The sequence below is a fragment of the Gymnoscopelus microlampas genome (genome assembly GCF_963454915.1).
Source record: "Gymnoscopelus microlampas genome assembly, chromosome: 9".
In the NCBI taxonomy this organism is placed as follows: Eukaryota; Metazoa; Chordata; class Actinopteri; order Myctophiformes; family Myctophidae; genus Gymnoscopelus; species Gymnoscopelus microlampas.
Window position 1 is genome coordinate 1,243,361 of NC_139946.1, and position 72,089 is coordinate 1,315,449.

Genomic DNA, 72,089 nt, shown 5'->3' on the forward strand with positions numbered 1-72,089 from the left:
CATAACTGCTCCCCGAGCGCACCCATGTGGCTGCTCTCTCAACAGCAGTGGTGGAACAATATATACGCTGTTACAGGTAAAAGGCCTGTATTAATAAAATGTTAATAGAGTAACAGCACAAAGGTTTAGCATCAAAATGTACAGCTTCAAAGTAAAAGTACTCTCCATTTTTTCCAAATGTGTCAGCTATCAGCTATTTTGAACACCCTAAGTCAGGGGTCTTCAACAGGGGGTCCGGGACCCCTAGGGGGTCCTCAGAGTTACTACAGGGAGGCCGCCATCTGCTATTTTTGGCAAAGAGGTATAGGTGTAGAGGGAAAGAAAGAGTAGACCAAGTAAAAAAAAAAAAAAAAAAATCTGAAACACAATTTTATACAATATAGAGGGGGTCCCTGCTTCATCTCTCTCTCAGCTAGGGGGTCCTTGGGCTGAAAACGTTGAAGACCCCTGCCCTAAGTATAAAATAGGAATGAATAAATTAATGAATGAAAAAAAAATAGATGGATGGATGGATGAATGAATGAAACAAATCCATAGCAATGCAAAAAAGGCTTTAGCTCCCCCAGCTGGTAGGAAAAAGACAACACAGCACAGCACAGCACAGCACAGCACAGCACAGCACAGCACAGCACAGCACGAATACAAGAAGACTCACCCCAAGGCAAACTCACCTCAACTGAAAAAGGAATACTCACCCCGGGGGTAGGAACACTCACCCCGGGGGGTGGGTAAACTCACCTCAGGACCTGAGAAAACTCACCCCGGAACACTCACCCCTCTACACCAAGTCTGTATGTTTAAAAAAGGCACATCTACCGGCTTGTGAGCTTTCCTTTTTCACAGAATGCTTTCATAATGAGACACGTTTAATCCATACTGGATTAAATTCTGTTTTTGAAGGTATAGAATTACCAAATTATGTTGTTCAATGATATTTTTGTGTTTAAAATATTGTCATCATTGTCCATGTAGACAGGAGGCAAGATTATATTGATTTCAGCAGAAAAGCCCAAAAATTGTAGAAACTGCTCTAAATATCAGGTTTACACATAAACTACAAGTTGCTGTTCACCATAACACAACACAAGAGGTCAAATGTAGGAATAGATCAGTTTATTTGACAAAAGAGGCAGTGTAAAACAACAGGTCAGAACACAGTTACAACAACATAACTGCATAGAAAAAATGGCCAAAAGTGCCTATCTGGGGAAAAAAATCAAATGTCAAATGTCAAAAATAGTAAAAAAGTTGCAGTGTGCTACTGAGGTGAGTTTTCTCAGGTCATGGGGTGAGTGTTCCTACCCCCGAAAATCTTGGGGGTGAGTTTTCCTACCTCTGGGGTGAGTCTTCCGGGGTGAGTATTCCTACCTCTGGGGTGAGTTGGTTTTGAGGTGAGTCTTCTTGATACCCACAGGACAACACAACACAGCACAACACAACATCACGTCGTCGCCGTCTGTCGTCCACTTATGAAATGGCAGTGTATAGACTCAAATCGTGAAAAGTAATTACATGAACATTTAAGTACAAACTAAATATTAGCAGATCTACAAGCTCAGCGTGTCGCGATGTGTGGTGTCATCGTTGTTTTTCAGTCTAAACATATATAATAGCCTAGAGTAGGCTGTATATTTTACATAATTGACACATTTTGACAACTTTGCCCAAAACAGGGATGCCATATGCTTAACCTATTTAGACCTGTTACACCTGTACGTAGTTACATCTTTCAAGCAGGGAACGCTTCTATGTCATTTTAGTTGTTGCTACATTGTCGGGCAGAAAACGTGTTTCCATAATTCTAACTTATTGTGTTTTTTTCGAAAATTAACGCCATACTTGATCATACTCCAGTGTCACACAAAAGCATCAAAGGTATAGCAGATCTACAAGGTTTGAGCTTGTAGATCAGCTACTTTTGCTATTTAAAAAAAATATCCTGAAAAGTAACAGCTTTGGACATAATGAGGTTTCCACAAGACAGAGACCATATATCAACTTTCTTTCTTTCTTTTTTTAGCGGCGCTATCCTCTCTATACCTAAAGGTATAGAGCGGATATTAGCCCTCTATACCTGGCTTTTGCGTCAACGTTCTGATTGGTCAGACACGTCAACAAAGTGATTGGTCAAGCTTCACGTGACACGTGGCTATAAACACATTATAATAAACACTTATTGATGACAAAATGTATCAAAGGCGCCGCTATACCTTCACACAGGTGTGATTTTTTTTTAAGGAGTTGTTCACCCAAAAAAATTACTTATTTTCTATCAATTATATACCCCATGAAGCCTTGAATTCATGGAGAGTTTTTTGTTTTTGACACATTCCTGAGCCAATAATTTGAGTCTATTTCCGGTAGGAGACGCTTTGAGTCTCCTATCGGATACATTAGGATCTTTCTTCTGTAATGAAATGATTGGCTTAGGAATGCAACAAAAATGAAAAAAATCTCCATGAATTCAATGCTTCATGGGGTGTGTAGATGTGAGTTATTGGGGGCTAGAAGAGCTACTGTAAATAATAATAAAGAAAGCGCCGGGTTATTGTGTAAAAAAAGACATATTTATCCACCGGACAGAATGCCCCCGGCCCCCGCCCACTGTAAAAAATATCATGAAAATTGCTGAAACTATTAGTAAATTTAAAAATTTTAACACTCGTCTTTTATTTACTTTAATTACAATCTAAAACATAAACCTTGGTTGTAAAAAAACAAAGTTGTCCTTTAAGAAAACTTTAATAGGTAGGATTTAGAAGGCGTTTTTTAGAATTGGGCTCAGGTCCCCATTTTTTTTTAACTCTATGCTCAGGTCTTAATGGGTTAATGTGGCTCACTCACGCACGCACACGCACACAAGACCACGCCCCCCTCTCTGAGCCCTCTCTCTCCTTCCACTGTAAACAAACCGCCAGTGCGCATGCGCGCGACGCTGTGCGTGTGGAATAATGGAGAACTATCTCTCCTATCCGGACTGATTTCTTTCTTTCTTGTGTTTACAAAACACTCCCCGCGGATTTAAAACTCATCTACATATACCTTAATATATGTGAAAACTTCCTCTTTTATCACGCCTGCAGGTAACACTTACTAATTACTTATTTATTGTTGTTGTTGTTTTTTTTAGCTCCATTCTTCTCTCTTAATCTGACCGAGCTAGGCTCTTTCCCTCCGCTTGTTGGAGCCTGGTTCCTATTCACTGCTCTGTGCGCACATCCGGTCTAGAGCCCGCCCGCGCCCTACGGTATCCGGTGACGTCCGCACATACGCAGCACACGAACATACACGGTCCGTTTCCGTATCCGGATATGCAAACCGTTTAGGGGGAATCGGCTCCCAGTCAAAAGTTGTATACTCGCGAGTGTTGCTCACTGGGGGGGGGGGGGAGCAGATCTACAAGCTGTCAACGCGTCGCGTCCGCGACGTGTTGACAGCTTGTAGATCTGCTCCCCCCCCCGCGACGCCGTCGTACCGCCGAAGTATAAACGGGGACTTGAGGAGGCAGCTGTCACATACAGTGTTGCCAGATTCTGTGAGAGAAACAAGCAACCAGGTCTAGGAAAACCAGCCCAAAAGAAGCGACTATGGGCCACCTCACATGAGCACTTTAACATATACATCAGCTATTTGAAAACAGCAGATCTACAAGCTCACAACGCGTCGCGATGCGACGCGTTGTGAGCTTGTAGATCGGCTATTTTCACATAAAATCTGGCAGGGAAATTATAATCTGGCAACCCTGGTCACATATGTCTGACGGCTGCGAAAAAACAACATTTAGATCCATTTGTATCAAATGTAATGGACTGATAATTAATAATTGCTTATGAATGACGACGATAATTGTTCACTAAGTGTTAATTATCTGGAAGCATTCACGGCGACAAAGTAACGGTAGTTACTAGTAAAAAAAAAGGCTAGCGTTAGCAGCAAACAGTGGTGGTAAAAGTACTCATATTTTTTTTACTTAAGTAAAAGTAACAATACTGCAATGTAGAAATACTCTGTTAAAACTGAAAGGTATATGTCCGGAATTTAAAAAAATCACTTGAGTTAAAGTACAAGTACAACAGTATTGGCATCAAAATATACTTAAAAGTACCAAAAGTAAAAGTACTATATGCAGGATATGTCCCATTTCACAAGTTTTCAAATGTATAAAATCAATACACATCTTTTGAGATCTGCAAGCTCACTATGAGCTTGTAGATCTGCTATGTTCAAATGGCCGAAATGTATAAGGCTGTATGTTTTTCAATAGTAGGCTAATCAAAATCTACAAAGTAGCCTAACTATTACTAGTTTTCAAATAATTGTATTGGAGTAAAATTACAATATTTGAGATGTAGTGGAGTAGAAGTAAAAGTACGTGTGGGAAATGGAAATACTCCACAAAAGTTAAAATGCCTCAAAATTGTACTTGAGTAAATGTACTCAGTTACTTTACACCAATGGCAGCTATAACCAAACAGTTTTTTTCCCCTCCCTTCTATTTTTTTCTGCCCCCCCCCCTCTCTAGGTGGAAACGGCCTGTCATTGGTCCCCGGCTTTGACGGACATGGACGTAGTCCAATTACAAAACGGCTACTTGATTTAATCCGACCTTTCGTCCAATCACAGCCGCCCACTGGGCGGGTCGACCTCGGTGATTCTGTAAATAAGGAACCAATTCATAATAATAATAATTATAATAATTATAATAATAACAATTCTAGTATTATGAGTAATATTATTATTATTATTAATAATAATAATAATAATAATAATAATAATAATAATAATGATAATAATAATAATAATGACACCAATAAACATTTTAAAATCGTGCCGGATAAAATGACTGGAATATTTTGTACAATATTTGTGAACCAAATAATGGTTCCATTCTCAGTACTGTCCTGTGTGTTCATTCACCTGGCAGACTGTAATGAATGAATGAATGATTTAACACTTCATCAAACCAATCAATTTCATTAGTTATAGTAGTATAATAAACATTGATCATCGATAATTCAATAAAGTAATAGATTATTAATCATCCCCATTTTAGGCTTGTCATAGGCGAAGAACTTCTAATAATAAGAAAAAGTCAAAATAGCCGATCTACAAACTCACAACACGTCACAATCTGACGCGTTGTGAGGTTGTAGATCTGCTATTTTAACTACTTCTGCTCTGCACCATATAAAAGCAAGTATTAAAGCAACACTATGTAACTTTCCTTTTCTCCCCTGGATTTGAACCCGGTTTCCTGCGCAAGTGCTGGATTCTTTTTTTTTACCATTGATCTAATCCAGGGGTCTTCAACAGGGGGGCCGGGACCGCTAGGGGGTCCTCAGAGCTACTATAGGGGGTCCGCCAAATCTTTGTGTGATAGGATTTAGTTTTTTTTTTACATTAACCACTTGAATCCTAGAATTCCTTTTCTGACGGGAACATTAGCCAAAAATAGCAGATCTACAAGCTCTCAACGCCTCGCACTGCGAGGCGTTGAGAGCTTGTAGATCGGCTATTTTTTGGCAAAGAGGCTATAGGTGTAGAGGGAAAAAATAGCAGACTAAGTAGAAAAAACAACTTTAATCTGAAACACAATTTTATACAATATAGAGTAGGGGGTCCCTGCTTCATCTCTCTCTCAGCTAGGGGGTCCTTGGCCTGAAAACGTTGAAGACCCCTGATCTAATGGAGCCCTGCTTGCTCAGGAGATACATTGAATCTTGACCATCAGGTAAAAAATGGTGTCAGATCCTGTGTCTAGGTGAGACATGACCTTTGACACAATCAAAATATCTCAAAAGAAGAGCAGGGAGACACAATATATAACCACCCCATTGTATAAGTTATATTGTATTAACAACTCTACCATACAGATTGGACAACATTACATTTTATTAATTAAAAAAAAAGTAGTGATGCTTTAATGAAGTATACCATAGTGCAGTGGTTCTCAAACTTTTTCGTGTCAAGGATCCCCAAATTGACACTTATTTGCCCGCGGACCCCCATTTGAAAAGATAAGCCAGGGACCCCCATAAGAGAAGATTGTTATGGCTCTAGCAGTGATTCTCAACCATATTAATTTCAAGGACCCCCAGTTTGACATGCATTAGGCTACGGACCCCCATTTAATGGCATTTCTAACTCTGGGACCCAATAACAATATAAATTGTTATATTGTAAAATCAATGTTAATTTAACTCTGAGAGTGTACAAATGGAACCATTTGTACACTCTCAGAGTTACAGACTCATAAGGGTCCATTTGGTTTATATCCATCATTTAGCCGGGGACCCCTGGAACCCCTCAAGTACCCCTGGAGGTCCCCGAACCCCACTTTGAGAACCAATGCCATAGTGCTTATGTGGTTAAAGTGATTTGTTGATATATACTTTCTTAATATAAAAAAGAAACACTTTCTCGACTATTTAATTCATGTAATCAATAGATTAATCGCTAAGAAAATAGTTGATAGTTAGAGCTCTTAACCGTTCTCTTCATTCATAAGCAATGTTGCCATGTCCGTTTATGACAAGTTATTATATATTATAACGTAGCGACTTTGGGCTTGTTTATTCATGTTTTAACTCGTGGTTATTTGGGGCTTGTTTCTAAAGTGTAGCGTTTCTAATGTTGTTAAAACCAGTGATTCTTAAACATGTTCATGTCCTGGACCCCCTAATTAATATGTATTATTTGTATTTGGACATCTGAAAATATATATATATATATATATTTGCCAGGGACACTCCTACACGATTAGTGTTGTTAAAACGTTTCAAAAACATTCCACATTTTTGTCAAGATTATTTTTTTATAGCAGACCTACAAGCTCACAATGTGTTGCACCGCAACATTTTCTTTAGACCTGGCTGGGTGCTCCAATAGAAAAGCACAGAATACTGTGTATGGGTTGGCAATAGGCTCTATGCACAACAGCCCTATTATCACTTCCTTCCCAGGTGTTACCAATGATACTAATGAAGGCTCTGTTCCATTTAGTGTAGCACAGTGGTTTCCACGACCCCCATAACTCTGAGAGTGTACAAATGGAACCAAATGGCATTTGGTTCCATTTGTACACGCTCAGAGTTACACACCTGTAAGGGGCCATTTGGAAACCCATGAGGGTCCCTGGACCCCAACTGTAGACCCACTGGTGTAACAGAGTGTTTCCAGTGAGCCAACATGCACAATATCAGCACCCTGACTCTGTTTGACCAGAATGGAACAGAGCCTTCATTAGTATCATTGGTAACACCTGTGAATGTCTTCATAATATGGCTGCTGTGAATAGAGCCTATCAGGAGAGCACAGGATACCATGTATAAACTCTAAAATCTAAATGACACAGATGCCTTTGAATGGGATAAACAAGTGACATTGGAAGGGATGAAATAAATAAGCATATAAATGATCTTTGTGGGGTTCTCTGTTCTGATTGGGTGAATTTGCTATCCCGACCTGAACATATACTTTCCGTTTACTAAAGAGCTATTTTTGTTCCCAGCCTTCACTCATCTGTGAAGAGAAAAGCCTGGTCACGGCCTAAAGCAGAGCGTGTCTATAGAGGCGGGACTTCCGCTTTTCCGCAAAGTCTTAAGGAAATGTGTTAAGTCAACAATAAAAAAATACATCTATTAGTTTACCCCATTAAGACCGATTCTACAAATGTCCTAAATCAGTAGTTCTCAAACCTTTTCATGCCAAGGATCCCCAAATTGATATATACTGTATTTCGCTGCGGACCCTTCATCTGAAAATGTTGTGCCAGGGACCCCCAGAAGAGAAGAATTGTGTTAAAAGATAGATTCAAAATTATTCAATATTTTTGGGGAAATTCAAACACTTTTTTTTCTAAAAAATGTTCAAAAATAGCAAGATGTACATTACAAGCTGTCAGTGAGCTTGTAGATCGTGATGTGATATGTGACGTGATCATGTGACGTGTACCTTCAACAGTGCGCAGATCAACCGGGCCAGGATGACCTCTGACACGGCCCCCAAGGTCATGACCTTCACCCCCTCCAAGGAGGAGTTCAAGGACTTTCCTCGCTACATCGCCTACATGGAGTCTCAGGGCGCACACAGGGCAGGAATGGCCAAGGTGAGGAGGATATGGATAATAACTTTTTTTATTTAAAGGGATTGTAGGCAACATATTTATATATATATATATATATTTCCCCTCAGCCACTATATAATGATGCTGGGGTGTTTTCCTGCATTGAAACACAGTCCTCTTTCTGAAATCCGTATTTTCCTACTATTTATGTTTTGACATCCGGGTATCCGGGACGTAAATGAAACGCACGCATGTGCGTGTCCGTGCCTGTGTGAACTGTTCGGGTGAAACCGAATGGGACCGAGTGCAGCCGACAAAAATGCAACGAGCCGCCATTGTTTTCTGTATAGGCAGTTTATACTTACTATACTCTCAAACTTCTTTTTTGAGGCACGGAATTTACTTTTAAGATATCGTTTGGATAGAATTTAGTTGTTTAACTTCATATATGTGGTCAATTTATCATGAAAGAGCCTATTTAAAAATAAAAATTCAGAGAACCGGCAGGGGCGGGCAGTAACACGCATTGTATCCGAATAAAGCAATTTTTGAAAAATCGTGACAATTTGTGCAAATCTTTGAATATATGTATATTTTTAAAGTGAACATTTGCAAATCTTTGCTTCTGGAGGATTGTACAAATGTCTTCTAAATCCTAACTGTTGTTTTTTGAGAAAACAATTGCTATATATATCAGTGGTTCTCAAACTTTTTCATTTCAAGGACCCCCAAAATTATATGTATTTGGCCACGGACCCCCATCTGAAAATATTTTCTTCCAGGGAGTCGGGACCCCCAGAAGCAAAGATTTGAGTTAAAGATGTATATATTCAAAGATTTGCACACATTTTCACACCTTAAAAAAAAAAAAGGCAGATCTACAAGCTGCGCAGGGCACTCGGTTCCGCGCTATGAGCTTGTATATCTGCTATTTTTTAATAGCCGAAGAAATCTAAAGTGAAATAGATGCGTTCCAGGTCTTAATGGGTTAACTTAAAACAGTGGGTCTCAAAGTGGGGTCCAGGGACCCTCGGGGGTTCCTGGAGGGGGGGGTTCCAAATGGACCCTTCCAGGTCTGTAACTCTCTGTTGAAATCAAAGTTTGAGAACCACTGATTCTCTATGACATCTGACCATGTGTCCTCTTAATTGTTTTTCCAGGTGATTCCCCCTAAAGACTGGAAGCCCAGGAAGAGTTACGAGGACATTGGTGACCTGGTGATTCCCGCTCCCATCCAGCAGGTGGTCACGGGCCAGTCGGGTCTCTTCACGCAGTACAACATCCAGAAGAAACCCATGACCGTTCAGGAGTTCCGCAAGACCTCCGGCCTGGACAAGTTAGTCCTCCCACAGTCAAATGACAGAACCCTTGTATCTCAATTTTCCAACTTTTCATGTTTTCTTTCCCTAAATTAACCTTTGGCTATTCAAAAATAGCAGATATACAATAAAAAAAAAAATAGCAGATCTACAAGCTCATAGCATGCATGGCACTCGGTGCCGCGCCATGCTATGAGCTTGTAGATCTGCTATTTTTTGAAAAATCTTGAACATGTGCAAATATTTGAATATATATATTATATATAATTATATTTTAAAGGGAACATTTGTAACTCAAATCTTTGCTTCACAGGGGTCCCTGGAACGAAATATTTGGAGATGGGGGTCCGCGGCCAAATACATATCATTTTGGGGGTCCTTGACATGAAAAAGTTTGAGCACCACTGATATTATAGCAACATACGTTTTTCAGAAAACTGTTAGGATGTAGAAGACATTTGTAGAATCCCCCAGAAGCAAAGATTTGAGTACAAATGTTTGCTTTAAATATATATATATATATATATTCAAACATTTGCACACATTTTCAAGATTTAAAAAGAATAGCAGATCTTCAAGCTCACTCAGTGACACGCTATGAGCTTGTAGATGTGCTAGTTTCGAATAAACAAAGAAATCTAAAAATGACGCAGATTCTTTCCCGGTCTAAATGGGTTAATAGTCCTGACGTCACTCGCTCTTCCCCATGGGTCGCGGAAGTCATTTCTCCTTGGAAAATAACATTGGGTCATCTTAGAATCGTCTCATATACGAATTGTGGCCGAAAAATAAGCACATTTTCTCAGTGATATGGGCTCTATTCACAGCAGCCATATTATGAAGACATTCACAGGTGTTACCAATGATACTAATGAAGGCTCTGTTCCATTCTGGTCAAACAGAGTCAGGGTGCTGATATTGTGCATGTTGGCTCACTGGAAACACTCTTTTACACCAGTGGGTCTACAGTTGGGTTCCAGGGACCCTCATGGGCTTCCAAATGGCCCCTTATAGGTGTGTAACTCTGAGAGTGTACAAATGGAACCAAATGGACCCGTAGAGTTATGGGGTCGTGGAAACCACAGTGCTACACTAAATAGAACAGAGCCTTCATTAGTATCATTGGTAACACCTGGGAAGGAAGTGATAATAAGGCTGCTGTGCATGGAGCCTATTGTCAATGAGGTGGCTCTGTATAGACGGGTTTCCGAGCGACGTCATCACAGAGCAGAATGCGCAATCTGCGCATGCCTGGGGGAAAGGCGCGTTCGAAAATACAGCCCTGAGCGGCAGTGAGCGCACTGGCCAATACAAACTAATAGGCGAGTGTGCTCCGGTGCGTAATTTCCAAACGCACCCATAGGCTTACCCCTTCCTCTGCGCGGTCATATCCTCTCAATGTTTACAAACATGAAACCCGTCTATTGTTTGTCACTGAGATTTGATTACTGTCTGTTTCTGGCGAAAATTGAATACATTCGGCGGCGGTAACGTTAGCGTTTTCTCGCCGCCAGTCGATGCTTCATATCCATATGAGTCAAACGACCGCCGGGCTCATTTGTTTATTTTTGGAACCCAGTTCTTATATGCCACGATATTAAACACGTCTATGGGAATTCAGAATGGGGGGGGGGGGGGGGGGGAACGGCACCCAAGTAGGATGCGTAAAGTACGTCAGACTCTATTTCTTTGTGCAACAGTGGCACGCAAAAATAGCAAAAAAATTGTTATAGGTTTTATAACGAAAAAACATCACATGGATGCACCTGGGACGTATCATCAGTTTTGTAGCCTGGGGTCATAGGATGTTTCGGGTCTCGCAACATACACCCTCACCCAGGTGACCCAGCCAGGGTTGATCAAGCCCCGACTTACGTCCCAGGTAGCTACCCACGGTCAGTCCTAAATAGGGAAAGACAGGGCCACTCAATACGCTTGTCCGAAACTACTCTGCCAGGAATGGGGGAGAGCGGAGGCTCTGGCACGTGGAGGGGCTAGGCTCTGTGGATGGCCTCCTGGCCGGGCTCCTCCTCCGTCTCACCAGGTCCAGGACCTGAGCGTTGCACCAGACTCCCCCGCTCCAAACATTTCATTCTGGTGTGATGGTGTCTTGGCCCGCGGTGGTACTGCAGGCTCCCTTTGCGTCTTGCTTGAATGGTCCTCCTAAAGGCCTCACCGTGGATTTGTTGGGCTTCTTCCTCACGGAAGACACAGACTGGGGCGCCAACCCAAACTGCTCCCGGATGCCGTCTACATTCCGGCTGTCACCCGTCTCTCTTATAGATATTGAACCAATTAACACGAGCTTGTGACTAAATAATAACTACATTGGATCCACGCAAACACATGTTTCCACCTGACATTAATAGTATGCATTTTGACACAGGTATGATTTAGAGCTGCAACCTTCTATTATTTATTTAGTGATTATTTTATTGATTCATTTTTTTAAATATTTGTTCATAATATAATATATTTATTAATTATGTATCAATGAGTGCATGTGAAAACAAACACAAATATGTATACAAACTGACTAAATAGGTTGGTCTGATGAACCACTTGACGCCAGTTTTATACCTACTGTATGTTGAGCAAAACTAGCGGACATAGCGGATCTACAAGCCCACAACGCATCATCACATTGTGAAATAACATGGTTGTCGTTGACGGATGTGAACCAAGAGTATGTAGGGTTTAAGTTTTTGTTTGTAGCATGACATGTGAGTGACGGTCACATATTGTCCCCGCTAGGTTCTGTCATCCTCGCTATGCAGACTTTGAGGAGCTGGAGAGAAAGTTCTGGAAGAGCCTGACCTTCAACCCCCCCCTGTATGGGGCAGACGTCAGCGGGAGCCTTTACGATGCGGTGAGGGGTCTTTGTTCACTCTCTGATTACGTCATCAAAAGCCTTCATGATGATTCACACAGCAGTTTACAGTACCACAGTAGAACTGGGCAATTAACCGAAAATAATAGCGAAACTAAACGAATATTTAGAACTAATATCGACTTAATCTTGCTCATGTAGGTTAATCGAATGAGAAGCAGTTTTTATTTTTATTTCTTGTACAGTATATCAACAAATCGACACTAAAAAATCTAAAGCAGTGATTACACTTATTTTAACAAAAATCACTTGCCATAACCGTAATCGTGCCAAACGTTTGAAATAATTTTGATATTGTTTTGAAGTCATACCGCCCGCCATAGTACACTTTTGACCAGTGACCACACGGCTCAATATGACTAGAAAAAAGACCACTCTTCGGAGCGGTGATCTCCACCAGACCTGGTTGCCTACCCAGGGCTGTGTCAGTCGTGGCGCCCACTATGGGCAGAAGTGAAAGCGCTTTTCAACATGCAATTCCTACAGATGTGCCACTTCAAAACTTCACACGTTACTGTTCTTTCCCTGAAAGTGGCCTGAAAAGGCATGTTTTCCTCCCTGTTCTGCCCTTAAAATTGCACTGTTTTGCCCCTGAAAAGAAGTTGTCACTAAACCCCCCCGTTTTTCCCTTCAACAGACACCCATATGCATGAGAACAAAAGAATGTGTGTTGAGAAGGTGTCAGACTCATTATGAGGCGAAAGGTGATTTGAAGAGTTGCTCAAATTAATTAGCATCATAAAAGCAGTGATCATCAAAATAATTCATCATTTTAAATGCCCTTCTTTGTCCCTCTTATTGCCCTGGGAATCCCCTGAAAATTTACTGTCTTGGCGATGGCAGGACATGTGAAGTTTTGAAGTGGCACATCTGTATATGAGTATGATTGGATGTGCTGTTATCTAGCTCAGTGGTTCCCAAACATTTTAGCTCGAGACCCAAAAGAGAAATTGGATGTCTCACGGGGATCCAAACTACTGAAAATAGCCGAACTACAAGCTCACAACACGTTGCGAAACGACGTGTTGTGAGCTTGTAGATCTGCTATTTTCACTAATTCTTTCACTACTTCCCTATAATTAATGGAGAGAAAAAAATGTATGAAAATATTAAGAAAATATTATGAAAATTTGGGATTTCATGTTTTTTTTTAATCTTTTTTAATCTTTTGCAATAATAATAATTCAAAACAAAATGTCGGAAACAAAAAAAATAAAGGTTGCGACCCATAAAAATTGGTTCGCGACCCACTGTTTGGGATCTAGCTCACTGGTTCTCAAAGTGGGGCACGGGGACCCCTAGGGGTTCCAAGGTTGTTCCAAGGGGTCCCCAGCAAAATGTGTTAATATAGCAGTTTTCACCACGTTAACCCCTACAAGCTCACAATGCGTCCCATTGTGGCATGTTGTGAGTTTGTAGAACGTCTATTTAAAAAAAAGAAAACTACCGCCCAATAGGCTCTATGCACAGCAGCCATATTGGGAATGAATTGGGCCCCTTCCACACTAAAGGAAGTACTTCACAGGTGTGAAGGAAGTGAAGGAAGTACTTCACAGGTGTTACCAATGATACTAATTAAGGCTCTGTTCCATTTAGTGTGGCACAGTGGTTGTCTTATTTTCAAGGACGCCCATAACTCTGAGAGTGTACAAATGGAAGGGTCCATTTGGTTCCATTTGTACACTCAGAGTTACACACCCACCATAAGGGGCCATTTGGGAACCAAAATGGACTGTTTCTAGTGAGCCAACATGCACGATATCAGCACCCTGGCCAGAATGGAACAGAGCCTTCATTAGTATCATTGGTAACACCTGTGAAGGAAGTAAGAAGAGGCCCAATTTCTTTCCAATATGGCTGCTGTGCATAGAGCCTATTCCCTGTGTAGTAGTCTCGCGTTACCAGACTGTTGCCTCCCACAATTTACAAATGTTTCCGGCATACAGTCTGGGACTCGGAAGCTCTGATAATGTGTAAGGGGAAAGTGAATGCCCCTCCCCTACCAATTTCTATTCATTCTTAAGAACAGCAACTCTACACGTTGAAAAAGGGAGGTTGCCGACAGATTCGGCTGCAGAGCTCTGAGTCTGCCTTGAGAGATTAGCTCTAGTCTAAAGCATGAATGAGCCTTAACCCTGTGGCCTGTGTGTAAACTCATTGTCAGGGTGTGACGGAGTGGAACATGGCTCGTCTCCACACCATCCTGGACATGGCGGAGGGCAAGAAGGGCGTGAACACGCCGCACCTGTTCTTTGGCATGTGGAAGAGTGCGTTCGCCTGGCACACTGAAGACATGGACCTGTACAACATCACCTACCTGCACTACGGAGAACCCAAGTCATGGTAGAAATCACATCTTTACACATCAGAATCTTTTTTCTTTTTCTTTTTCTTTTTATCCTTTTTTTTTGTCGTAATGCCAATTAACCTATTAATACCTGGAACGCATCTGTGTCACTTTAGATTTCTTTGGCTATTTTTGAAAAATCTTGAAACATTTTTTTGTTGTTTTTTTTTGGAAAAAACTGTTAGGATTTAGATTTTTTTAAAGAATCGCCTCAGGTCTTAATGGGTTAATTCCTCCCCACACACATTTCTGTATGTTGTCACTGCTGTTGTATCCTACTGACTCGCATGCCAGTGAGGAGCCCCCATCGGGATTGGATTCACTTTTTGAGGAATCGGATAATCGAGAAGCGGGTTTTCTTTGGAAACAGCAGATCTTTGCGATTATTGCGGTTGCTCCAATGCAGCACCTCACGTCATTTCATCTAACACGATCACATGCCTAGCAGATGTAAATACTGAACTGAGACGGTTTAATTTGCAGTGGTGACAAACGGTTGTGATATGTCTAAGAAGACACATTATATACAGCAGGGGTCTTCAACGTTTTCAGGCCAAGGACCCCCTAGCTGAGAGAGAGATGAAGCAGGGACCCCCAATATATCGTATAAAATTGTGTTTCAGATTAAACTGTTTTTGTTTACCTGGTCTGCTCTTTTTCCCCCTCTACACCTCTTTGCCAAAAATAGCCGATCTACAAGCTCACAACGCCTCGCAGCGCGAGGCGTTGTGAGCTTGTAGATCTGCTATTTTTGGCTAAAGTTCTCCTCAGAAAAGGGATGTTAGGGTTCAAGTGGTTAAGGTAAAAAAAAAAAAAGATTTGGCAGACCCCCTGTAGTAACTCTGAGGATCCCCTAGGGGTCCCGGACCCCCTGTTGAAGACCTCTGATATACAGTATTCTTGCCACATATCTACAAGCCTCGGCTGTCCAACGCACCATCTGTTGTTTGGGCCGGTCTCCGTGACAAAAGTCCATTCATTCTCGTCACGTTTCCTTGTAGACTTGTGAGCGACTCCCGCCATTCCAGTGCCGTTCCACTCGGACAGCAGCGATCCAGATGAATATCAAACATGTTTGATAAAATTGTCAGAATGGCCCTGACTGTCCTGTGAGCAACTCAGGAGGCTTAAGATTGGATCTTTGAACCGCTCACACTAGAGGATAATCATGCCTGCCAATGTCATTCATCACCTGCCACGTTTGCTTGTCATTTCAAGCCCAGTGTGTAGTTCAGGGGTGATGCAACTTTGATGATGGAGAGGGCCACCATATTTCCACACTCACTCCAGAGGGCCACATTGCATATACTGTCGGGCAGACACCTCTTATCTCCGTATTTTTACTTTTTTCGTAAATTAATTCACCATACTATGTCGTATAAAAGTAGCAAAAATAGCCGATCTACAAGCTCAAAACGTGTCGCAGTGCAATTGTTTGATTGTTGATTGTTTTTGATGCCGTTTTTGAATTGGAATCCTTAAAAGTATTTATTTTATTTTATTAAAATTTGTTTTTGTTATACTTAACATGTTTTTGTTAACTTTATGTTTTTTTTTTAAACTAAATTTTTATCCCACAATTTTGTAACCCTATTTTTTACACCCAGTGCCAATTGTCTACGTAATCCTGGGCACTACCTTCCCTCTGCCAACCTAGGGAGGCCAGGGCCGAGCTCATGCCTCCTTCAGTGCATGAGAGCCAACTGACCTTCTTGTCACCTGATAGGGGGGAGTTTCCCCGGTACGTAGCGCGTGGAAGGAACACGTCATTCCAACCAGTTCCCTTCCCCTCCATCAGGCGCCCCGGCTGGCCAGGGGGAGGCAGTATAGTGACCAGGATTACTGCATGTTTTTGTGAGGGTACCTACCCTAGGAGACACGGGGAGAACATGCAAACTCCACACAGAAAGGCCCTTTCGCCTTGTTAACTTTATGAACTTAAATACAAATACATTGGACGTAAAAAGACAATAGAATTGTAATACTAGTCATTTAAGCTGCTAATACAGACTGAAGTAATTAAAGCGGGTCATGTTTGCATGTTTGGAATTGTATCAGTATTCCGATATTAACCTGCGGGCCGCATTAAGTGAAGGTGGGGGACGCATGTGGTCCCCGGGCCGCCAGTTTCCCATGTATGGTGTAGGTGATGTCAGAATACAAGTTATGCATACTAGTCAGCTGTGTGTGTGAAGACTAGGACTGGAACTTATTGTAGTTTCTGTTTTCTTTTCAGGTACATTGTCCCTCCTGAACATGGGAAACGTCTGGAACGGCTGGCTAGAGGTATGACTTTGGTTTGATCATCGTCACACACTTGTTGTTTTACGAGGATAATGTTTCACAAAGATCCCTTTGTAGGGCTGTCAACGACCATGACATTGTACTTGACCATCAATTGTCACACAAATAATTGCGATTAAGGGGTTAATTGTGTTTTTGGTATTGAGCATTGGAACATCTTAACACATTGGCTGCCAGAATTATTTATTTATTTTCTACAGTAGACTGCCAGACTTTTTCAATGAAAAAAAAAAAGTACTCAGGAGCCGAGATACAGAATTTTTAAGTTTTAAGTTAACAAGGAAGTGGATGGGAGTTTAAATCTTCGAAAAATCATATCTCCTTGGTCTTTGGGTCAAATTGCAAAAAAAAAAAAAAAAAGTTTTATTTTTATTTTTTAAATAGAACGCAGATCTGCGTCTTTGGCAGCGTGCGTTCTAAGGACGCAATAGAACGCAGATCTGCGTTTTTGGCAGCCAATGTGTTATACAATACTGTCCAACCCAGATTTGGCACAAACAAGGGAATGAACTCGTTCTCATGCTATGCAACAAAAATGTGGAATGCCCTACCAAAAGGAGTAAAGGAGTGTATAAAACCCTACTCACTTTCAAAACTGCCCTAAAAAACGCCTTCAGGAGGCTGCAATTCCAAACTGGCCCCTGTCAACGTCTTAACCTACCCCCCCCCCCCCACCATACTCCTGTTTATTGTACATATTTCTTGTTTTTCATACCAGTAACCTTTAAGCTGATTGTATGACGTTCTGCATAGTAGTGTACATTTGTCTGTTTTCTTAAATGTCATCATGATTTGAGTGCGTGGGGATCTCATTTTAAATAAGCCATTGTGCTTTCATGAGCGATCCACTTTAGGATCAAGGATAAAGTATTCAATCAATCAATTAAACAAACAATCAATCAATCACAAATTACATTTCTGTTTGGCTTTTAGGCTTCATAAACAAAAGTGCACAGGGCACATATGACAACTAACTGACATAATAATATCTTTGTACTTTCCAAAACAGTAACCATACCCTAAAACGTGCGTCACAATGCGACACTTTGTGAACTTGTAGATCGGCTATATCCACTATTTTTGGAAACTATTTGAGCATTTTTCAACATGGAAGCGATTATGATGATTATATGATTATGCAAAATAATTGTGATTATCTCATATAATTGTGATTAGGCGATTATGTAAAAATTGTGACAGGCCTATCCCATAGATATAAACTAGTTCTAAGAAGATGAATGTTTCAAATGTTATTATAGAAACCTTTTTACTGTTATGTGAGATACTGTAGGAATATTATGACAACGACAGCCTGACTGATATATGGTCTGTGGACATCATCACAGTATACCGATGTGTCACGATTTCTAACCACTTTCAGCCTGCCGTCCCCAACTTGGGCATGTCATTAATTGTTCAAAGATTATCAAAATGTTTTTCAAAAATAGCACAAAAAAACACAGCATATCTACAAGCTTGTAGATTGGCTGTTTTCACTGCACTTTGTATGACAAACTATATGAGGCTTATGTGGTTAAACTTTTTAAATCACACAGTGGGGAAGAAGAAGAAGTCAGTTGTAATGCTGGTGGCTTCTTGCTGTTGAACTCCAGCTGTTGGAAAGTACTTTACTGCCATCTAGTGTCCGTTCTTTTAACTGCAGTGTAAGGCTCTTCATAGCAAAACAACTTTAGATTTTAAAGTCATGAAACTATTGTTACTCATTCTGATAAATCAATCGTTTTCTTTTCTGATTTCGATGGATTTTCTTGGCACCTCTACTCCATAATATATGTGTGAATTAATGACAAATTGAGGCGAAAAGGGGGGAAAGTGCAAGAAATTCAAAATGACCTTGTGGTTCCCTTGTTTTCCCGTGCAGGGTTCTTCCCAGGGAACGCTCAGGGTTGTGAGGCCTTTCTCCGCCATAAGATGACCCTGATGTCACCCTCCATCCTGAAGAAATATGGCGTCCCGTATGAGAAGGTGACCTCTTGTTCCTTATGACCTAACCCTGACCCCTGAGCCTAACCATACACCACTCTGTGTGTGTGTGTGTGTGTGTGTGTGTGTGTGTGTGTGTGTGTGTGTGTGTGTGTGTGTGTGTGTGTGTGTGTGTGTGTGTGTGTGTGTGTGTATCATCTCTTTGACTCGTGATCAAACGTGATTCTCAAACATTTTAAATATTCATTAGACCATTGGTTCTCAAAGTGGGGTCCGGGGACCCCCAGGCGTCCTTGAGGGAGTTCCAGGGGGTCCCCAGCAAAATGTGTGAAAATAGCATCGCAGTAGTTTTAACCTTTTATACTTTGGCTATTCAAAAATAGCAGATATACAAGCTCATAGGGCGGCACCGAGTGCCGCCCTATTTATTTATTTTATTTAACCTTTATTTCACCAGAGAAATCACATTGAGACTAGTGTCTCTTTTACAAGTGTGCCCTGGCCAAGAGAAGAGGCAAATAAAATGTTACACAGCTCTGCCAGTAACGACAATACAGGACATAACAAAACAAAGACAAACATGACATCCGTAATACCAAAGACCTACTACCAATAGCACCAATACAGACTATTTAAAATACTAATAACAACAATACATCATAAAACTAATAAACTAATATAAGACTAAGATCACAGCAATTGCTACTTGTCAAAGCAGGAGCAATGGTTGGAGAATGTGCCCATGGCAATCCTCTTAAAAGACACTAGAGGGATCAATGAAGCCAATTTTAATCTGGTCTGTAGATCGTTCCATGACCAAGGCCCAAAAAACGCAAGGGTTTTTTTCCCTGCCTCAGATTTAGTAGTGGGTACGACATAGCGCATCCAGGCATTCGATCTGAGGTTAAGCGAATTTTGGACAAGATTAAATTTTGAACAAATGTACGAGGGGGAATTTCCAAGAATGGCTTTATATATAAAAGTGTACCAATGTAGCAACCTGCGAGATGCTAAGGAGGACCACCCTACTAGGGAATACAGAATACAATGATGTGTCCTATAGGTGGAGCTGGTAATGAACCTCAACGCAGCATGATAAAGGGGATCAAGTCTACCCAATATTGAGGGACAGGCGAATCGATACACAATGTCGCCATAGTCGAGTTGCGACATAAACAGGCCAGTGACCAGCCTTTTCCTTGAAGCAAAAGAAAAACAGGACTTCATTCTATAAAAGAAGCTTACTGTGAATTTTAACTTCTTAATCAACGCTTCAATGTGATGATTGAAGTTTAACTTGTTATCCAACCAAATTCCCAGATATTTGTAAAGCACCACCCATTTGATGGTTACTCCTTCCAAGGTGGTGATATTTGGGGGGATAATGTCAGCTCTATTTGGAGTAAATAGCATGGCCTTGGTTTTTTGGCCGTTTAATAGCAATTTGCTATTTACCAATTCATGCTGCAATGAGACAAAATCTGAGGCCAAGTTTGAAACTGCTACATCAAAAGAAGGAGCACAAGAGTACAGAATTGTGTCATCGGCATACATATGATACTTACAATGCTTAGATTGACTACAAATATGATTGACATACAAGAGAAAAAGCAATGGACCAAGAATGGAACCTTGGGGGACTCCTTTCTCAAGGGTGATGGAATCAGAAATGGTATCACCAAATTTGACACACTGTGTGCGGCCAACTAAATAGTTTTTGAACCAACCAAGCACATTTTGGCAAAAACCAGCTTTAGAAAGGACCTTGAGCAGTACGTGAGGATCCACGGTGTCGAAGGCCTTACTCAAATCAATGAATAAGGCCGCACAAAAAGATTTCTTACCCAGGGCTGCCCTGATGTCGTCGATAACATTAAGGCATGCCGTTACAGTGCTATGTTTTGCTCTAAAACCTGACTGCATGGGGTTCAAAATAGAGTATGAATCAAGAAAAACCTTTACCTGATTTGATACTTGGCCCTCTAAGATCTTTGCCAAGGTGGAAAGGTTAGAAATGGGCCTGTAATTGTTTACATCACAAGGATCGCCAGCCTTGAGAAGAGGGGAAACATTTGCTTGTTTCCACTCTTCAGGTAGACTTTGAGTGGCTAAGGAGATATTGAACATATCAGTGACAGGTTGAGCAATGATAGCCGATGATAATTTTAGGAAAAAAGGGTCAAGGCCGTCTGGGCCTGCAGATTTTTTAGGGTCTAAGGTAGACAGGGCGTGTAGAACATCCGATACCAGGATGGGAGAAAAGTCAAAAACAGAAACAGAAACAACAGATGAGTCAACGTTATCATCATGGGCGTCTTGATGAGGAGCATTGGCAATTTGCTCATCAAAAATGTGTCCCGCCCTTTTAAAATGCGAATTGAAAGCATTTGACATGATTTTTTTATCAGAAATAAAGGACTCGCCCACCCGAATCTTAGGCGGGGGGCCTGCTGCTCCTTTCTGTTGCAGGGATTTGACTACTCTCCAGAAGGTACAATGATTGCTAGAGGTATCAGTAGTGAGAGATAAATAATGTTCCGATCTTAACTTCCTGGTGAGGACCGTACATTTATTTCTCAAGACACGAAACAGAAGCCAATCATGACTTGAATTAGACTTTCTTGCAAGTGACCATTGTCTATTACTTTCATGAATCAGATCAGCCAGGTCCCTAGAGAACCAGGGATTTGCACGGTTCTTAATTCTGATTTTTTTGAGAGGTGCATGTTTATTCATCAGGTAGAGAAACTGTTTGTGAAAGAACCGAAAGGCCTCATCCATTGATGGAATTAAGGACATGCGAAACCAATCAACTGCAGCCAAATCATGAAGAAAGGCTTGTTCAGAGAAGTGTTTAAAGCAGCGCCTGATGACAGTCAGGCCTTTGGTTTTGGGCAGCTTAGTGTTTCTGACACATGCAATAGCACAGTGGTCACTCAAGTCATTTGCAAACACACCAATTGAGGCATATTTGTGCGGTGCATTTGTTAGAATAATATCAATCAAAGTGTCACCATCCGGTCTGGCAGGGTTTAATCTAGTGGGGCTATGGATGATCTGTGTTAAATTTAGGGAATCACATTGCTGTTTAAAACTAGCAGATTTATCAGTCAACCAATCCCAATTCAGATCAGCGAGAAGGGCAATCTCGGAACTAGTACACTTAGAAATTAAGTCTACTAGGTTTCCCATAGCTTCACTAGATGCAGAAGGAGGCCTATAACAGCAGATAATAGTCAAAGGAGAGTTAGCCACAACTATCTGGACGGCTAAAAATTCAAACTGCCTAGGTATAGTTACAGAATGAAGAACAGACCCTTGAAATCTATCAGAGATGTACAGAGCAACTCCCCCACATCTGCCTTTACGATCGGTTCTATAGATATTATAGCCAGGCACACGAACCACATTATCAGTAGTGCCAGGTTTTAACCAGGTTTCTGAAACCGCGACCACATCAGGCTTGGCTATTTCAAACCAACAACGAAAAGAGGGCAATTTAGGCACCAGGCTTCTAGCATTAAAATGGAGGAAGCCTAGGCCATGTCTACAGCTAAAATCATGGGGGGTAGACAACATTGGTAGGGCCTCAAAGAGGGGGTCCGGTCCAGGATTAATGTGTACATTACCTGAGATAAACAGCATTAGTAAAATCAACAACCTTGTTGATGTTCTCCTAAACACTGAAACAACACCAGGGGCTCTGGAGGAAGACATGCAAGAGTGAGCAGTACAACAGGGATCGCGCCATAATCCAAGAATCACCATATCCAAAGCAGGCTGAGAAAAGCAATTCAGAGAAACACGTTTACATGGTCTTTGTGGCCAAAGTACATTTTCCAGAAATCCGGATGTAACGCGTGTTTTACCAGCAGTGTTTAGGTTCGAGTGTGGCAAAGAAGTGGTGTTACCCAGATGGAGAGTGTCCAGTGACATGAGACCCATGCCCAACGAGACAATCAACACAGCCAACATATTGCAAGGCAACATGTTAAACATTTCACCACAGGGCATACACAATACAATGAAAACAAAAACAAAAACAGCCACAGAATATTATGCACAACGTTCAATGAAGCATGTAGCATAAACAATGAAATGAAAACAAAACAAAACAACCACAGAATGTTTTGAGTTGTGTATTGTGCGACCAACCATGCGCCGTACTGGAGAAGGAGGAGGAGAACTGTAATCCAACAGCAACAGCCGAGGAGGCGACGAGGGGAAACGGAGAACGGGCCGAATCCGAGGTACAGAAACTGTTCAATCCGTGGAAGAGAAGCAGGGCAGAGGCTGGAGGCCTCGCAATTCGACAGGCTATGTAGCACAGTAGAGCGGCGAGATTAGCGTGCCATCTAAACTAGCATGCCAACACGAGGACGCCGGCAACAACAACAGTGCTCGCCGTCGCAGAAGCCAGAGATAGATGAGAGACGAGACCGCCGCACAAGCCAACCTGGAGGCGCCGTTTATATCCACACATCCACCGCAGTCCCTCCTCACAAAGCCCGAGAAGAGGCAGGACGCAGAGCCACGGATCAGCAGGGCAGGCGAGCCCTCCAAGCAGCAGCAGCAGAGCAGATCCGGCGCAGAATCACCGTTGATAGCGAGATCACGGCCGCCGAGTAGCCGCGAGGAGAAACGCTATAATTGTACTAGCGTTTTTGCCACAACCAGCGGTGGTATAAACACTGTGTCTAGTGAGCAGCACAAGCTACGATGAGCTAGAGTTGCCACCCAGGGTGATCCCAGCACTCAAGGCCAACCAGACAGGAACGGAGCAGACATTCCAGGGGACACCCTGGCCTCACAGACACAGCCCCTCGGTTGAAGTGTAATAGCGTCGTACACCGGGTCAAAGCCGGCAGACACCAGGCGGATTGTGGAACAAGCTTCTCAGAGGTAGACTATCCACTATTTCCTAAACTTCAGCTAAAATAAATCCCAGGATATCACGCTAACACCGAACTATATTTAAAATGTCACTAAAAAGAAGCAACAATAAAATTCGCGAGGCATAGATGACTTAAAAACATAGAAACATAAAACCTAGCAGAGCATGTCACATTCGTGCCGCCATCTTGGATCCTGATCCATCAATCAAGCACCTATGAGCTTGTAGATCTGCTATTTTTGAAAAATATTGAAGATTTGTGCAAATCTTTGAATATATTTATTTTAAAGCGAACATTTTAACACAAATCTTTGCTTCTGGGGGGTCCATGGCACAACATATTTTCAGATGGGGGTCCCCGGCCAAATATATATCAATTTGGGGATCCCTGGCATGGAATAGTTTGAGAAGCACTGCATTAGACCATGGACCCCCATTTCATACTTTTTTTTTTTTTTCTTCTTTTTTTTTATCTCTCCCAATCTACACTGTATACTCCTCAGTGTTAATTTAACTTAGGGGTGTACAAATGGAACCAGATGGACTCGTAAGGGTCCATTTGGTTTCATCGGGTGGTGTTAAGTGTATTGCTCATGTACACCTTAACTCATTCAGTGCCAAGCACATAAAAAAAATATTGCCCATAGTGCCAGCGGTTTTTCGATTTTCTTACCTTTTCAAGTAGTCCCAGAATATCTATAAGAAAAGTCATTGCGACCTCCCGTTCGTTATACGTTGTTGAAAATAGCATGTCTCGCAAAAAATACATAGTAAAACACAGGAGCCGAGATACAGGATTTTTCCCAATTACTTTAAACAGCAAGTCAATGGAGCAGTAAAATATTTTTTTTTTAAACTCAAAAACACGTCAAACACGTCATTGGCACCTAGCCTGGTAAACCCCCCTCCCTTCGGAAAATCTCATTTCCATTTGATTCCAGGAAGGAGTCTGGCCTGAAGGCTTGTATGGGCGTTTCTAGCCCGTTCACCAAATGGACGAGCCTATCAGCGTCGTCGCTCATCGTTCTGTGATTGACAGCGAAAGTTGGCCAATCAGGTGGCGAGTTCGAGTGAGCCCGAATGGAACCGAGTGCAGCCTGAGTGCACCAAAAACGAACGGCAGCCATCTTTTTTGACCGCAGTGTTTTCTACTCTCTTTTTAACTTCAAAACGCTCTCAAACTTCTATTTTGAGGCACGGAATTTACTTTAAAGATATCGTTTGGATAGAATTTAGTTGTTTAACTTCATATATGTGGTCAATTAATCATGACAGAGCCTATTTAAAGATAAAAATGTAGAGAACCGGCAGGGGCGGGCAGTGACACGCATGTATCCGAATAAGGCAACCTATTTTGGGCATGGCCGTCTCAAAAGTCCCGTTGCGTCACATTAGTCTGGAGGTGGTAAAAATGCACTGGCTGAAGGGGAACACTGCTGATTGGCTGAAGGGGTTGTCAGTCAACGGTATTACTCCCGCCCAACTCCAGCCCACAGCCAAATTGCAGAATGGGCGATCATGCCAGACTCACTCCTGAAATAAATTACAAATAAGGTTTCCCGGAGGGAGGGTTTACCAGGCTAATTGGCACCCAGGGCCTATGGGGAAAAACACGTCAAACATGCCATTGGTACTGAATGAGTTAACACATCAAGCCAGGGCTGGGAATCAAACTTGGAACCTTTTTTGTTTCCCAAACAGCCTAAAGGCAGGTGTTGTCCAATGTAAAACTCGAGTCACTTTCTGACTTGCCTACGTAATTGAACTACGAGTCAAATTGGAAGCTGGCCAGACTGATTAGCGAAGTGAGAAAAAACATCAACAGCTGAACGTATTGAATCAGGCTGGATCCCAGGCTACTCTTGGACCCCCTCAAGGACCCCTGGGGGACCAGAGACCCCACGTTAAGAACCATAACTCAACTGTGTGTGTGTGGATCAGCTCTTTGACTCATTGTTTTGTGGTTTTGGTCTTCAGGTGACCCAGGAGGCGCGTCAGTTCATCGTGACGTTTCCGTTTGGTTATCACGCCGGCTTCAACCACGGGTTCAACTGTGCAGAGTCCACCAACTTTGCCACTCAGCGATGGATCGACTACGGCAAGCAAGTCACACTGGTACGCACCATTTTAGAGTTATGTGTGGGTCTGGGCAATGTATCCATCATTATTTCACTTTTTACGACCACATCCATGTCGGCAATTATGCAGCCATTCTAGGGTTGGGCGATATGACTTCAAATTAATATCACCATTATTAACCCATTAAGACCTGAGGCGATTCTTAAAAAAATCTAAATCCTAACAGTTTTTGGAAAAAAATCTAAACATCAAAAATCAAAAATCGCAGATCTACAAGCTCATAGCGCGGCACTCGGTGCCGCGCTATGAGCTTGTATATATCTGCTATTTTTGAATAGCCAAAGAAATCTAAAGTGACACAGATGCGTTCCAAGGTCTTAAAGGGTTAAAAAATCCTGCCTCGATCACAATTAATGACCGATTGCATTTTTTTTCCTTTTTTTAAATATTGAAAATAGCCGATCCACAAGATCACAACGCGTCGCACTCGCATCGTGACACGTTGTGAGCTTGTAGATCTTTTTGTACGCCACCATTGTACAACGAAGTTTAATACAGGTTTAAGTGCTTAATCAGACGAATCGATTTAGTCGATCATAAAAAAAGATTGTAATTTCTTTCGATCAATTCGTCGACATAAGCGTGAGCCGTTGTGAGCTTGTAGATCGGCTAATTTGGCTAATGTTCCCCTCGGAATAAGGATGCTAAGGTTCAAGTGGTTAATGTCAAAATAAAAAGTTCCTATCACACAAAGATTTGGCAGCCCCCCCTGTAGTAACTCTGAGGACCCCCTAGGGCATTGGTTCTCAAAGTGGGGTCCGAGGACCCCCAGGGGTCCTTGAGGGAGTTCCAGGGGTCCCCAGCTAAATGATAGATTAGGCACCAAATGGACCCTTATGGGTCTGCAACTCTGAGAGTGTACAAATGGAATCAAATGGACCCGAACGGGTCCACTTGGTTGCATTTGTACACTCTCAGTTAAAGTTAGAGTTAAATTCACATAGATTTTACAATATAAATTGCGGTCCAAGTGATAGAAATGCCATTAAATGGGGGTCTGTAGCCCTAATGCATGTCAAACTGGGGTTTAAAATGGTTGAGAATCACTGCTAGAGCTGTAAAAAAAATCTTCTCTTATGGGGGTACCTGGCATATCTTTTGAAATGGGGGCTAATAAGTGTCAATTTGGGGGTCCTTGACATGAAAAAGTTTGAGAACCACTGCCCTAGGGGTCCCGGAACCCCCTGTTGAAGACCCATACGCTACTCTGTCTGAAATGTGGTCTCCGTCTGGCGCAGTGCACGTGTCGCCAGGACATCGTAAAGATCTCCATGGACGCGTTTGTGCGCAAGTACCAGCCCCATCGCTACAAGCTGTGGAAGGCGGGCAAAGACCACGCCCCCATCGACCACGCCGCGCCCACGCCGGAGGCGGCCGAGTACCTGCGGCCAGCGGATGAGGACCTGAAGGAGAACCCCAAGGGCATAGTGACTAACACCCAGCATGACACGCGGTCAGTACTTTTGACACGCCACCGTGTTTACTTGAACCGTGTGTGTGTGTGCGTGTGTGCGTGTGTGTGTGTGTGTGTGTGTGTGTGTGTGTGTGTGTGTGTGTGTGTGTGTGTGTGTGTGTGGGGTCCGAACTTAAATAAATGAAAAAAATAAATCCTCACCCCAGCCCAGCCAGTGGGGTGTTCCTAAATCTCCCATGATGCACTTCACGGGCAAGCCTGGAACGCTCTTTCGGTCTATGTATGGTTAACCACATGGACCCTAGCATCTATATTCTGGTCTATGTATGGTTAACCACATGGACCCTAGCATCTATATTCTGGTCTATGTATGGTTAACCACATGGACCCTAGCATCTATATTCTGGTCTATGTATGGTTAACCACATGGACCCTAGCATCTATATTCTGGTCTATGTATGGTTAACCACATGGACCCTAGCATCTATATTCTGGTCTATGTATGGTTAACCACATGGACCCTAGCATCTATATTCTGGTCTATGTATGGTTAACCACATGGACCCTAGCATCCATATTCTGGTCTATGTATGGTTAACCACATGGACTCTAGCATCTATATTCTGGTCTATGTATGGTTAACCACATGGACCCTAGCATCCATATTCTATAAATGTTTCCTTTCCACTGTGCTGCAGTGCAGAGCGGCGGAACGCAAAAAAACACCAGCATGTCGCAGCAGTGCAGAGTCCAGCGGGTGGCGCTATGGAGCTGTGTGAGAAACAAAACAAGGTTGGTAAAATTTTATTTAGTTTTGACTGTTTTTGTTTTCAATTTCTTTCATTTTTTAAAAAGTTTATATTTATTTATTTATTTTTGGTTTATTTATTTTTGGTTAGTTTGATTCATTTGTAGGCAGGGGTAACATTAAAAATGGTCAGATAAAACGGTGAGCTTTGTGAGCTTGTAGAGCAGCTCTTTTCACTATTTGACAATTATATAACAGGGCTTAAAACTGCCACAGTTAAATGGTAAATGGTGTATTTATATTGCGCTTTTATCCAAAGCGCTTTACATAGATTGTGCATTACATTTAAGCAATATTACACGAGAGGGTGTGCTTTACCGTCATTATTGGCACGCCAGTGATGCGGTCAGGAACGAGGCGGAGCCGAGTTCCGCAAGCATCACTGAAGTGCCAATAATGTAGGTAAAGCACACCCTCGAGTGTAATATTGCGATTATACAACAGTTACCAACAAAACACATACAAATGTATTCATATTGTGGGGCAATTCATAATAAAAATGTTTCGCTATTATCCGTTTCCCTGTAAAGAGAAGAGTTTATTTGACTGAGACATTAAATAGTCCCTGTAGCAGCGCTCTGAGGCACCGTCTCATCAACACAGCTGATTCCAGTAGGCTATATGCTCTGTCGTGTCACGTGGCCAAAATAACTGATCTACAAGCTGACAACGCGTCGCGATGGCGACGCGTTGTGAACTTGTAGATCGGCTATTTTCACCAAATAAGTCAAAATGAACAACATAGTCCATTTTGCATAGCTGTTTGTTCTCCGGTGGCAGCGGCAGGTCAGGCTACTGTCTGTTTGTTTTCCTACCGTGGGACAGCGTGACGTGGCACGCACACACACACACACACACACACACACACACACACACACACACACACACACACACACACACACACACACACACACACACATGGCACAGCACAGCTGTGCCATATATGGTCTAATCAGGTGCGGACTGCAGTGCGGAGTGATTTATTAATGTGATTAGGCCCGTGCTATCATGCTGGTTTGAAGCATGGCTAGATAGCTATTTCAACCAATCAGATTGCTTGGTCGGAACTACCTGTTGTATAATCACACATTCATACACCGATGGCGGAGGAAACCATGCAAGGCACCAAACCTGCTCATCGGGAGCAATTGGGGGTTCAGCGTCTCTTGCTCAAGGACACTTCTGCACTAACTCTGGGGGAGCCCGGGAATCGAACTGGGAACCTCATGGCTCCCATCTGGCCGATCTACCACTCTACTCCTGAGCCGCTGCCGATCCAGTTAACCCTTTAAGACCGGGAACGCATCTGTGTCATTTTAAGATTTCTTTGGCTCTATAAAAATAGCAGATCTACAAGCTCACAGCGCAGCACCGAGTGCCGCGCTACGAGCTTGTAGATCTGCTTCTTTTTTTTTAAATCGTGAAAATGTGTGCAAATCTTTAGTTTGAATATATATATACTTTTTTAAAGCGAAAGTTTTTAACTCAAATCTTTGCTTCTGGGGATTTTACAAATGTCTTCTAAATCCTAACAGTTTTTTTTTTCCCTAAAGTTTTTTTTAAACTTTTTTTTTACTTATGTTGCTATATTTTCAATGGTTTTCAAACTTTTTCCATGTCAAGGACCCCCAAAATAATATGTATTTGTCCGTGGACTCCCTCCCATCTAAAAATATTTTGTTCCAGGGACCCCCAGAAGCAAAGATTTGAGTTAAAAATGATTTGCACATATTTCAAGATTTTTCTAAAAATAGCAGATCTACAAGCTCATAGCGCGGCACTCGGTGCCGTGCTATGAGCTTGTATATCTGCTATTTTCATATAGCCAAATAAATCTTAAAATGACACACAGATGTGTTCCCGGTTTTAAAGGGTTAAATGCCTTACGTATGAAATACTGATAGGCTAAAAAAAAGGGCAGTTTCTCTATGATTTTAGTTTTAGTTGGTTTTGTAAACACACAGTGCAGTTTTCTTATTATATATTTTTTGTAAATCTTGTTTTTTTTTTATTATTTCAGTGTACTCAGAATTTTCTAAAATTGTAGTTTTCGTTATTCAGTTAACTGAAATTAGCTAACCCGTAATAACCTTGCAACAGAAACAGCAGCACGATGCAGCAGTGGAGACGCCAGTAGTTGTCGCCACAGAAGCGCGTGAGCTTCAGGAGACACACAAGGTCCTGGAGAAGAAGAAGAAAGCCAAGCCGAGCCACAAGCAGAAGAAGAAGAAGAATGAAGCCTCCATCGCACCAGAGAAAGGTACAGAAAGTAGTGCTGGAAGAAGTTCTCACCATATGGACCAACATTGAGGAACCGGAATAGGCTCTATGCACAGCCATATTATCACCTTCACAGGTGTTACCAATAACACTAATGAAGGCTCTGTTCCATTTAGTGTAGCACCCCATAACTCTGAGAGTGTACAAATGGAACCATATGGACCCGTACCTGTAAGGGGCCATTTGGAAGCCCAGGAGGGTCCCTGGACCCCAACTGTAGACCCACTGGTGTAACAGAGTGTTTCCAGTGAGCCAACATGCACAATATCAGCACCCTGACTCTGTTTGACCAGAATGGAACAGAGCCTTCATTAGTATCATTGGTAACACCTGTGAATGTCTTCATAATATGGCTGCTGTGAATAGAGCCTATTACAATACCAGTGGTTCAGAAAGGTTTTCATTTCAAGGACCACCATAACTCTTGAGAGTGTACAAATGGAACCGAATGGATTTGGTTCCGTTTGGACAACAGAACCGCAAGGGTCCATGTGGAACCCCCTCAAGTAACCCAGAGGGTCCCTGGACCTTTGAGACCCACTACAGCAGAGGTCTTCAACAGGGGGTCCGGGACCCCTAGGGGGTCCTCAGAGTTACTACAGGGGGTCCGCCAAATCTTTGTGTGATTTTTACATTAACCACTTCAACCATGCATCCCTATTCTGAGGAAAACTTTAGCCAAAAATAGCAGGCGTTGTGCGCTTGTAGATCTGCTATTTTTGGCAGAGTGGTTTAGTATAGGGGGGGAAAAGAGCAGGCTAAGTACAGAGTGAAAGGTCAGGTATACTATTGTTTAAGTGCATGGTTAAATGTCTGGAAATACACATTAACATGAATCCAACATGATAGTGCTGTGAAACAAATCTATGAAGCTGCCTATGAAATCTATGAAAAAATAAATATTCTATACAATATATAATGGGGGTCCCTGCTTTATCTCGCTCTCAGCCAAGGGGTCCTTGGCCTGAAAACGTTGAAGACCCCTGCACTACAGTAACATGTATCCAATACTGTGTGTATGATTGAATTTGTGTTTATCAAAATGATATTAATCGACACAAACACTTACCACTCTCCTTTCCTATTGATGTTCAGAGCCCGCCAAGGTCAAGCCAGAGCCCGCCAAGGTCAAGCCAGAGCCCGTCAAGGTCAAGCCAGAGCCCGCCAAGGTCAAGCCAGAGCCCGCCAAGGTCAAGCCAGAGCCCAAGAAGAGCAGAGACACCAAACCCCAAACGCCCAAACCCCACAGCAAGACCACCGCCAAGAAAACCCCCAACAGGTATAGGCTGCTGCTCACCGTCATCACAGTTTGTTTCATTGATTTATTGTGATACAAATATTTGTGATTACGGATTTATTATTGGGCATTTAAACATTTCTGGTAGCCTTTTAGGCTTTGTAAAAAAAAAACGAATGTGCACAGGACAGTGATTAATCGGTTATGTCATCATTGTGACAGGTCTACCAACAGGCGGAGCCCGGCCAGGAGGAAAGACAAAGAGCGGAAGAATGGCTCCGCCTCTGTGGAGGCGTGTCTCTCTGAGGCCTCTCCCACCCACGTACAGGCTTCACCGCTTCGCTCAGAACAAGGTTATTATACTTGTGAATGTTTCAATAGTTTAAATTTAAAGTTTGACTTGATATCAGTTTAGTTTTTAGTTTCTTTAAGAGGGCTTGCTAGTTTAGTTTAGTTTAAACATGTTTGAAGATGTTTAGTTTTAGTTTCATCTTTTTTATCAATTGTAGTGCTAGTTTTTATGTAGTTTTTGTCTGTTGTTTACGAACAGAATGCTAGAGAAGTTACATCGTATACCTTTAACATATTTTTTTTCCAGTCAATTCTGGTTTCGGTTATGTGTTTAGTTTGAGTTAACACTATGTAATAACCGTCGTCTCAGGGAGGCCAGAGGACAGTGAGGACGCCAGAAGCCCGCCCCAGCATGTGTTCCAGAGGACACTGAGCCCGGCCGATGTCCTCCATGTCCACAGCTACGCCAAGGGAGATTACACTGAGGGAGAGCTCCCTCCACACAGGTGAGTCGCCCAAAGTAACTAAGTACATCTACTCAAGTACAGTACTTAAAAGAGCACTTGAGCCATGTTAAACCTTATCTTCATATAATTGGTCTTCACTAATGCTCTTTAAAAGATGGTAAAATGTCCGTCTCATTGGTGGGCTGTGGACTGTTCAGAAAGCTGCCTACCAATGACTATTATCGATTGGGATTCCAAGGTAATAGACACTAGGTAAAAAAAAAAAGTATTTTTTGATGACCAAACCTTACCGATGATGTTATTTTGGTAGGCATGTTGCTGAACTGTCCACAGCCCTCACTCTGAGACAGAGAATGTAGACAGAAACGGTGCTATCTCATAAAAAGAATGTGAAGTGATCCCTTTAAGTACAATTTTGAGGACTTTACTTGTGTACGTCGACTTTTGGTCACTTGATACATTTACTCCACTACATCCCAGAGATGACGTTTTTGCCTCTTTGGGAACTCTGGGACTCCACGTTTTTTGTGTAGATTATCAAAACAAAACATGCATCAACCAGTTATGCCCTATTTTATACTTTATCTACGGTATACAAAAATAGCTGGTCTTCAAGCTCACAACGCGTTGAGCTTGTAGATTGGCTATTTTCTAAAAACGGTTGTACACATTTATTTGATACTGTGAGTATATTGCAATAGGCGCTCTATGCACAGCAGCCATATTACCACTTCCTTCACAGGTGTTACCAATGACACTAATGAAGGCTCTGTTCCATTTAGTGTAGCACAGTGGTTTCCACGACCCCCACAACTCTGAGAGTGTACAAATGGAACCGTTCCATTTGTACACTCTCAGAGTTACACACCCGTAAGGGGCCATTTGGAAGCCCATGAGGGTCCCTGGACCCCAACTTTAGACCCACTGGTGTAGCAGAGTGTTTCCAGTGAGCCAACATGCACAATATCAGCACCCTGACTCTGTTTGCCCATGAATGGAACAGAGCCTTCATCTCCCTCAGCCCCTCTCACTTGTGGGGTTCCCCAGGGCTCTATTCTGGCCCCCCTACTGTTCCTATTATATATGTTGCCCCTCGGATCTATCCTCTCGAAACATAATATTGCCTTCCACTGCTACGCAGACGACGTACAAATATACATGCCACTTGCGTCTAATAACAATAATTCCTTCACACCCTTGACCAACTGCCTAGATGACATTAAATCCTGGATGAATGCAAATTTCCTACACCTTAACAACAATAAAACCGAAATCATCATCTTTGGACACCACCCCACCTCACCTGTCAACACCCTGGGCCCCCTCACCTCCAATATCCACAATAATGCAAAAAAACTAGGTGTTATTTTTGACAGCAACTTCAAATTTGATAAACAGATTAGCTCAGTCATAAAAACCAGCTTTTTTCATTTACGACTCCTGGCCAAAATCAAACCATATCTCCCCCTCAAACAATTTGAATTAGTAATCCATGCCTTCATCACATCTAGGATTGACTATTGTAATGCACTACACTATGGCATCGACCTCTCCCTACTCAGGCGTTTACAACTTGTCCAAAACGCTGCTGCTCGCCCTCTCAGAGGTATCAAAAAATATGACCACATCACTCCAGTGTTGGCCTCTCTCCATTGGCTTCCGGTAAAATACAGAATTGATTTTAAAATGTTATTATTTGCTTTTAAATCCATCAATGGTCTGGCCCCCCCATATATGGCTGAACTCCTAACTCCCCATAATCCACCCAGAGCACTAAGGTCTGCTGACTGTGCCATCAAACCTAACTCTCAAAACCAGAGGTGATCGCTCCTTTGCGGTGGCAGCCCCACAGTTGTGGAACAATCTCCCCCTCCACATCAGATCTGCTCAGTCCATCCAGATATTTAAGACCTTACTTAAAACCCATCTTTTCTCTCTGGCCTTTAACCATATCCAATCATAAAATGTCCTTTTTGCTGATTTGATGTATTGTTTTCTTTTTCCTCGTTTTTTGCTTTTACCTGTGCAGCACTTTGGTTCAACTAATCGTTGTGTAAAAATGTGCTATATGAATAAAGTTTGATTGATTGATTGATTCATTAGTATCATTGGTAACACCTGTGAATGTCTTCATAATATGGCTGCTGTGAATAGAGCCTATGCCAATACTTGTGTACTTGTACTCCACCCAGGGAGGACATGAAGAGTGACAGCAGTGACAGTGACAGCGCGGTGAGGAAGGATGAGCGACCGCCAGTGAAGAGAGCCGTGAAGGACGCGCCACTAGTGTCGGAAAAAGTCAAAGTAACTATACCCCAATGTAGAAATACTACAAGTAAAAGTCGTGTATTCAACATTTTTACTTACGTAATCCAAGGAGTGCTACACTGAGAAGGTTATTCCGAATGTTCTTTTTTCATTTATATTTTTTCGTTCCCCCCCCCCAAAATCGGGGCTTTTTTTTTTTTTTGCCCTGATGAAGACCGCTTGTGGTCGAAACCAGAATGCGCCAGAATTTTATAATAACAGAATACGTTCGGTGCCTGGAATCTCACCGTTGCGTTCCATTGTGCCGTTTAAAGCTGTAGACTCCATGACGAGAGATCCATGAAAAAAAAAAGCATGCCTCCATTTTGCCCGATGGGCCTGGCTAACGTCTGGAACGATAACATCTTTCACGCGGGTCACAATGGCAAAGCGATCGCGGATACAAAATGAGTCGTTTTCCCCAGCGTAAAAAGTTTTGGAGTTATAGGGGTTTTAGAGAAGGAAATAGAACGGAAGCGGATGGGGAGCCATGTTTTTGACACGCTGATCCATCTGTCCCTTCCTTCTCAGAATCGCCTAGGGTGATTCCAGAGCTGCTCTAGCCCCTCCCGCGTGGAAAGAAACGAAAAAAAAAAAAAAAAAAAGATAAAAAAAACGTATATTTATACCTTTTTGGCACTCCGCGGGTGTATTTGCAAAAAGGTGTATATATACGGTTTTGGCACTCAATGTGTTAACTCTGAGTGGCCGGATCTCCCATTTTTTTATCTGATGGTTAAAATGGTGTTTGAAATGACTATGGGTTTATATAGTAAGGGGGCTAAATTGAATATCAAATATCTAAATACTGAATCAAGCAACTTAAAAACGGTCTGGGGTGAAACACAAAAGCCAGAGTTGATGTTAAAATGACCCCAAACATGTTTGGAAGTGAAACATCCCTTTAACCCATTAAGACCTTGAACGCATCTGTGTCACTTTAGATGTCTTTGGCTATTCAAAAATAGCAGATATACAAGCTCATAGCGCGGCACCGAGTGCCGCGCTATGAGCTTGTAGATCTGCTATTTTCGAAAAATCTTGAAAAAACATTTTTGAGATTTTTTTCAAAAAACTGTTAGGATTTAGATTTTTTTTAAGAATCACCTCAGGTCTTAATGGGTTAAGGTTGGCCTCATATTTACTTCAATTAATTAAATATTGGAGTATTGGATCAGGAATGGGAGAAAAACTAAACAACATCTCCATGTATTCAAAGCTTCATAGGTTGAGTAAGTCATTATGGAGTAATGTCATTTTAGGGGTGAACTACCCCTTAAAGTACCAAAAGTATTCATTATGCAGAATTTTCTATTTCAGTTTGTTTGTTTGTTTGTTTAGTTATTGTTCTAAATGTGTGAAAATAAGTGTTTGTGTACATGGAATGTACACTGACTTGTAGTTTGTCCAACAGAGGGCAGCAGAGAGGCTGAAGGGGACAGAAGTGAAGGAGAGCCATTTAGGGAACCTTCCCCACCATCATCCTCTCATCAAAGACGGCATGAGTGATGAAGGTATGAAAATAATCATTTTATCATCATCCTCTCATCAAAGACGGAATGAGTACGACGGTTTATAAGGGTCAGCGGGACCTAGGTGAAAAAATCTGAGTTTTTAAAGGTACACATTTGTTATTTTAAACTCGCAAATTCACGACATTATAAACGATCAAATTTCGGAGAAAAAAACCCTGAAAAGTGTAATTAACCCATTAAGACCTGGAACTGTGTCATTTTTAGATTTTAGCTAAAAAGCATTATTTTACACTTTGGGCTATTCAAAAATAGCAGATATACAAGCTCATAGCGCGGCTTGTATATCTGCTATTTTTGAAAAATCGTGAAAATTGGTGCAAATTGCGTTGTGAGCTTGTAGATCTGCTATTTTCAAACAGCCTACGTATAGTATATAGGGTTAAAGTGGCGAAACGGATTGTGATGCTATATTAACTCATTTTGCTGGGGACCCCCTGGAAAACCCCTCAAGGACCCCCGGACCCCACTTTGAGAACCACTGGTGTACGTATTACTAACATGCTAAGTTTGTTGACTGTGTTTCTGCATTTTGATGGGGGTCCGCGGCCAAATACATATAATTTTGGGGGTCCTTGACATGAAAATGCTTGAGAACCACTGATATAGAAACATACGTTTTTCAGAATACTGATGAGATTTAGGAGACATGTAGAATCGGCTTCAGGTCTCAATGGGTTAAGGAGGCACATAACTTCACTTTGTATCACACCACCACCGCTTCCACTTTGCAATGGATGACCTAATCAACTTATATGTTGCTATCCGATTTAGCAATATCGATATCGGCCTCTCTGTGTTGAGTGGTCCGTTGGGTTTATGTTAACGATCAATCAATCGAGTGTTTGATTGTGTTTCGTCATGGGTCAACAGAACTAGCCTGGGATCCAGCCTGCTTCGCTACGTTCGGCGGACTTTTATTTCTCTCTTCGCTACTCAGTCTGGAATGCCTCCTATCTCCAAGGGAGGCGGGACATGCCAAACGTCTCGAATTGTGCCGTGGCTTCTGATTGGTCTGTGGTGCGGGGCGGGACAAAAAAAACAGTGTGATCGTTGTGATTCGTCATTCGTTTGAACAACATCCAATCAGCAACGACGTTGCCTAACGTAACATATGTAGTTCCAGTGTAGTTCTGCAAAACGAGTCAATGGGGTGCATTCCAGACTGAGTAGCGAATTGAGAAATAAAAGTCCGCCGAACGTAGCGAAGCAGGCTGGATCCCAGGCTACAACAGAACGCACATAGTAAACTTTAAGCTCCTATTTATCGCTATCACAATGAAAACCCATTTTTCAAGGTTTTAAAGAAGAAATAACCTTTATTTTCTTTTGCCCGCAGAGCTGTCGGAGGAGGTGCAAGTGGAGGAGGAGGAGGGGCTAGAGGGAGAGAACTGGGCCCGCCCCCTGACCCACCTGTGGCAAAACAAGCCCCCCAACCTGAAGAGAGAGAGAGAGTACAACCGCCGCGTGGGACTGAAACCCCCTTACTGCTGTATATGTGCCCTGTTCTGGACCTACCATAGAGTATGTACACACACACACACACACACACACACACACACACACACACACACACACACACACACACACACACACACACACACACACACACACACACACACACACACACACAGAAACCACCTTGCGTGCGTGCTCGGGGGATAAACTGAATCTTGACATTCAAGGAGCTACACCATGAATTTAAAAAATAATAATAATATTTGATATCATATTGTTTATGTCCCTCAAACGTTTTTCAAAAGGTTTGAGCCTAAATCCAGCCTCAGATATACTCATTCCAACTAACTTCTCTCTGGCTTATAAAGCACTTTCACCTGCAATACCACATTGTCCTGTTTGGCACGGGGCGCTATTGAGCCAGTTTGTATGCATGTTATGTCCTGGTTCTGTGTGGAAAAAGTAAAAAAAAAGAAATAAGACAAAAATAAGACAAAAATAAAAATGATTTTTTTTTTGGTTAGAACTGAAAAACGGGAGGAATTGTTCCCAGACGTGACGAAGGGTGGGGGAACAAATCTGACGGACTGTTTTCAGACCAATTTAAATAAAAACCACAGATAGCCTATGAAAGCCTGCATGCTCGAAGTCGGGTATTTGTTGGAACAGAAGAGAGGTGGGGGAGACCAAAAACACACAAAAATGAAGAAAAAGTTAAAATTCATGGTGTAGACCCTTTCAGGTAAAAATTCAGATCCTGTGTCTACAACAATGTGCTCCGCCCCCCTAAATAACAATGAAACACCTGTGCCATGCCATAAGACTAGTAGGTCTTAAGGTCCTTTCACACGGCAAGCGGCCAACGCGCCTATGTAATTCATTTTCAATGAGAGGCGGGCGATTATTTGGGACGCGCGGAGAAGTTGAGGGGCGGTGAGGCAGACGGGCGCAGTCCCGTGAAATTCTCGCGCGCGTGCTCGTTTGTGCACGCGCCCGCTGCGCGATCACCGCTGATCCGAGCGGTACCTTACGGGTCTGTAACTCTTGAGAGTGTACAAATGGAACCAAATTGACCCTTACTGGTCTGTAAGTGGAAGTGGAACCAAATTGGTTGATTATTATTATTATTATTATTCTTTAATAATTGCTTGCAGAGTGAGCACAGCAGTATGCGTGTGTGTGTGTGTGTGTGTGACAGACTGAACTCAGCAGCAGCACAGACAGTCCAGTCATGTCGTCAGGTGGTTTCATGAGGACCAAACCGCTGATCCCAGAGGTGTGTTTCACCACCATCACCGAGGAAGACTCTGAATGCGAGGACACGCCCCTCACCCCCCATCTGGAGGAAGATGGTACCAGCCTGCTCGTCAGCTGTTCACACTGCAGCGTCCGAGTGCACGCCAGTATGTACTCACACACAGACACACACACACACACACACGCGCACACACAAACACACACGCACATATGTAAACATACGTTTATATTACTATGCTTGTGAGGACAATAACATTTTAGGAAGTCCGTTTTACCTTTGTTTTGCCATTATTAACCCATTAAGACCTGGAACTGTGTCATTTTTAGATTTGAGCTAAAAAGCATTATTTCACACTTTGGGCTATATGAGCTTGTATATCTGCTATTTTTGAAAAATCGTGAAAATGTGTGCAAATCTTTGAATATATATATATATATATATTTAAAGCGAACATTTTTAACTCAAATCTTTGCTTCTGGGGGGTCCCTGGAACAAAATATTTTGATGGGGGTCCGCGGCCAAATACATATAATTTTGGGGGTCCTTGACATGAAAAAGATTGAACACCACTGATATAGAAACATACGTTTTTCAGAAAACTGTTGGGATTTAGGAGACGTGTAGAATCGGCTTCAGGTCTCAATGGGTTAACCCCAACTCTAAAGCTGAAAAGAGACGGCTTTAGACAGCGTTGTGGGCTTGACCGGTGCACAACACCAGCCTGCAACTAAGTATAAATCAGGCTTAACTCCAACCTCAAACCTAACCTCTAAATGTCGAACCCTGGCCCCGACGTGAATCTTTTCCTAATTGTAGGTCTAACTCTTTCTTTTTGTATCCTTAAAACAACCTTTTATTTCGTAAGGACCAAGAAAATGGTCCTTACAATGTCTGTTTCTCACTATCTACTGTACCTAGTATTGTTACAACAAGTTCACAGGCACACACGCACACACACAATTATCTGAAAATACGGTTGAAAATGGGTGAAGTGCTCCTTTTTAAGAGTCTTGTTCAGAGACACATTGACACACAGACTGGGTGGACCGGAGGTCAAACCGGTGACCTTCTGATTAATAGACCCACTCAATAGACGGTAATAGCATATCAGCAGTATGTAAATACACACTGCAATGTGTTGGACTGAATCTGGGGGGTTTAGCTGATACAATCCAAAAACAAATCAGTAGTTCTTTTTTTTCATGTCAAGGACCCCTGAATGAACATGAATTTGTCCCCGCACCCCCATCTGAAAATATTTTGTGCCAGAGACCCTCACACAAGATTTGCGTCGTTAAAATGTTTCAAAAACTATTTCAATAGTGTTCACATGTTTTAAAGATGATTTGAAAATAGCAGATCTACAAGCTCACAAAGTGTTGCGTCGCGACGCGTTGTGAGCTCGTAGATCTACTATTTTCAAACAGCCTACGTATATAGTATATAGGGTTAAAGTGGCGAAACGGATCGTGATGCTATATTAACTAATTTTGCTGGGGACCCCCTGGAAACCCCTCAAGGACCCCGGACCCCACTTTGAGAACCACTGGTGTACGTATTAGTAACATGCTAAGTTTGTTGACTGTGTTTCTGCAGGTTGCTACGGCATCAACCCGGCGGCCGTTACCAAGGAGTGGAAATGTGCGCGTTGCAAAGCCAACGCCATGACAGAGGTCAGTGTTGTTGGTGAGGCGGCAGAGCTAACCTACCGTCTGCTGTGTGAATGCAGCCTAATGTATACCAGATGTCTTCTGACAAAAATAACAGATCTACAAGCTAACAACATGTTGCACCACGATGCATTGTTAACTTGTAGATATGTTGTTAACTAGTAGATATGTTGTTAACTCGTAGATATGTTGTTAACTCGTAGATATGTTGTTAACTCGTAGATATGTTGTGTAGATATGTTGTTAACTCGTAGATATGTTGTGTAGATATGTTGTTAACTCGTAGATATGTTGTCGTTATACTGTATGTTGGTTTGTTTACTGATGAGTGAGAAAACAATGTTGCACTTTAGGCTAATCATCTGGGGACCCCCAAACATAATTTGGTCCTGACCCCCAGTTTGGGAACCACTGGGTTACAGTATATCGTTTTTTTATCAACCCAAAAATAAGAAAATGTGAATAGCTAAGGACTTGTACACATTATAAAAGTGAAATTCACAATGCGACGTTTCTTTCATGAGCACTTGTATTGTTGTTGAATTATGTTTATTTAATATTAGAGTGTCAGTATTGCTGTTAAATGATGAGTGGTGCAGAGTTTATAATATAACTATTCATTAATAATGGTGTCTCCTGTTTACAGAAATGTTGTTTATGTTCGCTGAGGGGCGGGGCCTTGCAGAGAGCCAATAACAACAAGTAAGTACATCCACAGGCAGGGGTGCAATGCTCACTGGACGGCCTTGCACGCCGTGCTGGAACCTATTTGACCAGGAGCACACGCAGGCACACGCATAGATTTAAAACTACTTTAAATTCGCACCTCAACACAGTTTTCAAAGGCTCCCAACTCACACCTAGCGAATTAACATAGGAATAAGCCTAGATGCATATCAATTGTCCATTGTGTGACTTGCAGTGTAGGTGTTAACACATTGACTGCCATCGGCTAATCTCAGAACGTCCATCGTAGTGCCAAGCAATTTCTTACCTTTTTTGTTTTTTTGATTCCGTCATAGGCCCCGCTAAATCCGTTTAAAATCCGCGTTCATTTGGTTCGACACAAACACGGGACCCGACCGAACAAAACGCTGAAAACCGTGCGGCGATCCGACACTGCATTCTGGAGAACGAGAGGAAAACGCTAAAATGGTGGATGCGGTGAGAAAAACAACAAGCCAGAGATAATGGCGTCCAAAGTTGACCGCTAGACAGGAAACGGAGGCGGGAGAAAAACCGGAAACAGTATTATTTCGTTTCCGGTCCGCCCACTTCGAGACCGGAAGTGCAAAAAAAATCCGGAATCTGCACCTGCACGATTTAACATGGGAAAACTACGGGACTACGGGCTACGGGAACGGCAGTTAACGGTTGGATTTAACGGCCCGTAGGACTACGGGCCTGGCAGTGGATGTGTTAAGCAACGTGTTCGTCACGTCATTGAAATAGAGTGCAAGAACATACCAAATGAGCATTGCATGCCTGTCCACAGGGGGGCAGGACATCAAGTCTAACACACAGGGGCCAGTAGAGAGGGAAAAACAATTACATAATTACAAGGTCCCATGCAGATGTCACTCAACCAGCTGATTCGTACACAACATTTACCGTTATTCGTGTTGTTGAGCGAATTAGTTGCAAATGAAGTCACTTGGCTGAGGTTAGAAGACACATGTGCTGGGCTATGCTCAGCATTGCTTTGTGGTCGAGGTCAGTACAGTTCCCATACCAGGCAGGGGCAGTATTGTTATGTATTGTGTTGTATGTTACAGGTTGGGTACATGTCATGTGTGCGGTAGCAGTAATGTTATGTATTGTGTTGTATGTTACAGGTGGGTACATGTCATGTGTGCGGTAGCAGTAATGTTATGTATTGTGTTGTATGTTACAGGTGGGTACATGTCATGTGTGCGGTAGCAGTAATGTTATGTATTGTGTTGTATGTTACAGGTGGGTACATGTCATGTGTGCGGTAGCAGTCCTGGAGGCCCGGTTTGTCAACGTCACAGACAGACGTCCTGTGGACCTGAGTGGAATCCCTTTACAAAGATTCAAACTGGTGAGCTTCTTCAAATCACTTGGTGTATCATGTTAACACGGTGCTTTGTGGCAACGGATGTACAAACACATTTATCATGTGGATAAAATCATATTTGAACAGGGACCCCCCACCCTGACAAGCACTTGGAATTGTAGGAGTTGAGGCTTTACATTTTGTTTGACTCGGCTCCACAGATAAATATTGTGAAAACAGCAGATCTACAAGCTCACAATGGCTCGCGTTGTGAACTTGTAGCTATTTTGCCTCCGTCTTAGGTAATATTTGACAATTGGCCAATGTTTGACCATTTGCTATAGTATCATTTGTTGATAACTTTTGACGCAGTAATGCTCTTATTATTATTATATTTTAGAGCTATTTGAAAGGTCTTAAAAGTCTTTCAATTGTCACTTTAGAAATGTGCAGATACCCTGTATAGTAGTGAAGCGAGGGTCAGGTTTTTTTTTACCACCCTGCCACAGGAGCCCAACCCGCCCTGCAGAAAAAGAAAAAGAAAAATACAGACTGGCTTTTCAACACACTAGCAAGTCCATTCAATTGCTTTCCAGAGAGAGAGAGAGACAGAGAGAGATTATTTTATAAACATGTGTTTATTAACACATAACGCAATACTAACTAGGCCTACGTTTGACAAATTAGGAAGAATGATGTCAGATTCAGCTCTCCTTCCCGATGCCAAATAATAATAGTAACAACACAACACGTTCAACAATATGTAGCCATTTCCTATTTGGCCTGGATATAAACATTTATAACATCTTACGGAGCGTTCCGGTTACCTCCGCGATGCTCGCCCCAAAACACGGTCGCCCCGGATCAAATCCGGTGCCCTGGGAACGGTCGCCACCTGGTACTCCTAAATGTAACCTCGCTAATAAATGGGGGCGAGTGTGTTTTGGGGCGATGGTTCCGGTTACCTCAACGTATGTTGTTCTCTCTCTCTCTCGTTACGCTGTTATTGTTTGGCGAGAGGGCACGGTGTATTCTGGAAATGCCATCAGCTCACGGAAGCCTTTCCCCTCGACATCGCTAATAGTAGGCATAATATATGCGGCTATCATCTTCGCTGTCAAATCAGTGATCATGATCTGCCTGCCGGTCATCACAATGGCGAGGTTTCACGGTGAAGTCTGCCATTCTGCTTTGCTTGGGTGATGGCTTTGGGTGTCTCGCTTTATAATGTGACTTGCCATCACTGATGTTGTAGAGTGATATGCATACTTTGTTTTATCGTCAATGTGTGTACATGTTTAAAATAATCTTATAAGAGAATCATACTGTAAAAAAAAATATCCTGTAGTGTGATGCCAAGCAGATTTCAAAGTTGTTCAGTGTGAGCCCAGCTTGACTCTTCTAGTTTCCCTGTCCTTGAACTCTTGTTTCTCTTCTCTCTCTGTGTGTCAGAAACGTTACTACTAAAAGCACTATTTAACTTTTTTATAATAATAAAAAAGGAATGGTTTTGGAGATAAGGTTTTAACCTAACAGCAAAGATATGAAGGCATCAAACTTTCTCTGTCCGTCAGAAATATTACAACTATAAAAAGCCTCTGTCAGAAATGTTACTACTGTAAGTACATTAACCCATTAAGACCTGGAACGCATTTGTGTCACTTTAGATTTCTTTGGCTATTTTTGAAAAATCGTGTTTTTTTTTTTTTCAAAAATCTGTTAGGATTTAGAAAACATTTTTAAGAATCGCCTCAGGTCCGAACACATTACCTGCCAAACACGGATATATCCGTTGTTTAAAAATACACCCGTTTACCACCAACGATTATATCCGTTTTTCAAAATAAAATAATAATTATTATTATTATTATTATTTTTTTGTCTTTTTTTTCCAATTTATCCACACAGAACCAGAGATATCGCGATCCAAAGATTTCTAGCTCCATTCACTCCTTGGTTAACTTATTACTTTAAAATCCTGTATCTCAGCATTTTTACCATGTTATTTTGGGTGAAAATAACTGGCTGCAATTATGGAACGGATTACTGCAATCGGATTATTTTTTTCCACGATTCTACGATACTCCTGTGTGTGTGTGTGTGTAATGAGGGGATCACCGTGAGGACGTTGATCACGGAAAATATTTTACTTAAAAAATGGTTAAAAAAGGTTAAAAAATCTAGCAGTGGGGGAATTAAAAAAAAACAAGAAATGACTAAAGTCATAATATAGCCGCTAGCGGCAGGCTTTTTTATATATATATATACATATATATGTATATATATATATATATATATATATATATATATATATATGTATATATATATATATATATATATATATATATATATATATATATATATATATATATATATATATATATATATATATATATATATATATATATATTTGGAATATATATTTATATGTATATATATATATATATATATATATATATATACATATAAATATATATTCCAAATATTATTTAACTTTTTCTTTTCAAGATCTTTTTGAAAATAGCCGATCTACAAGCTCAAAAAGCGTCGTGAATGCAACACTTTGCGAGCATGTAGATCTGCTATTTTCAAATAGCCAATGTACCAGTCTGTGCTACTGCTCGTATGTATGTATGTATGTATGTATGTATGTATGTATGTATGTATGTATGTATGTATGTATGTATGTATGTATGTATGTATGTATGTATGTATGTATGTATGTATGTATGTATGTATGTATATATATATATATATATATGTATATATATATATTCCAAATATTCTTTAACTTTTTCTTTTCAAGATCTTTTTGAAAATAGCCGATCTACAAGCTCAAAAAGCGTTGTGAATGCAACACTTTGCGAGCATGTAGATATGCTATTTTCAAATAGCCAATGTACTAGTCTGCTACTGCTCATGTAGCCTAGTCGCTTCTTTTGGCCTTGTTTTCATAGAACTGACTGCTTATTTCACTCATGCAAGAGAGCCTAGTCAGCCTACGTGAAACATAACATCACACTTTTGCGCATTCCGCTGTATTGCACGTTTAGATGGAGAAGCGAGGCTGCGCCATTTTCACCCTGAAAGGCGGTTTCACTTAGGATTAGGGTTGCACTTAACTTTCATAGCCTAAGCATAAGTAGGCTAGGCTAACTATTTTTGTTGTTGATACAAATTGAATTTACTTCTACTCAACTACATCTCAGAGGCAAATATTGTACATTACATTATAAAACATACATTTACCACTTAAGCCCTATTTTACACCTACAAGTATAATACCTACTTGTAGATCTGCTATTTTCAATCATTTTAGTACTTTCACTTTTGGAACGTTTTACGTACATTTTGATACCAATACTATTGTACTTTCACACAAGTACATTGCCACACACACACACACACACACACACACACACACACACACACACACACACACACACACACACACACACACACACACACACACACACAGCTGCCATTAATTAGTGATGTTGATTGCCATGTGGTCAACTGCGCATACAGGCTTAACGAGCCATCGTTAACCTGCTAGTGACGGGCAATAATATGCGCATTTGTGTTGAAACGCATCGCTCTGATGATCCAAGGAAGTTGGAGCAACTCTCTAAAATGGTGGATTTTAGTTTGGCTGGTCAATTTGAGATGTCAACAGCTTTATTATATAATATACATATAACACACCGAGTATGGAGAAGAAGTCTCTCTCTGTATCGCGCTGTATCTATCAGTAACACTAATGAACAAAATAAAAGACAAGTGGCCGTGATGCCTCATGCCTGCCCTGCGCAGTGCGCACACTGATTTCACCGTTTCCTATGCTGTCAATACGGTAGACACCAGTTGACTAGTTGAGATTCAACATCAAGTGAAACGCTGCATAAACAGTAGTTAGGTTTGCCTATATTCCAGCTTAAAATGCGCGCAAGCCATGCAATGCTTTTGATAGAGAGGATAGACTGGAGAGCTGGAGAGAGAGAGAGAGAGAGCAAGAGAGAGCACGTGCGAGAGAGAGAGAGAAAGTATTAGACCGATGTGGTCCGATTTTTTTATCATCATTAATGTAGCCTACCCTACCTACAACAGCAACAAAAGGTTAGTAGTGTAGTAGACCTATATTTGAGATGTATGATGATCAGTTATATTATTCCAGTGGTCGATCCAAGATGTTTTACTACATTGACGACCAGTGCCTGCGTGCGTCTCCCTCTCTCAACGGTGGCACCGTGACCGTGTGTGTGTGTGTGTGTGTGTGTGTGTGTGTGTGTGTGTGTGTGTGTGTGTGAGAGTGAGTGAGTGGGGACTGGGGAGGAGGGGAGGAGGGCAGTTAAGGGTCGCAGCCTGATAGATACAGCGCGATACAGAGAGAGACTTCTTCTCCATACTCGGTGTTTTATATATTTTATTATATTATATAAAGCCGATCCCTGATCGGGTCATAACGTCCGAGTCCGGATCGAGTCTGCAGTCCCCCCCATCTATTTTGAGCCAGGGAACCCCGTTCACTGCGGGGACGGGTGATGTGAAGTCGGCGAAAAATAAATGTTCTAAGTAACTAAGTACATTTACTCAAGTACTGTATAAGCGTGCATCCGTTGTTTGGCCACTATTAGACCTTTGCAGTCAGAGGTAAGGGGGCGCCTCCCCTGCGCCGCGGTGCTGCGAGGGGAGGCGGGTGCTGCAGGACGGCCGTGATGTGTGTGTGTGTGAGAGAGAGAGAGAGAGAGAGAGAGAGAGAGAGAGAGCGTGAGGAGAGGCGGGTGCTGCGAGTGACGTAACGGCCGTCCATTGGCCGTCCATTGGCTTTAAAGTAGTGTCTCCCCATTGGCTGTAAAGTAGTGAAGGACAGCCAGGACAGCCAATAGACAAATAGGTGTCGCGAAAACATGTTGTGTTGCGGATGATGATGTCTGAGGCTGTTTGTAGAGCCGCCGCGCTGCCAGCGGCTAAAAACCTCTGGCGGGGAATGTGTTAATGGGTTAATGTGTTTTTTTCCTTCTCTGTCTTTGTGTTTCAGAAATGTTACTACTGTACAAAGTAAATTAATGTGTTTTTTTCCTTCTCTGTCTCTGTGTATCAGAAATGTTTAAGAAGTAAAGAAATGTGTTTTCCTTCTCTGACTCTGTGCATCAGAAATGTTAACTGTAAGAAGTAAATGAATGTGTTTTCCTTCTCTGTCTCTGTGCATCAGAAATGTTAACTGTAAGAAGTAAATGAATGTGTTTTTCTTCTCTGTCTCTGTGCATCAGAAATGTTACTACTGTAAGAAGCGTATGAAGAAGGCGTCGGGCTGCTGTGTGCAGTGCTCTCACGGCCGCTGTCCCACCGCCTACCACCCTACATGTGCCCAGGCTGCAGGGGTGTTGATGCAGCCAGACGAGTGGCCTTTCATGGTGTACGTGACCTGCTGCAGGCACAAAGGGCCCACTCCCATAGAGGTAATGAGGGGTTCCATTTGTAAACTAGAACACTGGTTTTCAGACTTCTTGCAAAAAAAAAGAAAATCATAAATAAATAAAATAAATCACAAAAAAATGTTTTCCAAAAAAAAACGTCCGGCTAAAAAAATGTCAGCCCAGGGGCCCCTGCAGGGGTTAATCCCTCCCTGAGGACAATCAGATTACGGTAATATTTATTAGTCACAGACCCCCATCTGGAAATATTTTGTGCCAGGGACCCCCTATTTGAGATTTGTGTTGTTCAAATTTTCCAAATTCTTCACATTTTGTTCAACCTTTTATTTTTATTTTAAATAACATTTTGCCTATTTTCAAATAGCCAACGATTGAGTTAAAGTGGCTCAACTAATTGCGTTGCTATATTAACACATTTTGGTGGGCCGCCCTGGAACTTAAAATGAATTTAAGTTCATAAAGTTAACATAAGTATGATTAAATGCATTTCAAATTGAATAAAAAGGATCCTTTTCAGGATTCCAATTCAAAAATAGCAAAACAAATAGCAGATCTACAAGCTCAACGCTTGTAGATCGGCTATTTTTGTGACTTTTGTGTGACATAGAATGACGAAGTAGAGCATTAATTACGAAAAAAAATACAGAGATAAGAGGTTTCTGTACAGCATATGCAATGTGGCCCTCTGGAGTGAGAGTGGAAATATAGTGGCCCTCTGCATCATCAAAGTTTCCCACCCCTGACTTAAACCCTAAATACTTTGTTGCGATGCAACATGTTGTGAGCTTGTAGAGCTTTTGGAAATACAGCTTAAGTGGTTAATTGCGGACCCCCTCGAAAACGAGATGCAGCATCTCAAGGGCCTTGTGAAATTTCAAAATAAATAATTCATAATGTGTTTTTGTAAGTTTGCTGGGAGTTCGAGTGAAAGTAATAAATAAATAAATAAATAATAATAATTAAAAACTAAATATCAAGTAAAGTGTAGATACTCAAAAAGAGTACTCAAGAACATGCTGTCCACCACTAGTATTCAGGTTGAATTGGGATTATCTGTAAAGAGGTTCTATTGTAATGTGCAATGTATACCATTACAACGTAACAAAGCAGAGGTTATAGTGTAATTTGCAGAGCATGTGAGCGGAGTGGAGCGGGTGGAAATGCCGCTTGGCACTCCAGGGGGCTGGTTTCACGCTCGCTATTCGCTCATGTTGACCCCCCGCACTCCACTCCCCATCGCTCCGTCGCTCACGTTGATTTTCACACCTCTCGCTCCATGCTCCGCTCAAACCGGGACGCTCAACAGTAAAAAAAAATAGAAATAGAAATTTGAATGAAATCTTAATCAAGGACGAGCGCTGTGCACTGCTGGATGTCTGTGTGTCTCTGAGTCCGTGCGACCGGGCATGCTCAAACATTGGGTGCGCGGCCCCCGCCGGAGCGGCTTGGAGCGGCAGGCGGTCCTCGCTCCGAGTAGCGCTCCACCCTTTTTATAAACCTGCTCCCCGCTACGTTAAAAATCGTCCCGCTCCGCTCTCGCTCCACTCCACTCACATGCTCTGGTAATGTGTAATGTCTACCATCACAGTGTAACAAAGCAGAGGTTATAGTGTAATGTGTAATGTCTACCATCACAGTGTAACAAAGCAGAGGTTATAGTGTAATGTGTAATGTCTACCATCACACCGTAACAAAGCAGAGGTTATAGTGTAATGTGTAATGTCTACCATCACACCGTAACAAAGCAGAGGTTATAGTGTAATGTGTAATGTCTACCATCACAGCGTAACAAAGCAGAGGTTATAGTGTAATGTGTAATGTCTACCATCACAGCGTAACAAAGCAGAGGTTATAGTGTAATGTGTAATGTTTACCATCACAGCGTAACAAAGCAGCCATGCAGGAGCTGACTGTGAGCCAGAAGGTCATCTGCAAACACAAAAATGGCCGCTACTACCAGTGTGACGTGGTGCAGCTGTCCAAGGAGACCTTCTACGAAGTCAACTTTGATGATGGGTCCTTCAGCGACAACCTGTTCCCTGAGGACATCGTGGTACGATTGGCTCACATCAACTTTGTCGTTTGATTTGATTTCTGTGATAAGATTTAATTAACATATTATATATATTGTAAGTGTAATATTTTTTTTGTTAAAATGAATACATAGATCTATATTGTAATTAACATATTACATGTATTATAAATGTAATATTTTTTTTGTTAAAATCAATACATAGCTCTATATTGTGATAGAGATAGTAATCATTGTTAAAGTGTTCATAAACAGGGGTCTCTCTGTAGTAAACATGAAATACATTTTCAGGTCGGAATACCAATTTTATCCAATCAGGAGAAAGAACATACAGGATAAACAAGTCAAATCTGAGTTGTTGGCACTAATTCAATTCAATTCAATTTTATTAAAGTGTCAAATCACAACAAGTTGTCTCAAGACACTTTACATGTAGAGAAGAGACCCGACAATCCCACCCTGAACAAGCAATTTTTGCGACAGTGGCAACGAAAAACTCCCTCTTAACTGGAAGAAACGTCAGGCAGGCCCTAGGCTCTAGGGTGGCGGCCTTCTGCCTCGACCGTGTCGGGGGAAAGAGGAGAGAGAGAGAGAGAGAGAGAGAGAGAGAGAGAGAGAGAGAGAGAGAGAGAGAGAGAGAGAGAGAGAGAGAGAGAGAGAGAGAGAGAGAGAGAGAGAGAGAGAGAGAGAGAGAGAGAGAGAGAGAGAGAGAGAGAGAGAGAGATACAGTGCAGGTAGTAACAGTAACAATAGTAGCACATATAATAGTGTAATATGATATATATGATAGTATAATATAGTACAGCAATAATGTGTATGTAGTATATAATGGTATAATATAAGAATATTAAGATAATATACAGTATATATAGTATAGTGGTATAGTGCAGTGTAGTAGAAATCCACGGTCGTGCTCCATGGAGAGGCCCGGTCCGCAGTCACAGTCTTGAGCCGCAGCTGGGGGTCCGTATTGACAGTCCATGGACCTGCGACGTGGGAAATAAAAGAAACTCCGGGGAGCGGGTCCCCGGTTGTAGAATTAGTGGCAGGCCTTACTAGAGCGTGAATCCGTACAGGGTTAATTACGATTGTACCATTGGGACACAAACCCACACAACCAAAGGGAGAACGAGAAGAGAGAGCAAGGGGAGGGGGGGGGGGGGGGTGGGCAGGGGAGGGGAGAGAGGATAACTATAGGGTGACTGAGTCTATACACTTCGGCTATAGGCTTTATCATAGAGAAAGGTTTTTAGTCTAGTCTTAAATATACAGAGTGTGTCTGCTTTGCGGACTGAGACTGGGAGAAGGTTCCACAGCTGAGGTGCCTGAAACTTAAATGCTCTGCCTCCTGTTCTAACTTTTTTGGGGTTTTCTGGAGCCGTAAGCATTTTGTCATACTGTGGGCGCAGTAACTAAGAAATGAGCGCAGTTGGAACTGGATCACTATCAAATCTTTTTTTATTTTTTTAAAAAGATTTTTTGGGGGCTTTCATGCCTTTATTTTAAAGGACAGTAGACTGACAGGAAATGGGGAGAGGTGGGGAGTGACACACAGCAAAGGTCGTCGGGATAGGGATTCGAACCCGCGACAAGCCTGACAGCCTAGGTGCCCAGACCGCCACACCAGCGTCACAATCAAATTTAAGATGATAATCGGGTTCTCTTTCCTGACTTTTTCCATGTATTTATTTATTATTTTCTATGTTTTTCATTTTTGTTATAAAAAAATATATACATAAACAAATGTAAAAGTAATAGAACAAACACGGTCCCCTCACACATTAGATGAACAATATCAGTCACGAGTTTGAAGTTACAATGGGTTTATATAGCAAGGGGGCGTGTCTGATATCAAATATGTAAATATTGAATCAATCGACAGATTGGATGTTAAAATGACCCTGGAAGTGTTTTAAAGTGAAATATGTGATGGGTACTGGGCACTGAACACTTTTGAGGTTTACAAGTGGGCCCTGATCTAGAAAAGGTTGAGAACCACTAGGCTTAAGGTTTGCTTTCTCTCGACAGAGTCGAGACTGTGTCCAGCTGGGTCCTCCGCCCCAAGGCGAGGTCGTTCAGGTTCGCTGGACGGACGGCCTGGTCTACGGAGCCAAGTTTGTAGCAGCTCACATCATCCAAATGTACCTGGTGAGAGCACTTTCCTTTGTTATGCAATGGTTAAAGACATACTTCTTTTTTTCAATGAAACAAAAGTCATATCTGATATAATCTTTCACTGGTATATCGTTCACAATAATCATTCCACATAAATGTGTTTTTTTGAGAGGATCTGCCCCCGACGGTCATGTCGGCGGCAGTCTGTTGATTTTAGTCGTTGTCCAAAGTCTTCAAAAATGCCTCTTATGTGAGCTTGTAGATCAGCTATTTTTAGCAATTTTTCTTCCCGGCTGAAACCCGCCCTGACTACCCTGTATTATGATATCACAAAAACTAAGCCCTTTGGAGAAAAAAAATTAAAAAAAGAAACTGAACACTTAACTAGCACTAGCACTAACACAGGGCTAGTGTAATGAGCCAATCTCCGTGAGGAAGGAGGTCACAGAGAATATTCCATGATGTTTCAAAGGTACAGTAAAATCGCCGGTTTCGCTGGCAAGGGGACGGTAGACGGATGAATTAATTAATTTCATGGCAGTGAAGGAGTTAAAAACCAATGGAAACTGAAATTGAAAACAAAAAGTACAAACCAAAATGAACACATTGGGTGCCAGCATTTTTTCATAACAACTTACATTGGGTGCCAGCATTCTCCCCATTCACTGCGCTTTGCTGTTTAAAGCTCTAGACTCCACGACGAGCAAAACCATGTAAAAAAAAAAGCATCCATTCATGTAGCGCAAGGACCCTGGCTACAGCCTGGAACGATAACATTTCACTCGCGAGTTACAATGGGGGGGGGGGGGGGGGTCGCGCATCGCGCATGACCGGTTTTCTCCACCGAAACAGATTCGGAGATGTAGGCGTGTTAAAGAAGGAAATGGACAGGAAGCGGATGGGAGCCATGTTTTTGTTTCGGTGATCCATTTGGCCTGTCCTTTTCAGGATCACAATGGGTACTCCCAGAGCTGCTCCAGCCCCTCCCGTGTGGATATAAACGAAAAAAAACAAAAACACAAAACTCACGTATTTGTACGTTTTTTAGGAAAGTTGGCACTCCACGGGTGTCTTTGCAAAACCGTACCGGTACGGTTTTGGCACCCCATGTGTTAAAATAAAAACAAATGACAAATCCCAAAAAACGATTGTGATCCAGGTGGAGTTTGAGGACGGCTCCCAACTAACAACCAAAAGAGATGACGTCTACACTCTAGACGAGGAGCTGCCCAAGAGGGTCAAGTCTCGACTGGTGAGTAGGGTTACATATGTCTGGTGATTAGGGTTACATATGACTGGTGAGTACGGTTACAGATCAGTTGTCTAGTGAGCAGGCGCGTACCGTCATTGGGGCCAACAAGGCCATGGCCCGGTCTGTAAACCCAGCTTGTCCCTGTGTAGGGGCAAGATCCGCCAGGGGAAAAAAAACAAAAAATCAACGTTAGCAGCCCCTCACCCTATTCTGTTGTAGCCGACCACAGAAAGTCACATTTGTTTTCAAAGGGGGCTCATTTGCAGTCGGCCGAATTGTTAATGAGTGGCCATTAAAAAACAGTTTAGCCGTCAAACCGGTTTCCTGCCAGGTACACAGTATAAAGAGGGCCCCGAAATAGCTTCACATTTCATTATTGTTTTGAGTAGCAAAAAGGAAACCTCGGCCGTCCTTCTCTCCATTGCGCAGAGACGGCCACCTCTCTCCATTCAGAAATGGAATAGAAGAAGAACCGTCGTCCTGAAACACCCTCGCCCCAGGTCTAAACCGGCGGCCTCGGTCCGCGAAAAAAAATGGGGCAGTGTGTTTTGGGACGAGCGTTCCGTTTTCCACCCGGAATGGCTCCGTAATTCTCAATAGACTTATCAGCCGTTGTTGCACGAAATCTCTGCAATAAGTTTGTTGTGAGCGTTTTCTTATCACGATAAACCATAATAACGACTATCGTACCATCCCTGTCCGGCACATTGGATTACATGTGTTGGACAGTCAGGCCTGACCGCTGAAACGGTGATGAAACGATGCAGTTATTCTTTACTACTGTGGTGCTCATGCATTTGGCCGCAGATACTGTTATTACAAAGGACCAGCTGCCATGTGTCATGATTTAGCTTTCTCTCTCGTGTCTGTCTGTCTCTGTCTCTGTCTCTCTCTCTCCTGTCTGTCTGTCTGTCTGTCTGTCTGTCTGTCTGTCTGTCTGTCTGTCTGTCTGTCTGTCTGTCTGTCTGTCTGTCTGTGTCTCTCTCTCTCTCTCTCTCTCTCTCTCTCTCTCTCTCTCTCTCTCTCTCTCTCTCCCCCCCCCCCACTCCCACTCCCTCTCAGTCCAAGGCATCAGACATGCGTTTCGACGGGATCTTTGAAGACAAGGAGATCATCCAGGAGTCCAAGAGACAGAGGGTGATCAACTCGCGCTACCGCGGCGACTACATCGAGCCCGTCATTTACAGAGCCATCATGGAGTAGCAGCAGCAGCTCTCCTTAGTGTTCCAAACACGCAACAACCACCAGCACTGATCCTAGAACAGTGGTTCTCAACCGTTTTAAAGGAATACTTCACCCAAAAGAAGAGGTTATTGCTTATCAATTACCTTTACCACCCCCTGAAGCCCCGAGTTCATGGATATGTTTTGTTTTTGTCACATTCCTGAGCCAATAATCCAATATTTGACTATTTTAAGTTAATGGGAGACCAATCTTAACGAGAGCAAACCCATATTTAACACATTCTCTTTGAACCTGGATCATCAGTAGGCTCATCAGTGATTAACACTGTGAGAGATCATATTATTATTTTATATAGTTTTACATTGGTCTCCTACCACAGTGGACACAGCAAATATTGAATTGTTGGCTCAGGAATGCAAAATTATTATTTTAATCCTAAGGACCCCCATAACTAAGGGTGGTTCCATTTGTACACTCTCAGAGTTCCAGACCCGTAAGGGTCCATTTGGTTCCATTTGTACACTCTCAGAGTTACAGACCCATAAGGGTCCATTTGGTTCCATTTGCACTCTCTCGGAGTTACAGACCCGTAAGGGTCCATTTGGAACCCCCCTCAAGGAATCCCCGAGGGTCCCCGAACTTCACTTTGAGAACCACTGATCCTAGAAGGACTTCTAAACTCCTACACTTCATTTAGGCTCTGTCCGCACCGCAGCCAAATCACATTTTATTTCAAATTAAAAGCTCCCGATATCGTTTTTTTTTTTAACAAAATAAATCCATTTAGGCTCTGTTCACCCTGCAGCCAAATCCCATGTGTTTCTACAATCTGATCTTTAGCAGCGACACTGAGTTCACACTGGCAGCTACAAAGAGACAGGCTACAAGCAATTTAAAACCCATTAAGACCTGGAACGCATCTGTGTCACTTCTTGATTTGAGCTTAAAAAAAAGCATTTATTTTACACTTTGGCTATTCAAAAATAGCAGATCTACAAGCTCATAGCGCGGCACCGAGTGCCACGCTACGAGCTTGTAGATCTGCTATTTTTGAAAAATCCTGAAAATGGGTGCAAATCTTTGAATATATATATATTTTTAAAGCGAATTTTTTTTAACTCAAATCTTTGCTTCATGGGGGTCCCTGGAACTAAATATGTTAAGATGGGGGGGGTCAGCGGGCCAAATACATATCATTTTGGGGGTCCTTGGCATGAAAAAGATTGAGCACCAGCACCATATCGAAACATAACGTTTTTCAGAATACTGTTGGGATTTAGGAGACATTAATTTTGTAGAATCGACTTCAGGTCTTCATGGGTTAATACTTTGAATGGGAGCCAGTGACATGAACATACAAACTGACACCCGACGCTTGACTTGACTAGCTTTTAATTTGTATTCATTTATTTTAGCTTTTTTTTTACCCCTTTTTCTCCCCAATTTAGTCGTTATGCCAATTGATTCCTCCCCACACACATTTCTGTGTTGTATGTATCCTACTGACTCGGCAGTGAGGAGCCCCCACCTCGAGGTCGTAGTGTAATTTTTTTTTACATTATCACTTGAACCCTAGAATCTCTATTCAGGGGGGAGCATTCGCCGAAAATGGCAGATCTGCAAGCTCTATCGATCTACAATTCCTGAGCTTGTAGATCGGCTATTTTGGGCAAAGAGGTTTGGTGTAGAGTTTAGAAAACGAGCAAACCAAGTACAAAGCCAAAAGTCAAGTTTGCTAAGTATTGAGGGTTTAAGTGTTTGAAGTGGTCCGAAAATGCTCATTAACATATTCATGGTAAAACATAATGTGTAAACAAGCAAACAAACTAAAAAAAGATCCATTCACACAACACTGATGATAGTGCTGTCAAACAAGCCTATGAAGCTAGCTATGAAATCTATGAAAAGGTTTTATCTGCAGCATCATTTTATACAATAGTAGTGTAGGTCCCTGCTTCTCTCTCTGCTAAGGGGTCCTTGGCCCCAAAAAACATTGAAGACCCCTGATGTTATGTTTAATAGCCCTTCTTGACCCTAGTTTTTGTAGGACGGCGGCTAGAACCAACATGAACATGTCACTGTGTAGCTTGTGTTCCTGCCAGTGTGAACGCAGCAGGGCTGTCTAGACTGTTCTTCACAAGTGATACGATTTGTGTAATCACACATCGTCCACCTATCTGCAGCGGTTGCCGTGGTAACCATGTAAAAACATAGGCGTGCGAACGCTCTTGTCATGCGACCGTGTCACCCGAAAACAGCGCTCTATAGGCGATCTACAAACTCACAATGCCTCGTTGTGAGCTTGTACATCAGCTGCTTGCGGCAAGCGACAAAGTATAAATCGTGGTTCAGTGTGGGAGTGTCCAGACTGAGACAAATGTATAGAAATCACATTTTAATCACATTTCAAACCAGCCAGTTATGTGCTTCAGATATGATTAGCGAAAATCTGTGTCCATATGTTTTATTTTTGCTTAGTTTACTTTAATTAAAACCAATGTGATTCTAATCTGGATATACCAAACATCTGATTTGGGCTGACAGTGTGAACATAGCCTAAGATAAGCAGCTCAAAATCACTTCTTCCAAATGAACATTGGTCCGTCACAAAACCCAGAACTGAACTTTGTATTTAGTTTATTTTTTAACTTTTTTTTAAATGTAAATTTGTATGTTTCACAACCATATAGCCACTAGGGCTGGGCAATATGGAGAACATCTATTATTGTTTTAGCACATACCTCAATATTGATAATGTGGTAATAATATCAGCATAACAATATTACTTTAACCAACATCCCAGACGATTTAGTTTAATATAATGATATGTATATATAGTATTGATATATTGCCCAGCCCTAAGCCACAGTGACGCTGACTCATGAGCCTAATTTATACCCCATAGTATGTTGCTTGCCTTTTCTGAAAGCCACGCGCTGTGTAGGGATGGGGCAGTAATCCTCATTATCATTTATTGCAATAAAATCAGACAGAAAAGTTCCCGCCTCACATTTTATAGTGGCATAAAAATGAGCAATGCTTTACGTAACATTTCAGCGGCTTAAAGGACCACTTCACCCATTTTCAACCGTATTTTCATATAATTGGTCCTCACTAATGCTCATTATCAGCATTCTGTGTCTCAGAGGATTGCTGTGGACAGTTCAGAAACCTGCCTATACCAGTTGTATTCATGGAGGAACAATGGCTTCTATCTCAGAATGCTAACTTTCCAGAAAGGCTGTCGTTTCTATTAACTTGGAATCCCCGTCGATGATGTCACTGGTAGGAAGTGTCCCCAGCCCGCCAATGAGACACAGAGTGAGTAGACAGAAATGGTGCTTAGAATGAGCATCAGTGAGGAACAAATATATTAGAATAAGGTTAAAGATGGGTGAAGTTCTCCTTTAAGGCCATTCTATTTATTCCTCCACATGTGGGGTGCTCCGCGTACATGTTGATTTGCTGACATGCCTCTGCTATTGACAGAATACTATTGACTGCATTCCTAAACATTGTGTTTTGTAGAAATTGCAGAAACATGGGATTTACGTTGACTTTGTTCTTGTTTTGTTTGGCCAGCCTATTTATTATGGTGCTTTGAGAAAGTGCCCTCTGCGATACAGATGAGGAGATGTGGACTTTGATAAACTAATGTTCTATTTCTGAAAGGAGTCTGTTTAGTTCCTTATCGCCGCTGTCAGGTGCAAACCTTGTATGTCCAAAACTGTTACTTTTCAGGAAATGGAGGGAAAACAAACATGTGTTCCAATTAGTCACAAGACCGCGTTAATACTTTTCATTGGCTCAATATGTACTGTACAAAACCCACACAAACACTTAACCACTTTAACTTCTCAAAAATAGCTAAAATAGTAGATTGGCTATTTTTGCTACTTTTGTGAGGGCATTAATTCACAAAAAAAGCAAAAATAATGAAATGTTTAAATATGGAGATACAAGGTTTCTGCCCGACAGCGACGATATGTTAATTATTCTACTGAAAGTCGTGCGTTGCACTTTTAAGTCCAGTTTGAGGGGACACATAGCTACATACTTCCTGTACTATCTTTGTATGTGTTTGTTAGAATATCGTCGCTGTCAGGTGGAAACCTTGTACAATGTAACAAAAACTGTTACTTTTCAGGAAATGGAAAAAAATAGAACCTGTGTTCCAATGGATCCGATGTAGTTCATATTTAGCCACAAGCTCTTTTTAATACTTTTCATTGGTTTGATATTCATAAAATCCACAGGCACACTTAACCACTTTCACCTTCAAAATATTTCAAAAACTACTATTGAGCGACTAGCATTAATAGGCTCTATGCACAGCAGCCATATTGGAAAGAAATTGGGCTTCTTACTTCCTTCACAGGTGTTACTAATGATACTAATGAAGGCTCTGTTCCATTCTGGTCAAACAGAGTCAGGGTGCTGAGGTTCCTTGAGGGGGTTATAAATGGCCCCTTACAGGTGTGTAACTCTGAGAGTGTACAAATGGAACCAAATGGACCCTTGCGGGTCCATTTGGTTCCATTTGTACACTCCGAGTTATGGGGGTCCTTGACATTAAAACGTTTGAGAACCACTGTGCTTCACTAAATGGAACAGAGCCTTCATTAGAATCATTGGTAACACCTGTGAAGGAAGTACGGAAGAGGCCCAATTTCTTTCCAATATGGCTGCTGTGCATAGAGCCTATTAATGAAACAAAACAAAACATAAACAAGTTGAAACATGGAGATACAAGGTTTCTGCCCAGAAGTGACAATATTCATTTCTAAGATGTTCTCTTCTTCCCTTCGGTGCTCAGCCAAGTTCATCCACCACAATGCACTTATTAAAGTTGTGAGTGATATTTTTTAAAGTAAGTGTTACATACAGTTGCTCTATATTGTGATAGTAATCATTGCTATAGAGTGTTTGTTCAGTAACGGGAGTCGCCATGTCTCTGTCAGCTCTTTAATGAACACAATATGTGTTCAGGTCAGGATAACGATGTCATCCAATCAGGAGAGAGGACTGATACAGGATAAACAAGTGAAATTGGAAGTGATGACACAACTGTGATAAATGGGTACTTTCTCCTGATTGGATGAAATTTGTAACCCACCTGAAAATGTTATTACATTTATAGAGCTGGAGAGGCAAGGACACCCCTGTTACTGAACAAACACTCAATGATTACTATCAGAATATAAAGCCTTAACTTTTTTAACGAAGACACATAGTTTTAACCAAACAAAATACCACTCGCAGCACCTTTAAGTCCGATTTATTAAACTGTTGAAAGACAGCATATAAATTATAGCCAGGTGGTCATTATTTAGCCTGTAATTTGCTATTGTCATAATTGTTTTCTAGTTAGATACTGCCAGTTACACAGCAAAACCAGGAGTGTCCATTAAAATGGACTCTTTATGGGTCAATTTGTACACGTTCAGAGTTAAATTATCATCAGGATTTCACTGTGTACACGCCCATACTTTAGGCAGTCCAAAAGAGAATTTATATCATTATTCAAAACAAATGTAAATGAGAAAGGAGCGGTGTATTTTATATCAAAGTTATTTTATTGCATTATTTTGTAACACGTGTGTTTCCACGAGTCCCAGAAGCTATAACGTAGTCTGTTGCAAGATGTTTTCTCATGTAGCCCTTCTGTGTGTGTGTGATAATGTAGATACAATGCCTGACTTCAAAAAAGATCATTTAAAATACCTTTGTATGGTTTGTTTTTAGTAAAGAACTTACTTCCATGCTCTGTTGGTGTCTTCAATCATTATGATCTGGACTGTTTGATGATTCAATAGAGATAGAGTACTGACTTCACTACCACTAGTACCCCTGAGACACACAGTTCTTTTTTTTCTATTGTGAACCTCATAGGCAAATCTTAGATCTTAGAACATGTTTAAAATGGAGTTTGAAGTTATAATGGGTTTGTACTTGACTTGAGTAAAAGTACAAAAGTATTGGTATCAATATGTACTTAAAGTACCAAAAGTAGGAAGTACTCATTATGCAAAATGTACTGAAGATTGTAAATACTCCAGTTAACTAGAAATTCCTCAAATTTGTACTTAAGTAAAGTACTTGGAGTAAATGTACTTAGTTACTTTCCACCCTGCATTTGATAATGTCTGTGTTTGGAGAAAACTTTTTTGCCGTCAGTTGAAATCCATATGAGTAAAATGTCTGGGGTGAATGTTGATCACACCGCTAGAACCCCATTTTATTATAAGTGCATGTAATAAGCTTAGTAAGCATATTTTAAGGACTTTACAAGTGCCTTATTAACTGTAAAATATAATTACTTTATTGGCAGTTAAAAAAATCACCCTTTAAAAAACACCAATGTGTATTATACACAAAAAAAGCTGAGAATTGTTTCCATTGTGGTCCACTTTGAGATATAGAACAACACGCACCAAACTGTACAAACAACCATAACACAAAGGTTGGTTAATGGTAAATGTTAATTAATGCTTATAGGCTCTATTCACAGCAGCCATATAATGAAGACATTCACAGGTGTTACCAATGATACTACCGGTAATCAAGGCTCTGTTCCATTCTGGTCAAACAGAGTCAGGGTGCTGATGTTGTGCATGTTGGCTCACTGGAAACACTCCAGGGACCCTCATGGGCTTCCAAATGGCCCCGTACAGGTGTGTAACTCTGAGAGTGTACAAATGTAAGGTCATTTGGTTCCATTTGTACACTCTCAGAGTTATGGAGGTCGTGGAAACCACTGTGCTAGGCTAAATGGAACAGAGCCTTCATTAGTATCATTGGTAACACCTGTGAAAGAAGTGATAATATGGCTGCTGTGCATAGAGCCTATTACAAGCACCTTAATTGTTGATGTTATTATTATCAACATGTATCCATATTTGCTTGGAGCTGTATAGTAAAAACACTTGTCATGTATTAAATAGCATGTATATACAGTACTGTAGGTACAGTGATGAGTGGAAACAGAGAAGAATAGCACACACTCAATGTAACTCCATTTATATTTATTGATCAACATTTTGACAAGTTGTCTTCATCAGGGTGTGTAGACTGCTGTACAAACATTGACAGACAGTGGTTTTAATGATGAAGGTTTTGAACAGTGGTCTTCGTCAGGGTGTGTAGACCCCCCACCCTGACAAGCACTTGGAATTGTAGGAGTTGAGGCGTTACATTTAGTTTGACACAGACAAATATTGTGAAAAAAGACATTTTCACAATATTCACCTCTTTCTTAGATAATATTTGACAATTTGGCCAATGTTTGGCCATTTTTTTATGCAGTACATTTAAATCATCTAGGGACCCCTGGGGGTCCCGAACCACAGTTTGAGAACCTTTGGTCTATCTGAAGTGAGGAAAATGGCACAAAACATGCATGTGTGTGTGTGCCTGTACATCGCTTGACCTGGTGTTCCCAGCAGGTGGGCTGCGGGCCAAGCAAATCATGGTCCTCGTTGACACCGCATTTTACCCTGTAGCTAAATTCCAATCCCCCAAATTCGGTCACTCGCTCACTCTCCTCGCTTCCTCCACTCGCGCCTAAGCCCCGCCCCCTGCGAGGAGCCAAGGATTATTTGCGAGGACGGAGTGGTCGACCGGTTGGCCTCACAGGATCGGACCTGTGTTTTCGGCATAGTTTCGGGTTTCAAGCATTGTTTGTGTGTCCACATGTGGAGGAGGAGAATTTATACGTCACGGGAGAAGGAAAAAAAAAAAGAAAAAAACGTGTACACGTGATGCAGAAGTCTGCCGCGAGGAGCTGTAAAGACTGGTCGAGCGTACACTTCATGTACACTCGCTCAATGCGGAAGCGGAGAGCCTCCTCGCCTCCTCCAAGGAACCCGACTACTTCCGGTTCGAAGTCGGAGTGACCGAGTGGGAGTGAGCGAGTGGCCGACATTTTCGGTATTGGAATTTGGCTGTGTGTGCTGCTGACTTGCTAATGACACACCTGCTACTGTGACTCTCCTCCCACATCAGCTCACATCACAGCTACACAGTTCTCACACTGATGTGTTGGAGAGTTTTAGGTAATTATCACACAGGATGTGTTGGGGCTGAGAACTGATAACTCCTCTTTGCATTCCTCTGTGAGGTTGTTGTTCCACAACCTGAAACAATGAATACAAGAGAATGGAGAATAGAAAGGATTATTTGTAAATTCATGAAGAAAGAGAGAGATCGAGAGAGAGAGACACACACGCACGCAGGCTACAAGAGAATGGAGAATAGAAAAGGATTATTTGTATATTCATATTCATATAACATATTAGAACTCAACATCACTATGAACTGATCTGACCACAGAGTCTACCAGGAGCGTAGTGTGTGTGTGAGAGAGAGAGAGAGAGAGAGAGAGAGAGAGAGAGAGAGAGAGAGAGAGAGAGAGAGAGAGAGAGAGAGAGAGAGAGAGAGAGAGAGAGAGAGAGAGAGAGAGAGAGAGAGAGAGAGAGAGAGAGAGAGAGAATACTGAACACCTCACACACAAACTAATAAAGCCTCACACACCATAGTAAAACCTCACACACACACACACACACACACACACACACACACACACACACACACACACACACACACACACACACACACACACACACACACACACACACACACACACACACAAGTAAGAACCTCACACACACACACACACACACACACACACACACACACACACACACACACACACACACACTCACTAACTGTAGTGTGAATGGCTACTTATTATGATAAAGTTCCATTAAGTGAATTTAATGACAATGTATCACCATATACTCTGAAGGATTTGAATTATTTTTGAAGCAGGGTCAATTTATCATTCACCAACGTATAAATATGACATTAAAATACTTTTTCTAATCAAACAAGTTTATTACTCAATTGCACAGTGGAAACAGTATAAACAGTAGTTCACAGCAGAGTGGCAAAGTATAAAGTAACAGTTGAAACACAGCCGTGTTACAAGATAATTCTGTTGGAATTATTGATTAGATCATTTAAAAGGGGTAAATATATTGGGCACCTTTATAACTTTCTGAGCTCTTTGTGGTAAAGAGAGAGAGTGAAAAGAATGAAAGTAGATAGAAATAGAATAAGATAGATTCAACAAGAAATTTGCATCAGTTGATCAAAACAAAAGTAATTGCATCTGTTCTGTTGCCATGACACCATAATCAATGAAACAGACCTTTTGTTTTGGGCAATCCGGTCGGACAGTGGTAGTGGTTTGATGGTGAGATCCACAGTCTGACCCTGCAACGGTATCCTGGTTGCTGAATGGGCTTCGAACCTACTCCTGGCTCAGAATTGACGCTCTTTCGATGACCCTGGTGGCAGTGGCAATGTCTCTGATTGACTCCAGCGGCAGAAATAGAGGCCGCAAATCTTCTTGCAAGAGAAAGAGAGACAGTGGTGGGGATGTGATGTCCACAAGTGGTAGATTATCTGTCTTTCTCTCTCTCTCGACTTCGATGCACTGTTTCCCGGTTCAGAATGGCTTTTTCCCAGGAGTGTGCTAATCTTCACGGGAGGGAAAATTGTCACTTTTGATGAACGGTTCCTACAGCCTTGAATTGAGGCACAGCTGCAGGGAGGTTCACAGTTTTACTGTGATAAGGCCTTTAAATGCTACGAAACTAAAAGTCCAGCTTATTAGATCTTCAGCATTATGGTATTACTTGGCCTGTTAATGGTTGATTAGTTACAGAAAGTTACTAATCATTTGATTCAAGTTAAACTCCAATACTTGTATGAATTAAAACACTTAAAACACTTAGACGTGTGACAGGAGGATTGTAAGGACAGGGGGTAGACAAACGATTGAGGAGCAGTTAGATGTATATCTGGCCTAATTTGCATATTCCGAGGAGATCTGTTTTTAACCCTTCTGCACACTTTACGTCATGTGTCAGCTCCCAAAGTCCCCGCCTGCTTTCTTCTTGCCGGCTGCTAATGTTTTACTTAAGTAAAAGTATCAAGACAGCGGTGGTTAAATCAATGTAAATTATTTTATTAAAAATCTCTCATGACCTGAGCAAAGCACAGAGACACACGCACACACACACACACACACAAGATTCAAAAGATTTTTTATATATTTTATACATTTGAAAAGCACAGCGAAGCACACGCTATTGGAAATTGGAAATTCTCTAGTAAAGTAAAAATCACACCCTGTTTGAAGGTAGCGGCACCTTTGATACATTTTGTCATCGATATGTGTTTATAATGTGTTTATAGCCACGTGTCACGTGAAGCTTGACCAATCACTTTGTTGACGTACGTACCTGACCAATCAGAACGTTGACGTACACACACGGACAAAGTCAGGTATAGAGCTGGATCCGCTCTATACCTGACAAAGTCAGGTATAGAGCGGCTAGCGCCGCTAAAAAATACCTAAATCTTAAGTTATGTACAGTACTTGAGTAAATATAATTTGTTACTTTACACTGTAAAATGTTTGAAAATACACTGTTGTGTAAAATGTTTGAAAATAGCATTGTGAAAATTGTGAGCTTGTAGATCAGCTATTTTCAAATAGCCTATGTATAAAATAAAGGAAAAGTACTGGAAATTGGAAATACTCTAGTAAATAAGTTTGTTTTATTAATTAAATGATACATTTTCTGCATTCATAAGTTCTCTAATGACTTCTGCTTTTAAGAAATAAACTGCATCTACAGTAAATGCTTTCCTCTGCTCTCCTCTGCCACCTACTGTCCACCTACTGTATTACAAAAATGAAACTTAAAACACTCCCCTCAAGGCATAGCCACACCCCCTACCTTTCACCACCTAAGGTTATGGTGGGTACCTTACAGAATATTTTGGGTGAATAAGGCGAGGAAGTCAATAGGTAACCACTGTATGCATTTAATTTGCCTGTTCAAGCCGCACAATAAAAAACTAAAATCAAATGATGCAACAGTATCTTTAGCATCAAATGTACTGTACATAAAAAATGGGTCATGATGGACATCATAAAAAACAGTATCAAATAATTTAGGTTCTCTTGCTGTGCTTTGTTCTCTCTGTACGGAGGTACTCATTAATCTTATCAATAACTGTCTTTATATTTGCTTTCTGGACGCCGGGAAATTCCCTCTCAACCTGCCTAAGAATTAACTTCTTTAGGTTCTGTGGAAGTTCAATTTTCTCTCTGGAACCATCCCAGTTTACCGTCCTGGTCCATCTCCTAAATGTCTGTACAGACACGGCATACTGAAATATTAGTTTGCCAAAGGAGCATTCGAGTTGACACAATGAAACACTACACCACTTTACACACACATCTACTACAATTGTAATGGATATTTTAAGAAAGCCAATCTGTTCTTCTATCTATTCTGTACCGTCTAACTTTATCTGAACCATAGGGGTTTAAACTCACAGCAGGGGTCTTTGGTCAAACCACTCTTCTCAGCTACAGCTGTCAATCTAACAGCTGAGCTCTTTCCCCCATGCTACATTCACTGTGTCAGCGATTTGTATGTGTGTAGCTATGTCTGTGTCGATCTTATCTTTAGTCCAGACCTTCTATGACCATTTAGGAGAGCATCTTTAACTGTGTATTTGTCTCTCTTATAATTAGTACATACCTTATATGACTATTTAGGATAGTATCTTTGGTACAATGTGGGGTATAAAGACTGTGTAAGATGGGTGTTTGGGAGGCTTGTGCCCCGAATGGGCTGTTGGTCAGGCCAGGAGGCCTGGCTCTACCGATCTGTGTATGCTGTTGGCTCTGCTGAGATCTTCCTAATAAATGACCTTAAAACTTCACCCGAATGGAATATTATTATTAATAATATTGCTATAACATTTGGCGACGAGGATGGGATTCATATTTCATCATCATAAACATAATTATGATTATGGATACTGGATCAAAAGAACTTAAGGGTGAAGGACTTTTTGGGAAGAAGATTTTCTAAAAGCAGATCCGGACCACATCCAGACGATGGAGGACAAAGAGGAGACCGCCACAGAAGCAAGCTATGCAGAATCAACTTCTGATGATCTTCTTCAACAAACTACACGATTGGAACCTCGTAGATAAATCTATTCTGTGATGACATCAAGGGAACAGCTTCAAGCCGCAGAGGGAAGTAGCAGAGCTGCAGCAATGAGAGCAGCACCAACAACATCAACAATGACACCATGTAACAGCGGAGGTGACGAAATCGACACCTGGTCAAACACTAAGAGACTTTGCCACAGCAGGAGGACTTAGCCACAGAAAGACATGCTGGATTTGAGAGCCACTGAATAGTGGAACCACTAGCCGAGTGGAGCTCGCTGTCTGAGACATAACCAAATGGACCCGTACGCCAAGTGAAGATGGAGGAAAGAGCCATGAAGACTGGAAAACTATATTCGATAACTAATGTGTAAAATATTTGTTCGTACTGCCTAATCTCTGGCAAATCAACGTCTAGAAGGGTGAGAATCAATTATGGTGTGAGTCCATTCAGAGAGAATCTGGAAAATAACTGTACAGGAACTGTACATAGTCCGTGAAGACGGAGAGAATCAGGTGTGAGTCCTTCCAGAAATGGTAAATAACTGTACTTAAATAGTGCATAGAATTGGTAAATGCCCTCAGCCTTGAGAAACAGAGATTTAAGGTACAAACAGAGATAGATTTGACATTATACTAAATTTTAGAAGCTCTCAAAACTCTCAAACCCAAACAAGTAGATCTACTTTGGATATTATGATTAGGTTAACGGCAGAGTCAGTGATGCCTTCTGTGTCAGGCAATTATGCATCAGTTATAAGTCGCACGTCCTGCCTCCTGATATTTTTGTCTGATTGATCATACAGTAAATGGTTGAGAAAATATATAGCTTTGTCATTCTAAAAATCTCCTGTCTGTTGTACATGAATATGATTATTCATTTACAAAAACAAAAAACTCCGGAATTGTAATGGATATTTTAAGAAAGCCAATCTGTTCTTCTATCTATTCTGTACCGTCTAACTTTATCTGAACCATAGGGGTTTAAACTCACAGCAGGGGTCTTTGGTCAAACCACTCTTCTCAGCTACAGCTGTCAATCTAACAGCTGAGCTCTTTCCCCCATGCTACATTCACTGTGTCAGCGATTTGTATGTGTGTAGCTATGTCTGTGTCGATCTTATCTTTAGTCCAGACCTTCTATGACCATTTAGGAGAGCATCTTTAACTGTGTATTTGTCTCTCTTATAATTAGTACATACCTTATATGACTATTTAGGATAGTATCTTTGGTACAATGTGGGGTATAAAGACTGTGTAAGATGGGTGTTTGGGAGGCTTGTGCCCCGAATGGGCTGTTGGTCAGGCCAGGAGGCCTGGCTCTACCGATCTGTGTATGCTGTTGGCTCTGCTGAGATCTTCCTAATAAATGACCTTAAAACTTCACCCGAATGGAATATTATTATTAATAATATTGCTATAACACTACGCACAAAGGACGGAGGGGAGAGAGAGAGAGCGAGAGCGAGAGAGAGAGAGAGAGAGACCGCTTCCAGTAGACTACAGGTCCATTCCAACAAATGGTATGCAGTATGTTGTGTAGTTATATTATTTAGTCAAAAGCTCTTGTTAATCATTTTTCCTTGGATTAATATTCATAAAACCCACATACTTTTATTTTAAAAAATAGCACATCTACGCAAGCTCGCAAAGCATCATGATGCAACACTTTGTGAGCTTGTAGATCGTCTATTCTCACTGCTTTTATGGGACACTGTTGTACAACAAAGTAGAATTCATTTGTGAAGAAAGAAAAACCCATTAACAGTTAAAATGTGGAAATACACCGTTTCTGCCCATCCCTCTAACTTCATGTACGTGTAGCAACCCAGTGCTGTTGCATGCACATGAAAATGTGCATTAAAAATATCAAAATCGGCCGTGCTGAAATTGTATCTGAACAAATACTTTGATAGAACAGAGGTAGGCCTACTGTAGGGGGGAGGGGAACCTGATACCAGAGTTCCTCAGCTTATTTAGAATACTGTTGTGTAGGCTACAGTAGGCCTATATCATTAAGGGCGGTTTCACACTATGGTCCTGGGTGCGCACTCGAGACCGCTTGGCAGGTTTCGCGCTAGTGTGAATGTTGCGCATCGTTCCCCGAAACGGATCGCCGTTCCGTACCCGAAACCACCTCGGGAGGTAGTCTCGGGTGCGATTCTTGCGTCCTCGGGGACGGTACACTGCAATGTGAAAGCAAGCGTATCGTTTGACGGAAGTGGCCCGCTATTTGTAATAGGTGACGGTATATAAACTCGACAAAAACAGTCAACAAAAACACGTCACAGATCAATCCACAGGGGTTCAACCATGGCCGGAACCCGTGGGTTAATTTCATCATTAAATTATAAAATGAACCCGCGGGATGATGAAAGATTTAGTACCGCATCATCCCGCGGGTTAATTTTATCATTAAATGACCATGTCAATTTTATCATTAAATGAACCCGCGGGATGATGCGCTAAAACCCGCAATATTTATATATAAAACTTATTTATTTATTTATATAAAACATTACATACAGAAATAGAATGAGAGCGCGAGATAGAAAGAGAGGCCGTGTCATGGCCATATAATGACAGCAACAATATATATATATAAAATAGGATATCTTGTGGAGTTTCAGCTACTATGCATCCCAGAAATATATAGCTTATAAGGCTTTGTAATTTGAAATTTGTAAGTAAATATAACTCATTTAGATGTAGGCCTACGTAGGTTTATGGTTTCCCATGGACTATAGCCGTTTCACTCATGATGCAATTTCTCTTTCATAACAGATGCATACATGTGCCAGATAATCCCCACACAAAGAGAGTAAAAAAAGAAAAGACGTTACTTTATTTAGTAAGACATGAGAAACAGTACATGGAAGTACAATTCACAATACAAGGTTTCAGTCATTCAGTCCGACTTCACTGTATAGGCTAGTTGCCTTTTCATAAATGATATATTTTTGTACTTAAGCTGTCGTGAAAGTTTATAATATTTAGAGAAATGTAAGGTTTCAAATACAAAAGTAGTAGTTGTTGTGAAGGTTAGCAAACTGGACATTTAGACTGAATGTTTCCTGTATCCTCATCTTGCGCAAATGCACACAAGTGTTTCACCAGGTTTTATTTGTGTTGTTTCTCATAAGCGTGCATCCGTTGTCTGTCAACAACACGCACGCCAACAACACAGCAGTCTGTGCCTTGACTTCTGTGCGCTCGCGTCGCTGTGCGCTCAGTGCGCTCCTGACTCTCTCCCCAGCGGCAACCCTATATTTATGCGCGACCAGCACAAACATTGTCGCATAGTTGATGACGTCTGTGTCCACTGGGCAAGCACTATGTGCATGCCGCCACCTATAGGATCGGGGGTATATATGCAAGTGTATTCGGGCGCGTTAGAGCCTTGGCCAGTGTGAATGCTGGCCAGCCAAGCGCACTCGGAAACGGAGCGGTCTGGAGTGCGCACCCGAAACCATAGTGTGAAACCGCCCTAACATAACCGCAGGCATGCAAACAGCCCCGAGGTGAAAAAGGTGACATGTTGTTTTCTTTCGGGTCAGGTGTCACACAATTGCCCTATTTGGGTTCAAAAAGGTGACTGTAACTGAAAAGTGACACTTTTGCATGTCTGCAACCGGTTTGGCGATGAAGAGACTGGACTAACCTTGCTAAGCGCTTGTAGATCTGCTATTTTCACAATATTTATCTGTGGAACCGAGTCAAACTAAATGGGGGCCCCCAATATGGTTATTTTGGGGGGTCATGGCCTGAAAAGATTGAGAACCCCTACTTTAATGCAGTAAACATGAACGTAGCGTTTACCGTGGTGAAGTGTTGGATAATATTCACCCGCAGCTGGGTTTAACGAGACAGCAGTGCAAAATGAAAATGCGACGTTTATTAAGCGTGCTGTCACAGATGATCTGATCATCTTATAAAGAATGTAAGCATATGCCAAGATAACTGAGACTATATAGCTGATGATGAGCTAAATATATTTGTTTAATGTCGAAGGTTTTATTTTTAAACTTTATGATGAAAGCTGAACACAGCTTTGTGCCTCGTCATGTATTGTTTCTATATTTGTTATAACAATGTGCTTATAAACTAAACTAAACTTGACAGCAATATGGAAAAAAACGAAAATATCTTATCTTATAAATATATTTCATAGAATAACCGAATATCATTTTGAAAACGGTTAATAGGGGCAGCCTACTAGGAGCGTTGACGCCTGTTACTTTATTTCATTTATTTATTTATGCAGGAGCGCGAGGTTATAAATGTCACATCGTGTACTGTATGCAACAGACATGTTATCTCTCTGTCTTTCTAGGAAAAACATTGCCTAAAAACCCCAAAACAAACCATTTTTTTAAATTCAAATGAGCTATTGGCATGAGAAGACATACGTTTACATTTCCAAAGCAAGTGTCAAAACATAATACAAAAGTGTAAAGTGTAAAGTATGTACAGGTTGGAGAGGATACAGTAACTAGTAACTAAAATATTCTTGCTGTCTGTGGGTGAGATGCAGGTAGCAATAAGGCAGTATTATATATAGAAGGTGCCAAGGTGAGTAGGCACCAACTGTAGCTTCTTGCTCCACAAGTCTGCAGTATGTATTAATAGAGGAATTATTCACAATTGGACTAAAGGTGCTCGTAGGCTTAAAGGGTGTAACATTACTAATTTCATGGTTGATCTTGATCTATCAAATTACGTGAATAAAACAGTTTCAGTTTAATTTTACAAAAACACTTGAATAAGCCAACTCTTGCAAGATAGACGTTGATTAATATGATTAAAGAATACTTGTGCCAGGTGGTCAGCGCAGGTCTTAATAACCAGCCCGGAGATCCCAACCGGTCGGGCTGCTTTCCTGTGGCTCACCCCTTTCAGCACCCTCTCTACGTCCTGCTCGGAGAGGATTAGATGGCTTCATTAAGAAGTATTTCTTACTGTTCAAATATCAGGTTATCCTGTGTAATACTCATCATATCTTCAGATGTGCATTTTGCCCCAAGCATTTGCCATACAATCCAACTAAATTATTTCCCCCACTGTATGATTCCTCATGTGTCTTTTTAGATTAAACATGTTTGCATAGGTTTTGTCACAAACTGTACAAATAAAGGGCCTCTCCCCTGTATGAATCCTCATGTGTCTTTTTAGATTAGATATGGCTGCATAGGCTTTGTCACAAGCTGTACAACTAAAGGGCCTCTCCCCTGTATGCCTCCTCATATGTAGTTTTAGATGAGCCACTTGAGCATGACCTTTGCCACAAACTGTACAAATATAGGGCTTTTCTCCTGTATGGGTCCTGATATGTACCACTAGTACAGCTTCTCGTCTAAAGCTTCTGCCACAAACTGAACAATGA

General features: G+C 41.6%; 1 protein-coding gene across 2 annotated transcripts; it reads left to right on the plus strand.

Moving 5' to 3' along the window:
* The first annotated feature begins 2,957 nt into the window (after positions 1 to 2,957).
* On the plus strand, positions 2,958 to 55,628 carry kdm4aa (lysine (K)-specific demethylase 4A-a). Of its 2 annotated transcripts, none has more exons than XM_084066332.1 (26): positions 2,958 to 3,083; positions 7,963 to 8,107; positions 9,226 to 9,401; positions 12,139 to 12,253; positions 14,439 to 14,617; positions 16,858 to 16,907; positions 18,808 to 18,911; positions 25,741 to 25,878; positions 27,141 to 27,355; positions 28,015 to 28,108; positions 30,225 to 30,384; positions 31,500 to 31,683; positions 31,864 to 31,994; positions 32,303 to 32,438; positions 34,592 to 34,703; positions 36,121 to 36,220; positions 37,578 to 37,762; positions 38,895 to 39,099; positions 40,551 to 40,627; positions 41,271 to 41,326; positions 42,578 to 42,686; positions 47,912 to 48,100; positions 49,959 to 50,129; positions 52,137 to 52,256; positions 53,383 to 53,475; positions 54,538 to 55,628. In XM_084066332.1, exons 2-26 carry the CDS (start codon positions 7,985 to 7,987, stop codon positions 54,676 to 54,678), a joined length of 3,363 nt encoding a protein of 1,120 aa, XP_083922458.1. In that variant the 5' UTR covers positions 2,958 to 3,083; positions 7,963 to 7,984; the 3' UTR covers positions 54,679 to 55,628. The 2 variants fall into 2 exon arrangements, with proteins under 2 accessions (XP_083922458.1, XP_083922459.1); XM_084066333.1 differs by having other exon boundaries at positions 31,584 to 31,683.
* Positions 55,629 to 72,089: the final 16,461 nt, after the last annotated feature.

What these genes read in the sequence shown, in the direction of transcription:
- kdm4aa (XM_084066332.1), top strand. Translation starts at nt 7,985, where the DNA reads ATGACCTCTGACACGGCCCCCAAGGTCATGACCTTCACCCCCTCCAAG. An exon ending in CTCCATCGCACCAGAGAAAG is followed by an intron (nt 30,385 to 31,499) that starts GTACAGAAAGTA and finishes ATTGATGTTCAG; the next exon opens with AGCCCGCCAAGGTCAAGCCA. An exon ending in ACATCATCCAAATGTACCTG is followed by an intron (nt 52,257 to 53,382) that starts GTGAGAGCACTT and finishes ATTGTGATCCAG; the next exon opens with GTGGAGTTTGAGGACGGCTC.